This window comes from Budorcas taxicolor, chromosome 4, assembly GCF_023091745.1.
Source record: "Budorcas taxicolor isolate Tak-1 chromosome 4, Takin1.1, whole genome shotgun sequence".
NCBI lineage: Eukaryota > Metazoa > Chordata > Mammalia > Artiodactyla > Bovidae > Budorcas > Budorcas taxicolor.
The window spans coordinates 72546800-72618888 of NC_068913.1; the positions used below are offsets into that span (position 1 = coordinate 72546800).

At 41.8% G+C, this 72089-nt stretch overlaps 2 protein-coding genes across 2 annotated transcripts; both read left to right on the forward strand.

Annotated features, from left to right (window-relative positions):
- Positions 1 to 4922: 4922 nt before the first annotated feature.
- On the forward strand, positions 4923 to 46505 carry C4H7orf31 (chromosome 4 C7orf31 homolog). The gene is made up of 10 exons (XM_052639223.1): positions 4923 to 4964; positions 5745 to 5902; positions 15716 to 15892; positions 22050 to 22121; positions 24220 to 24249; positions 31802 to 31983; positions 36218 to 36306; positions 41560 to 41734; positions 42029 to 42120; positions 45702 to 46505. The coding sequence occupies exons 2-10, from the start codon at positions 5769 to 5771 to the stop codon at positions 46503 to 46505; spliced, it is 1755 nt and encodes a 584-aa protein (XP_052495183.1). The 5' UTR covers positions 4923 to 4964; positions 5745 to 5768.
- A 7596-nt stretch (positions 46506 to 54101) lies between these two features.
- Positions 54102 to 56565, forward strand: LOC128046227 (cytochrome c). Its single transcript, XM_052638358.1, has 3 exons — positions 54102 to 54234; positions 55963 to 56139; positions 56250 to 56565. Exons 2-3 carry the CDS (start codon positions 55971 to 55973, stop codon positions 56396 to 56398), a joined length of 318 nt encoding a protein of 105 aa, XP_052494318.1. The 5' UTR covers positions 54102 to 54234; positions 55963 to 55970; the 3' UTR covers positions 56399 to 56565.
- The last annotated feature ends 15524 nt before the right edge of the window (positions 56566 to 72089 follow it).

Genomic DNA, 72089 nt, shown 5'->3' on the forward strand with positions numbered 1-72089 from the left:
ACAGCTTCATCAGATGTCACTGATTAAACCTATGACACTCAGTTATTACCTCCCAGAAGAATCAAGCCATGAGGAAATTTGGACAAAGGTCAAGCATGGGAAAAGATGACATATGTAAAGTCCTGGGAGGCCAGGCACATAAAACAGGCTGGGCTGACAAGATAATGTCATGGGTATCCTGCACACACAAAGCAGCGAAAAGGCTGAGGTGCACTTCTATGAGAAATTTTTTGGGTAAAAAAATGTTAACGGGGTCAAAAAGAAAGTCGAACTTCACCTAATTCACAACGCTGCCTCCTGAAAAATCTCTGTTTCCTGGTTTAGTGGCTGGTAACTACTGGACTCTGAGAAAGGTGCAGGGATAAAGAAACAGACCAGGATTACAAAATTACCAGCTGGTCTACTCTAACGCAGCTTTCTTTCCTTCACACCAGCTAACACTCACCTGGAAAGCAGAGCACAAAATGAATACCCACTAGTGGGTTGATTAAAAAGTTGGGAAACAGGCAAAGAACAGCTCTGTTACACCTCCCTTCTGAGAGGTGGTTGTTCTTGCCCCTACCTTCCCCTGTGTTCCTGTGGGCTCAGTTCCAGCCTCTCCCCGCAAAAGTAACCAACCTTCCCGCATCAGGGTCCTTCTCAGCGGTTCTTTCCTCAGGCATCACAGAAACTCATGGTCCTGTAGGTGCAGAATTGTGGTTCACATTCGTTTCTTCAGGGAGGCCTGGGGGCGGGAAAGTGGGGGGAGTGTGGTAACAAAGGTAATGGAAGCGGGGCGAGGTCTTTGCTGATCGGGTAGACCACTGCAGGCACACTGCCTGTTTGCCCTGCCCACACCTACCTAGAAGAGGAAGAGCCTCGGCCTGGCATAATGTAGGGGCTGCACGTGCTGACTGACTAGATTTACTAGTTTTCTGTGATTATAGTCAATCTACTCACAGTAGGACCACAGCTTGTCTATCTCAATGAAACTAAGCCATGCCCTGTGGGGCCACCCAAAACGGGCGAGCATGGTGGAGAGTTCTGACACAATGTGGTCCACTGGAGAAGAGAATGGCAAACCACTTCAGGATTCTTGCCTTGAGAACCCCATGAACAGTATGAAAAGGCAAAATGATAGGATACTGAAAGAGGAACTTCCCAGGTGCCCAATATGCTACTGGAGATCAGTGGAGAAATAACTCCAGAAAGAATGAAGGGATGGAGCCAAAGCAAAAACATTACCCAGTTGTGGATGTGATTAGTGATGGAAGCAAGGTCCGATGCTGTAAAGAGCAACATTGCAGAGGAACCTGGAATGTCAGGTCCATGAATCAAGGCAAATTGGAAGTGGTCAAACAGGAGATGGCAAAGTGAACATCAACATTCTAGAAATCAGAGAATTAAAATGGACTGGAATGGGTGAATTTAACTCAGATGACCATTATATCTACTACTGTGGGTAGGAATCCCTTAGAAGAAATGGAGTAGCCATCATGGTCAACAAAAGAGTCCAAAATGCAGTACTTGGATGCAATCTCAAAAACAACAGAATGATCTCTGTTCGTTTCCAAGGCAAACCATTCAATATCATGGTAATTCAAGTCTATGCCCTGACCAGTAACACTGAAGAAGCTGAAGCTGAATGGTTCTGTGAAGACCTACAAGACCTTTTAGAACTAACACCCAAAAAAGATGTCCTTCTCATTATAGGGGACTGGAATGCAAAAGTAGGAAGTCATGAAACACCTGGAGTAACAGGCAAATTTGGCCTTGGAATATGGAATGAAGCAGGGCAAAGACTAATAGAGTTTTGCCAAGAAAATGCACTGGTCTTAGCAAACACCCTCTTCCAACACAAGAGAAGACTCTACACATGGACATCACCAGATGGTCAACACCGAAATCAAATTGATTATATTCTTTGCAGCCAAAGGTGGAGAAGCTCTATACAGTCAACAAAAATAAGACCAGGAGATGACTGTGGCTCAGATCATGAACTCCTTATTGCCAAATTCAGACTGAAATTGAAGAAAGTAGGGAAAACCACTAGCCATTCAGGTATGACCTAAATTAAATCCCTTATGATTATACAGTGGAAGTGAGAAATAGATTTAAGGGACTAGATCTGATAGAGTGCCTGATGACCTATGGATGGAGGTTCGTGACATTGTACAAGAGACAGGGATCAAGACCATCCCCATGGAAAAGAAATGCAAAAAGGCAAAATGGCTGTCTGAGGAGGCCTTACAAATAGCTGTGAAAAGAAGAGAAGTGAAAAGCAAAGGAGAAAAGGAAAGATACAAGCATCTGAATGCAGAGTTCCAAAGAATAGCAAGAAGAGATAAGAAAGCCTTCTTCAGCGATCAATGCAAAGAAATAGAGGAAAAGAACAGAATGGGAAAGACTAGAGATCGCTTCAAGAAAATTAGAGACACCAAGGGAACATTTCATGCAAAGATGGGCTCAATAAAGGACAGAAATGGTATGGACCTAACAGAAGCAGAAGATATTAAGAAGAGGTGACAAGAATACACAGAAGAACTGTACAAAAAAGAGCTTCATGACCAAGATAATCATGATGGTGTGATTACTCACCTAGAGCCAGACATCCTGGAATGTGAAGTCAAGTAGGCCTTAGAAAGCATCACTACAAACAAAGCTAGTGGAGGTGATGGAATTCCAGTTGAGCTATTTCAAATCCTGAAAGATGATGCTGTGAAAGTGCTGCACTCAATATGCCAGCAAATTTGGAAAACTCAGCAGTGGGCACAGGACTGGAAAAGGGCAGTTTTCATTGCAATCCCAAAGAAAGGCAATGCCAAAGAATGCTCAAACTACTGCACAATTGCACTCATCTCACACGCTAGTAAAGTAATGCTCAAAATTCTCCAAGCTAGGCTTCAGCAGTACGTGAACTGTGAACTTCCAGATGTTCAAGCTGGTTTTAGAAAAGGCAGAGGAACCAGAGATCAAATTGCCAACATCTGCTGGATCATGGAAAAAGCAAGAGAGTCCCAGAAAAACCTCTATTTCTGCTTTATTGACTATGCCAAAGCCTTTGACTTTGTGGATCACAATAAACTGTGGAAAATTCTGAAAGAGATGGGAATACCAGAGCATCTGACCTGCCTCTTGAGAAACCTATATGCAGGTCAGGAAGCAAAAGTTAGAACTGGACATGGAACAACAGACTGGTTCCAAATAGGAAAAGGAGTACATCAAGGCTGTATCGGAGAAGGCAATGGCACCCCAATCCAGTACTCTTGCCTGGAAAATCCCATGGACGGAGGAGCCTGGTAGGCTGCAGTCCATGGGGTCGCTAAGAGTCAGACATGACTGAGCGACTTCACTTTCACTTTTCACTTTCATGCATTGGAGAAGGAAATGGCAACCCACTCCAGTGTTCTTGCCTGGAGAATCCCAAGGACGGCAGAGCCTGGTGGGCTGCCGTCTATGGGGTCGCGCAGAGTCGGACACGACTGAAGCAACTTAGCAGCAGCAGCGGCGGCGGCAAGGCTGTATATTGTCACCCTGCTTATTTAACTTATATGCAGAGTACATCATGAGAAACGCTGGGCTGGAAGAAGCACAAGCTGGAATCAAGATTGCCGGGAGAAATATCAATAACCTCAGATATGCAGATGACACCACCCTTATGGCAGAAAGTGAAGAGGAACTAAAAAGCCTCTTGATGAAAGTGAAAGTGGAGAGTGAAAAAGTTGGCTTAAAGCTCAACATTCAGAAAACGAAGATCAAGGCATCTGGTCCCATCACTTCATGGGAAATAGATGGGGAAACAGTGGAAACAGTGGCAGACTTTATTTTGGGGGGCTCCAAAATCACTGCAGACAGTGACTGCAGTCATGAAATTAAAAGACGCTTACTCCTTGGAAGAAAAGTTATGACCAACCTAGATAGTATATTCAAAAGCAGAGACATTACTTTGCCAACAAAGGTCCGTCTAGTCAAGGCTATGGTTTTTCCAGGGGTCATGTATGGATGTGAGAGTTGGACTGTGAAGAAAGCTGAGCGCCGAAGAATTGATGCTTTTGAGCTGTGGTGTTGGAGAAGACTCTTGAGAGTGCCTTGGCCTGCAAGGAGATCCAACCAGTCCATTCTGAAGGAGATCAGCCCTGGGATTTCTCTGGAGGGAATGATGCTGAAGCTGAAACTCCAGTACTTTGGCCACCTCATGTGAAGAGTTGACTCATTGGAAAAGACTCTGATGCTGGGAGCAATTGGGGACAGGAGGAGAAGGGGACGACAGAAGATGAGATCGCTGGATGGCATCACGGATTCGATGGACGTGAGTCTGAGTGAACTCCGGGAGTTAGTGATTGACAGGCAGGCCTGGCGTGCTGCGATTCATGGGGTTACAAAGAGTCGGACACAACTGAGCGACTGAACTGAACTGCACGTGCTGAGTCCTGCGGAAGCCACCCTAGACAAGGCCGCACTGTTCCCCATTGAGTGTAAGAAACATGTATGTGTTGGAGGCTCCCACCTCATCAGAGTCTCCCTGGCACCGCAGTCCTCCACCGCCCAGTGCACAGCAGAGAACGCGCGGGCCCCAGGGCCAGGAGCCGCCTGGACCAAGCAGCCCTCGAAGGAGCATGTGATACCGCCTGCAGAGGGCGCCAGGGGGCCGGGCCAGGGGCGAAGGGAGGGGCGAATAAAGGGGCGGGGCCGAGGGACTGGGGTGCCGGAAGAACTTTCGCGCGTAGACTGGGAGTTCCTCACCTTCCTTCCGGCTTCCAATTCTTACTGGTTCCAAGAGTTCGTGGGCTGGCTTCTTCCGAAACTTCTATGAGCCCACCGCCGCCCCTGCTCTCCTCCCCGAAGCCCGCCGCTCCGCAAGCACGCATTACCTATTGCCACGGTCACGGTCGCCGTCACAGGCACCCTCAACCCCACCCCTGGTCTGCCCGCCGGCCCTCTCTCTCCTTCACCCGCACCTGCACGCAAGCTCCCCCGGGCCGCAGGTGCGGACGACGGCGGAATTCCACGCCCCGCAGAGGCCCTCCAGCTCTAGAGAGGGGAAAGGGAGCTCTGCCGCCTAAGGCCTCCAGGCTGATGTCCCAAGGTGCGTCGGAACCCCGAGGCACCGATCGGCAGGGCGTTGATGGCCCTGGAGGCTAGGCTTAGGCCGGTCCTGGCCAAGGCGCATCTTTTGCTTCCCTCATCAAGTCCTAAGGAGGGGTGGAATTCTCACTTTGGGGTCTCGCTTGTGCTGCACCGCTGATTCTCCACCTCTCTGCAAAGAACCTCTCGACTAGAATCCCTGAAGACTTTAGAAGCACAGGTGTTAATTCTGTTGAATGCTGAGTCGCCCTGCTTAAAAAAAAAAAAAAAAAAAAACCAGGGCAGGGGGAATCAGCTGAGTTTTCTTGAATAATTACGGTTAAAATTGAGGCAAGAATCGAAGGTCAGTCAATGCCCGCGAGGTAGATGCCTTAAATGAGTCGGCAAGTCATCCATTTATCATTCATACTCTACTTTAGAACCTCTTCCACTCTGTGGGTTTGTTTCAGTTGAAATTCGTTTCCATAGAACTTAAGTTGCTATCTGTTACTGAAAGGACACCTGAAGTCCCACAGATAGGGCTCACCCCAAGGATAGGAGCCCATGATTCCTAAGCAGACTTGGGTTGAACTACCCGGCAGTACAAAGCAAGTTTCCTGCTTGCCCTGAGGGAGGGTCAGTGTGACAGAAACTAACTCAGTGACTCTTTAACCAGGTGTGCCCTCCTTTTCTTTTTCCAGGTTGTGCCCTTTTAGCCAAGAAGCATGGAGGTAATTCATGGCCAGCCCTACTACTGTAGGGAGCTTGAAGGAGCTGACATACTGTCAGACACCTTTTACTCTAATGAACTGCACACTCCACTACAAACGGCTACTCGTCCAACTGCCTCAGGGGACAGGTAAAACAAAGACTGGATAATGCAAACAATTATAAAAGGTTTTAATATATTACTGTATTTTTGTTTTGTGAGAAAAAGCATTTAAGATTATGGGCCTCTTCTGTGTATCACAGCACCAGGAAGCCATAATATGATAATGAACTAAACTTTGAAGTGTCCATATCTATTAGTAACTTGGCAAGAAGTAAAAAGTTAGTGTATATCTTTAAAAGGCAAACATCAGATTCATCTACTGCATTCTAGAACTCTAGAATGATCTGTTCCTTCATTTTGAATTAATTTTGTTTCTTTGTTTTTGGCTGTGCTGAGGCTTCATTATGTGTGGGCTTTTCTCTAATTGCAGAGAATGGGGGCTACTCTCTAGTTGCGATGCTGAGGCTTCTCATTGCAGTGGCTTCTTTTGTTGCAGAGCATGGCCTCTAGGGTGGGAGGGCTCAGCAGCTGTGGCTCTTGGACTCTATAAGTACCGGCTCAGTAGTTGTGGCGAACAGGCTTAGTTGCTTCTCAGCATGTGGGATATTCCTGGACCAGAGATTAAACCTGTGTCTCCTGAATTGGCAGGCAGATGCTTTACCACTGAACCACCAGGGAAGCCCTGTGAATTAATATTTGAATTGAACTTTATAAAGAGTAGTATGTGTGTTAGTTGCTTAGTCATGTCCAACTCTTTGCAACCCTATGGACTGTAGCTTGCCAGACTCCTCTGTCTATGGAATTCTCCAGGCAAGAATACTGGAGTGATTGCCATTCCCTTCTCCAGGGCATCCTCCTGACGTAGGGATTGAACCCGGGTCTCCTGCACTGCAGGCAGATTCTGTACCATCTGAGCCACCAGAGAAGCCCAAAGAGTAGCATAGTGGGTCCTTATAATTCTCTAACACTGTCTGCTCAAAAATACTCCCAGAATCTGTTATTCAGACTTTATTTATGCTCTACCAAGTTTTCTGTAATGCAATGCAGATTATGTTTAAAATGTCATCTAACATATATGAAAGAAAGTGAAAGTGAAGTCGCTCAGTCGTCTCTGACTCTTTGCAACCCTGTGGACTGTAGCCTACCAGGCTTCTCTGTCCATGGGATTCTCTAGGCAAGAATACTGGAGTGGGTTACCATTTCCTTCTCCAGGGGATCTTCCCGACCCAGGGATTGAACCCGGGTCTCCCACATTGGAGGCAGAGGCTTTAACCTCTGAGCCACCATGAGGATTTAACATATATGAGTGATTACTATGTGTTGGCACTGTATCAAATGTTTTACTAATGTGGTAATTCTTTAATCCTTACAACAGCCCTATGAGATAAGTACTATTATTATCCCCATTTTATGTATGAAGGAACAGAGTACAAAGAAGTAATTTTCCAAGATACTAGTGCTGGCTTTACTGTATCAGTATTTATTTGAATCATTTTTAGGAAAGAAAAAAAAAAAACCTCAAAATCATGGATGAGAAATAACCTGTGTAATGGTTTTCTTGCTTTTGCTTGTTTGTTTTATAATTTCACGTTGTCAAATCTCTCATTTAAGAAGTCTTTGTCATGTAAGACGGTAGTCAAAAGAGTTAGACATGACAGAAATGACTGAGCACGCACACACGTTATCTTTATAATAGCAACCCCTCAAGAGTTTGAAGATTCTTTTGACTGTCTGAGTTCTTTTTGCCAGATGAACACTCGTTTTCAACAGACTTTACTCTTCTTTCTTCCTGTGTCAAGACTTTCACTGTCTTGATCAGACTTCCACAGATCTATTCCAATTTGTAAACATACTCTTTATATGAAAAAATGAAAAAAAGCTTTTTCTCCCAATTTAAAAGTAACACACAAGAAGAAAGAAAAAAAGATATAAAGAAAAAAATTTTAACTGAAAAATAACTGACATTTCTGTATGAATAACTTGGAAATCATGAAACTCCAAAAATAAAATAAATTTTCCATTTTTCCAATGGAAGAAAAATGAAATTAAAGCACAGGAAGAAAACCTTCTGTACTTCCTTTATCCAGAAACAGTAACCATTGTTAATATTTCAATATGTCTCCTCCATTTTTTTAATTTGAAGATTCCATTCAACATATTTTTTGTAAACTACTGTTTTTTACTTAATGCAAAGAAATATGTTCATGTTTGTGGGAAAGTGTGTTCAGTTCACATCTACAGACTCATTCCTTGGTGCACCTGCTTTGTTATCTGATTCCCAAAAGTGGCTGTGAGCCCCAAATTCCTGCTCAGCTCCAAGGACCATAAGATCAGACAGGGCTTTCCTGGAGCCAGAGGAAACTCTTAGCTGATCGTGTGTGATATGGGAATAGGCAGTGGTCCCTGGATCAAAAGCAGCAGTGTGAGGTTTTATGTTTGGCCAAAAGGGATCTGAGTAGGAATTTAACGCTGCTGTATCTGATGGAACTCACTGTGCCCACCAAAGCACTCACAGAGGCATTTAACTAAAATGTTGATACCCTCTACCTAAATGGTCCTATGGTTTGGTTAGTAATTGGCTCCAAAACCCTTAAACAGACTTGAAATCTAAGAGAAATGTCAGAGAAAATATTGCTTTTCATTGCTGTTTTCAGTCACTCATTTGTGTCTGACTCTGAGACCCCCATGGAGTACAGCACACCAGGCTTCCCTGTCCTTCACAATCTCCTGGAGCTTGCTTAGACTCATATCCATTGAGTCAGTGATGCCAACCAACCATCTCATCCTCTATTGTCCACTTCTCCTCCTGCCTTCAGTCTTTGCCAGCATCAGGGTTTTTTCCTATGAGTAGGCTCGTTGCATCAGGTGACCAAAGTATTGGAGCTTCACCTTCAGCATCAGTCCTTCCAATGAATATTCAGTGTTGATTTCCTTTAGGATTGACTGGTTTGATCTTGCAGTCCATGGGACTCTCAAGAGTCTTCTCTAACACCACAGTTCAAAAGCATCAGTTCTTCAGTGTTCAGCCTTCTGATGGTTCAACGCTTACATCCATATGTGACTACTGGAAAAGCCATAGCTTTGACTATATGGACCTTTGTTGGCAAAGTAATGTCTCTGCTTTTTAATATGCTGTCTATGTTGGTCATAACTTTTCTTCCAAGGAGCAAGCGTCTTAATTTCATGGCTGCAGTCACCATCTGCAGTGATTTGGAACCCAAGAAAATAAAGTCTGTCACTGTTTCCATTGTTTCCCCATCTGTTTGCCATGAAGTGATGGGGCCAGATGCCATGACCTTAATTTTCTGAACATTGAGTTTTAAGCCAGCTTTTTCATTTTCCTCTTTCACTGTTATCAAGAGTCTCTTTAGTTCCTCTTTGCTTTCTGCCACAAGGGTCGTGTCATCTGCATATCTGAGGTTATTGATATTTCTCCCAGCAATCTTGATTCCAGCTTGTGCTTCATCCAGTCCAGCATTTCTCATGATGTACTCTACATATAACAAGGTGAAAATATACAGCCTTAATGTACTGCTTTCCCAGTTTGGAACCAGTCCATTGTTCCATGTCTGATTCTAACTGTTGCTTCTTGACCTGCATACTGGTTTCACAGGAGGCTGCTAAGTTGGTCTTCTTTTGCCATCTTTTTAAGAATTTTCCACAGTTTATTGTGATCCACACGGTCAAAGGCTTTAGCATAGTCAATGAAGCAGAAGTACATCTTTTTCTGGAATCCTCTTGATTTTGCTATGATCCAGTGGATGTTGGCAATTTGATCTCTGGCTCTTCTGACTTTTCTAAATCCAGCTTGAACATCTGGGAGTTCTCAGTTCATGTACTATTGGAGAATTTTGAGCATTACCTTGCTAGCATGTGAAATACGTGCAATAATGTGGTAGTTTGAACATTCTTTCACAATGCCCTTCTTTGGGATTGGAATGAAAACTGACCTTTTCCAGTCCTGTGGCCATGGCTGTTTTCTGAATTTGCTGGCATATTGAGTGCAGCACTTTCACAGCCTCATCTTTTAGGATTTGAAATAGCTCAGCTGGAATTCCATCACCTCCACTAGCTTTGTTCGTAGTGATGCTTCCTAAGGCCCACTTGACTTCACACTCCAGGATGTCTGGCTTTAGGTGAGCGATCACACCATCATGGTTATCTGGGTCATTAATATTTAACTGACTACAAAATTAAACACAGCATATACTCAATTACCTATAAATATAATAAGGTATTATTTGAAGCAGTATCTAGGTACAACCATGTTCCTAGTTCCTAATAAATAAAATTTGCTTTTCACTTTATTCCATGTGACGTTTTTCCTTTCTTAGTCCCCAAATGGGAAAACCAGGATGATCCTATATTCTCAGAACCTTCCCTCTCATTTAACTCCCTTTTAAATAGTACCTGGGCAGCTTGCAGAAATAGAAGTTCTCTTTTCTCTCAGTAGTATTCCTCAACTTCTCTAGAAGGTATCATCAGGGCAACATTGGTAACTCTACCCTATCCACACTGAGGCTTACTTCTTCCAAACCAGGTTCAGGGTATATGGCTCCCAACTCAAACCTCAAGGTATCTCAAAAACAGAACAAAACAATGAAGAACAAAATCTGCTGGCTTTTAGGGATTACTCTTCATAATGGTAAGGATGAATACAAGTCGTAATGTATTAGCTCAGGCAGCTTAATTTTCTAAGTGTGGCTGTACTTAAAGGAGTGGCTTTTTAAATATTATAATGTATTTTGAATTAACTTGGCAATTTAAACAGGGATGAAAAGTTGTTTCCTCTCATCCACCTATTTTTTTTTTTTCTCCAGAATAGGCAGCACAGTCTAACTCATCTGTTACCCACCAGTAGTCTGGTAACTGGGCACATCAAAATAACATGACAAGTGTTCTGAAAATACAGATTCCCAAGCTCTGTCTTTGGGCTTCCCCAGTGGGTCAGCGGTAAAGAATCCACCTGCAATGCAGGAGAGGCAGTAGACAAGGGTTTGATCCCTGAGTCAGGAAGATCCCCTGGAGAAGGAAATGGCAACCCAGCAACCCACTCCAGTAGTCTTGTCCAGAGAATCTCAGGGAGCCCAGAAAGCTGCAGTCCAAAGTGTCGCAAGGAGTCAGACGCCACTAAAGTGTCTTAGCCTGCACTCAAGCTCTATCTGTAGAGACTCTGACTCACTGGGTCTGGGTTGGATCTAGGGGATCTGCATTTTTAGTAGTTTTTCAACTTGTTTTGAGAATCACTGGCCTAGCAGAAAGCACTCAAACACGACATGAAAACCAGGATTGTGGTCTGGCTTACCCAGTGACCAAGGGCAAGTTAATCTTTGTACATCAGTTACTTTCTTCACTGGTATGTTGTGGGACCATTATATTAGTCACTATTATGTATGATTACTTGATCTCCTTAAAAAAATATTAATAAGTAAGTGGCATTCTTTTGTGTTTTTTCCACTGAAAATTTAACACTGGCAGGTACAGATACTCAAAATCACAGATGCCTACCTCCTTTTTCCATTCAGCTGACATCTCTTTCCTAGTCCATTAGGAGGATAAATATCAATTGAGAAAGTGTCTTGAGAATTGCTTAAGATTTAATTACAAAGTTCCATTTTATTTCTGTGTTTGTCTCATTGCTTTCTGATTCCTGAGGTTTGGGGGTTGGTTTGTTGTTTTGTGTTTAACTGTTAGCTTCCTGTCAAAAAATAAGCATATGTTTGTTCTAGCCTTTCCTTTAATCATGCCTTGCAATCATTATTGGCTAAATTCAGTCCCTCAAATCAAAATCCTGTAAGTTGACTCCAAAGAATGATATCGGTTCATCTACAGGGAATATATCTTTCTCTTAAACAAGTAAACATTAATTTTAAGTGGCTACAGATTTCAGCACTAATAATTTGTTGTTATTTGCTTAGGAGACATGTATTATTTAAGCTATAAAATTATTTAATACTGAAACTTTAGTATTTCATTTAATTAGTTCCTTCTATAAATTCTGTTAATATTAAAGCTAAGGGGTAGGGATATGAGACCCTACAATGAAAGAGAAATATGACTTCTTTATGCTCTGCCTTTTATTTTAAATGGTTTCCTACAACTTACTGGTTTTAGATGAATGCCAACCCAAGTGATTGATTAACATATTCTACTGTCTCATCTTCCTAGGCTAGTGTAATATATGAGGGTCAGATGCTGAGAAATTGACTCATCTAATTTAAATGTAACTTTTAAAAACTTAAGATATTAAAGCTTAGGTTGCCATTAATCAAATGTATTTAAATATTTTTCACTTGTCATGCCCCCACCCTGTGTCTATTGATTATAGTCATAGATCATAGCTCAGAGGTCTGAGAACGGAATACCTTCATCCCTTCTCCAGTACCCCAAATCAGCGGACACCAGATTCTCCTTGACTAGCTGGTGCAGGGGGTGGCAGACTTCTTCCTTAAAGGACCAGATAGTAAATACTTAAGGCTCTATAGTCTCTGTCAAGGGCTTCTCTGGTGGCTCAGATGGTAAGGAATCTGCCTACAATGCGGGAGACCCTGGCTGGCCTAGAGAATTCCATGGACAGAGGAGCCTGGCAGGCTACAGTCCATGGGGTTGCAAAGAGTCAGACACGACTGAGCAACTAACACTTTCACTTTTTTCACTTTCAGTCTCTGTCAAACTACTCAGCTCTGCTGTTGTAGCAGAAAAACAGCCATAGACAATAGCCAGTATACAAATGAATGGTCATGGCTGTATTCCAATAAAATTTTACTTACGAAAACAGCAGTAGGTTGGATTTGGCCTGTGGGTCATAGTTTGCCAACCCCTATGTAGTGACTTTGAGATAATACATTCCATGTATGACAGTCCCAAGTGTTAGTTCTTCTTTCAGCAAATTTGTGCAGGAGGTTGACACTAAACCCGTGCATGGGTGCAGATAAGAAAGTGGCTCCACTGTCCACATCTGTATCTCTGAGTTCCCTTCCCGTGTTTCTAACTGGGTCCACGTTGCTCAGAAGGTATCATCCAAAGGGCCCATGAGATCATGCAGGGTGTTACCCTTGTCTTCCTTACTTGCTTCCCCTCTCAAGCAGCTCTTCTCTACTGTGCCTCAAATTTCAATATTCTGTATCAGCTCTTCTCATATAGCCCAAAATTCAGCTGTCTTTTCAGCCCTTAAGATTCAGCTAAATTCCACTCAAATCTTTATCCCATACATTCTGGTAACCCAAAGCCTTCCTCAAAATGTACCAAAATTCCCAGGATGGGGTGGGGATGGCCGTAACTGACTTTGGGTACCTGGCTCCACGTATTCTGCTTCTGTTCAACAACATTTTGACCCAGATGTGAAACAGTCATTTTTTAGTTTCCTCCAGAGACCTCATCCACATAGAGCATTTGTGAGCCTGGTAAATGTCACTGATCAGGTAAGGGTCTGAAGGAAGAATCACATCATACCATATAATATATAACTAAAAGTTCCTTACAAGCCATAGCTTCTATATTTAAAAGTTCTTTATCCCAGCTACCATCAGAGTTCCCCCAATGGCTTTCACTCACCGTGATCCCTGAGCATCCTGCTGGTCTCTTTTCTTCCTCTCCCCCTACTTCCCTTTCCCCTCATCTTCCTCTCTCAAGAGTGAAACACCAAATCCTTTCCGTTGCTGAGCGGCTTAATAAATCTTGGGTTGCTTGAGTCCTTATCAACACCTGTACTTGCGGAGTCTCTGTCTCTTCTCCAAGTGGCCTAACAAAATAGTTGATCAAACAAGCAAGTCTTGCCCAAGAAGGATTCTGGAGCCAACACTGTCAGGAATTTTCAGTTCCATAACCTTTCAACCCTCGAGGCCTTCTTCCATGATATTGCCCCTGCTTAGAGTCCTCCCTCTCTTGCACCCAGAAAAGTCCTACTCATCCTTTAGAACTCATCCTAGACAGTGATTCACCCAAGAATCCTACCTCCAGAAGGGAATCCTGTTGGTCTTGCATATTTATGAATAGGGGGTATGCTATCTATCTCTGACCACTTAAATTCGAGTTCAAGTCATGGGCAAGTGCAAATTTGGGGAGAAAATGAGAGAGCTGGTTTTTCCTGACTCACCTTTAACATGAGAGGGCAGTCTTTTAGGGTCCCAGTTTACGGTAGGGATGGCTTCCTTTAGATTCCTCACCTGGCTGATTTCTGTGCTTCTCCGCCTGCAGTGTCCTTAAAGCAAAAACGAAATCTGCCCGAATTAGCACTGCCTTAAGGGCAAAAGTGGCTTCTGTGCTTGTTTACCATTCCAGATTCCTATTTCCCCTCTTAGGGAACTCTGGTGTCTCTTTCTGTCTTGTTAACAATGAGTTGCTTTTAAGAAGATGCTTTTCTTTTCAACATTTTGTGTTGTTTGCTCAAGGAAAATCGAAGCAGTCTAATAAAAATAGAATTCAACTTCTCCAAGAAAATTTGACTCAAAGTTCAATGGGTCCCCTTCCTAAAATTGTCATGTTATTGTCTGCTCTCAAGGAAAACCAACTAGTCAGTAAGTATTTATTGAGCATATATTTGCAAGGCACAGTGCCATATCCTAGGGATTCCATGGTGAGTGTGCCAGAGTCTTGTCTGCAATGACCTGTCCTCTTTGTTGTGCTGTGGAAACTGTGATGAATCATTGTTCTTTGTTCTCTAGAACATTGTGCTGTTCATTTCTTGGTGACAGATTACTGCTTTATTTTAAGAGGATGTAACTTAAGAACAGCCAGGTAGAAGAGGTACATAGGGCAAGGTATGTGGATTGGGGCACTGAACTTCCATGAAGTCTGAGGGCCCCACTCTCCCCCCACCACCACCTCCACATGGTCACCAACACCAAAGCTCTTTTTCCAGCATTTTAATTTATTTTTAGTGGGATGGTTAGTCTAAATAATTGACTGCCATTAGTGGAAACTGGAAGACCTAAAATCCTTCCTCATTAGGATGCAGGTCTTTAGCCAGATTTAAGAGTTTTGTGAGGGCTTCTCCCTAGCCTAAAGTTTTCATATTGTGTAATAAGTAGCAGTCCAGGAAACAAATCAGTCTCTTTGGCCTTTTTCATTCGCTCAGGCATGCAATTCATTTCACAGACATCCATTGAGTACTTCCTGTGAAGCATTTTTACAACAGTGAATATGTGTCCTGGCCCTTCACTCCCTTGTTGAGAAAGAGCAGAGAAAGTCATCTGAACTACCAGTTTTTAAGATGAGACTAGCCCTACCAGCCAATTTAGGAAATTTCCGTGTCTTCAACCTACTAAATGGTATAGTTGTAAAGGATGGAACAATTGAAGAACTATTTTCTATGGAAGGTAATTTGTTGAATAGGGCAGTACTTCTAAAGTTTAGCATGCAAAGGAATCATCTGGTGGGCTTGTTTAAAACAGATTACAGCTTAAAGAGGTGGGATGGGGAGAGGAAAGGGAGGCTCAGGAGGGAGGGGAGATATATATATATATAATTGTGACTGATTCACACTGTTGTATGGCAGAAACCAATGCAGCATGGTAAAGCAATTTTCCTCCAATTAAAAAATAAATTAAAGAAAAACAGATTATAGGGCTCAACACCTCACTGCACCCACTAATTCTGATTCCTGGATCTGGGATGGAGCCAGAGAATTTGTATTTCTAACAAGGTCCTTCTCACTCTAGCTCACTTCCACATTGTAGAAGTGCTAACGAGCTCTCTGGAATCTCTCTTACAAGAGCATTAGTCCCATTCATGACTGCTCTTCCTGACCTAGTCACTTCCTGAAGATCCCACCTTTTTATATCGTCACATTGGACATTAGGATTTAAATACATAAATTTGGGGGCAGGAAGGACACAAACATTCAGACCATAGCATTCCACTCTGAACCCATTAATATTTCAAAAGTCTCTTTTTATGCAGGTATCAGACATTAAGACAGTCACTCCAACGATGTAGACTTCCATGGGGCGCTGAAAGGGAATATGGAGGGATGATACCCATTTCGCTCCCTGAGGAACACAGGCCGAAATGTGAACCTCCTAGAGTCATGGGCAAAGGACATCAGCATTATGGATTTGGTGGAGAAATCTGGCCAAGGTAAATAAACTCAGTCCCTCACATAGAGGTCATTGTTATTCAATTTTCTGTATTTCTATTGTGAGTCCTTTGTTAACTTAAATCTACTTCTAAACTTATTATTTATGAAAAGATACAGATGGGAACACTAATTATATAATTTCTAATTGTGAAGTCAGTAAAAAATATAAATATCTTTGCTCTCCTTAGAGATGTTTATGTGATCAAAAAATTTGATTAATCTAATTCCCTTACTAATCATATTTTATCTAAAACTAAGTAACATTCCTGAGAGAGATTAATTTTTTTTGGCTTGAGCAAATAGATGGCCTAATTTCTACAAATGTTGTTGACTTTCGAATTCTATTTTTTTTAAAACCATCTATAGTCAGTCATTAGAATCTAATGGGCATTGTTTTCAAGTATTAAAATATTTCAGTCATCATTTATGTCTTAAAGTTACCCTTTGGGCAAATTTATTCAAAGGCCAGTTAAACCTGAAGATAAAGCACACACACACAAAATCTGAGCAGTAAATTAAATGTCACAACATTAACTACTAAGTATGAAATTTATTCAAAACAAAATCCATTGAAGCTTCTCCACACAGAGCCCGCTTACTCCTATTTTATCTAACAATCCTGGCTACCTAGTTTACTGACAATCTAGCTAACTAGTTTTTTATTCTAAAGCAGTTAAATAAATAGGCCACAACTATAGAGGAAAACAATACCAATAGGGACATGTGGTAGCCTTATGAAAGCCTCAGTAAAGTAATAAAAAGCAGACAAATGAAAAGTCCAATTGGAAAGATGCAAATATTGACACAATGAAGATAGGACCTCAAGTTCATCAATTCATTCGACAGATTTGTTTAAGCCCCCACTCTCGTGGAACTTGCTTTATAATATAATATAGATTTTTAATATCTTAGTAAAGTGGAAATTGTTATCCTGGTTTTACAATAGAGACCCAAGAAGCTCAGTACCTTTCCTTGGGTCAGACAATATGAAGTTTCAGAATGGGGATTTGAATCTGGGTTTATTTAACTCCATAGTCCACATTCTTTTCATTTGTTCATTCATTCACTCATTCCAGCCATTCACTTATTCAGTCATTTGAATATAGCAAGCATTGTTGAGATTAAGGTATAGCTCCTCATGGAGTTTATAGTTCTGGTCCCCAGAATTTGTATATTAAAAAATGTACAATATTCTAAAAGACTTAGAAGTATATTCAGAATTATAGTGTGTAAAAAGAAAGCAAAAGACTAGCCTCTTATGAGAAAGAAGTCTTGGTGTCTTACGGAATGCAGCCCTAGGATACTTGGGAAAGGAAATATTTGTTCCAAATAGAATGTCAATCACTCCTGACTCAGAAATGCAGGTTAATATATTCGGTTCTTGTCACACCCTTTTGTGTTAAACGTTATCATTTTTATCATTTAAATGTTATCATTATCATATTTATCTCTTAAAAATATTTCAAGTTCCCTTGCCCTCAGCCCACAGGAATTTATTACCTGGTGTGTGTGTGTGTGTGTGTGTGTGTGTGTGTGTGTGTGTGTGTGTTAGTCGCTCAACCGTGTCTGACTCTTTGTGATCCCATGGACTGTAGCCCACCAGGCTCCTGTGTCCATGGAATTCTCCAGGCCAGAATACTGGAGTGAGTTGCCATTCCATTTCCAGGGGATCTTCCTGACCCAGGGATCAAACCCAGGTCTCCTGTATTACAGACAGATTCTTTCACTGTCTGAGCCACGAGGGAAGTCTTTACCTGGTGGGGCAAACCCAAATTTTGTTTCTGAAAGATTTATAAGCTTCTCTTGGGGCTTCCCTGGTGGCTCAGTGGTAAAGAATCCACCTGCCAGTGCAGGAGACACGAGTTTGATCCCTTATCAGGGAAGGAACTAAGGCAGCCCACCAGGCTCCCCCATCCCTGGGATTCTCCAGGCAAGAACACTGGAGTGCGTTGCCATTTCCTTCTCCAATGCATGAAAGTGGAAAGTGAAAGGGAAGTCGCTTAGTGACAAGCGACTCATGTGACAAGGAGGAACTAAGCCCATGGGCCACAGCAACTGAGCCTGTGCTCTAGAACCTGGGAGCCCCAAGTACTGAAGCCCACACGCCCGAGAGTCTGTGCTGTGAGACAAGAAAAGTGACTGCAATGAGAAGCCCGCCCACACACCACAACCAAAGAGTAGCCCCGCACGACAAAGACCCATCACAGCGAAATAAATAAGTAAATCTTAAAAAACAAAACAAAAAAACTAAGCTGTTAGCGATTCTGCCTTGTGCAGCTACTACTCTATTCTATGAATTTTATGCCCCTGGGAGCTATGTTGCTGCTGCTGCTGCTGCTAAGTCGCTTCAGTCGTGTCTAACTCTGTGCGACCCCAGAGACTTCAGCCCACCAGGCTCCCCCGTCCCTGGGATTCTCCAGGCAAGAACACTGGAGTGGGTTGCCATTTCCTTCTCCAATGCATGAAAATGAAAAGTGAAAGTGATGTCGCTTGGTCTTATACGACTCTTTGTGACCCCATGGGCTGCAGCCTACCAGGCTCCTCCGTCCATGGGATTTTCCAGGCAAGAGAACTGGAGTGCAGTGCCATTGCCTTCTCCAGGGAGCTATGTTAGGAGGTGTCTAAAAGATCCCGGTTCTAGAAATACTCCTTTTCCCCAGCATGGTATAGTGGCAGTCCTGTTGCCCTTCACATTTAGGATCTATAATCCCAGCCTACTTGGAATAATTCTTCCTTGCCTGTTTTCTCCAGAGTCATAAGGAGCCCCAGATTACATCATCAGTTCAGCTTCCAGTTCAGTGGGACCATTGTTCTGTTGTCTGGTGGCAGCATTTCTCCCTTAACCTCTAAATGAGCAAAGCTCAAGGTGGCTGGGGAGGAAGTAAAAATTTTCTCAAGTGTAATACAAACAGTGAGGGGCATCACTCCCACTTCTCCCCGTACTTTTTAGACCATGCATTCTGGTTACAGAGGAAAGTATTTATTGATGACCAGTTCAGAGCATGTGCCACACTCTTCAGGACAACACTGAGCCATAGCTGAGTCATCAATAGGCTATTCCAGCATTCTGTAAATATGACAAGGCCAGTGAATCTTTTCAATTCAACCAATGCCTTATTTCTTTTTGTGGTAAATTGTCAAGAGTATTACTTAGTGAGGGTTATTCTTACCCCACAAGAACGCTCACCAACAGAATCTCACAACTGAGGATGTTCTCAATTAGGTAGATACTCTGTGGGCATCCGTCAGGCTTTCTCCAGTCACCCAGTGGCTTCATAAACTAAATAACCCTTGACTAATAGTACTCTTGCCTGGAAAATCCCATGGAAGGAGGAGCCTGGTAGGCTGCAGCCCATGGGGTCGTGAAGAGTCAGACATGACTGAGCGACTTCCCTTTCACTTTTCACTTTCATGCACTGGAGAAGGAAATGGCAACCCACTCCAGAGTTCTTGCCTGGAGAATCCCAGGGACGGGGGAGCCTGGTAGGCTGCCGTCTATGGGGTCGCACAGAGTTGGACACGACTGAAGTGACTTAGCAGTAGCAGTAGCAATATACCCTTAGTCAAGAGTAATACTGTTTAAGATATCATGTAGTGAATAAGGCCTTCAGTTACATTCCATTGATGATGTAACTGGCAGCAATGTAGTGAGGAGGAAAGGGAAATCCTTAGTTAGAGGTTCCTGTGAGGATAAGTCATCTTTCATGATGCAGGGGTCTAATGTAGTCAACCACCTACCAGGTGGGTGACTAGTACACCCAGGGAGATTTTTCTCTATGAATTACTTAGGATTGGTAACTTCTTCTGGTAAACTCAAATGTAGCCAGGCCAGTTATGATGAAGGGGAGTTTCATGTTGCTGAGTTCATACATGAAAACTTCTGTTCCTGCCCCTGTAATAATTTAGTTTATGAAGCCACTGAGAAAGCACCAGGTGACTGGAGAAAGCCTGACGGATGCCCACAAAGTATCTACCTAATTGAGAACATCCTCAGTTGTGAGATTCTGTTGGTGAGCATTCTTGTGGGGTAAGAAGAACCCTCACACTCTAGGACCAATCTCAAAGACTGAGAAAGCGAGTATTTTGGAGTCTACATTGGGTAGATGAGATGTAGGATGGGTGTTCACAAGAAACTGAGTTCAGCAGTACAGTATATATTAAAATATCACAAGCACCAAGAATGAAGGCTGCAGTAACTATGGACTTCAGGTGATAATGATGTGTCAGTGGAAGTTCATCAATCCTAGCAAATGTACCACTCTTGTGAGAGATGTTGATAATGGGGGAGGCTAAGATCCAACCAGTCCATCCTAAAGGAGATCAGTCCTGGGTGTTCACTGGAAGGACTGATGCTAAAGCTGAAACTCCAGTATTTTGGCCACCCCATGTGAAGCGTTGACTCATTGGAAAAGACCCTGATGCTGGGAGGGATTGGGGGCAGGAGGAGAAGGGGACGACAGAGGATGAGATGGCTGGATGACATCACCGACTCAATGGACGTGAGTTTGAGTGAACTCTAGGAGTTGGTGATGGACAGGGAGGCCTGGCGTGCTGCGATTCATGGGGGCACAAAGAGTCGGACATGACTGAGCAACTGAACTGAACTGAACTGAAGCATGTGTGAGTTAAAGGGTATTTGATAATCTCTCTACCTTCAAATCTGTCAACCTTGCCATGAACCTAAAACTGCAATCTAAAGATTGTAAATATGGATATAATCTGATTCTTTAAATTTCTCATAGTGTTCCACAGTATGGATGTATTAAATTATTTAGCCATTCTTGTATTTTCTTTTTCTTCTTTTGTATTAACTAAATGTATGAATATCTTTATACAGGCTTCCTTGAGCTCAATACACAAAGTTTCTCCAGGGAAAATTCTAAGTAGAAGTTATGGATCATAATATATGAATTATTTTTAATTTTAGCCCCCAAATGCTTTATATTCCCAGAGTAGTATCTAAAAGTATCCATTTTGCCATATTCTTAGCCAACTGTAGTAACATTATCAAACTGTATAATTTTTGCCTATCTAAAGAATAAAAAATTTATCTTGATCATCAGAATGCATTTCTCTGATTAGATTGAGTACTTTTTTCTTACATTTGTTTTCTTATTTTTGACTATATTTCCTTTCTGTTCTTATTCTTTGCTCATTTTTATTGCTTGTCTTTTAGCTATAGATTCTTACAGGTTCTTTATGTTCTGGATATTAACTCTATATGTATTTATTATAAATATTTTTTCTAATCTTTGTTTTATTTGAGCTTTTTTATACTGTCTTGTTTTAAATTTTTTAATAAATTCTCCTTATCTTAAAAAATTTTTTTTCTATTTATTTATTTTGGGCTGTGCTGGCTGTGCTGCACAGGCTTTTTTCTACTTTTGGCAAGTGGGCACTGCTTTCTAGTTGTGGTGCATGGGCTTCTCATTGCGGTGGCTTCTCTTGTTGCAAAGAATCCCATGGACAAAGGAGCCTGGTGTGCTACAGTCCATGGGGTCGCAAAGAGTTGGACACAACTGAGCAACTAACACATACACACTCTTGTTGTGGAGCACAGGCTCCAGGGCACGCAGGCTGCAGTAGTTGCAGTATATGGGCTCAGTAGTTGCGACTCCTAGGCTCTGCAGCACAGGCGCAGTAGTCGGGGTGCATGGGCCTAGTTGCTCCTCAGCATGTGGGATCTTCCAGATCAGGACTCGAACCCATGTCACCTGCATTGACAGACGGATTCTTTACCACTGAGCCACCAGGGAAGCCCTTTTCAAAAATTTTTCATTTGATGTTCTCAAATTTCCTTTTGATTTTTGAGTTTTTAAAAATCTTATTTAAAATGTTTTCCCTACCACCAAGAAAAAAGCATATTCGTATATTTTTTTAATATTTGTATGCTTTTCACCAATTCCTTAGATTTTTAATCCATCTGAAATTATCTCTTTGAATAGTATGAAGTTGAAGTCTTTTTTTTCCAAATGGCTAGTGAATTTTTCCTGTGTTGTTTATTAAAAAATAAGCCTTTTCCCACTGATTTAAAATACCATCTTTTCATGTACTGAATTAACGTATACATGGTTGTATTCATCTGTTATTCTTTTACTATCTCACATTACACTGCTATTAAAAAGACGTTCAATTTAATGTTTTCTTTCTTTTCAGAAAGCTTCCTGTTGAACAATTTTATTATTTGTCACAGAACAAAAAAAGTGACATCTACGGAAATGATTCTTTGTAAGTTTGAGGTTTCTTTTTCTTATGTGAAATCAAATAACATTTTTAAGTGGAAATGAGTCATATGCAAAATTTTAATAGTCCCCAAATTTTCCTCAAGTCTAGGGAACTCCTAGGAAAACAGAAGTCTTCCTTTTTTTACATAGAGATCATTGACTATAGAAACCAAGACCAAAAGAACAAGAATAAAATAAATAGACTAAAACCTACTAATAGTTTTTTGCATTTAAACAAAAAAAAATTGGAAAGATGGAATAGTAATGTTCAAAAAGATTCATATAGGTCCTCTTGACCCATTTCCCTGCCTTTGACTTTGTTATTCAATCTAATAAGAATCTGTTACATTTCTTAAGAGGGTCATAGAAAAAGCCCCAGTGCCCTCAATAAAAATTTTAATCAGAATTTTATGAAAGTGGTTTGTTATGAGAATCTACAAATAACTTTTCATAAAATTACTCTGTAAGTTTCTCTTTTGGATAAAGAATACTTAATTCACTCTTTTCTTAGAGGAATTATTTTCTAGTATATTATTTTTTGCTCATTGAAATAGTTTGTTGTATATATTACAAAGGCCTGCTTTGTAATTTTCAGAGAAAATACTGACAGCACTGATGTAAAATGAAAATACTAATATTAGTTCTGTTTATAGGGCATAAATTAATATAGAGTTCAGCCACAAGAGGGAGCCAAAAAGTTATGAAATGTGTGGTTGCTAGGCCTTTTTCCCTTTGGGATTAATAAACTGAAAAGGAGAGAGTGGCAGTAAAACCATGGATAGGTTCAGGTCAAGGAATTCGCGTCTCTGAGCATTTTTTATTTTCGCTTTATCCTTTCAAACTTTGAATTTTTAAAAAAGCTTTTCTTTAAAAATTTTTATTCTTATTTTTCCATTTTGTTTTTTCAATTGAAGTATAGTTCATTTACCATGTTGTATTAGTTTCAAGTGTATAGCAAAGTGATTTCAGTTATACACATACACACACACAATTTTTTCCATGTTGAATCAAATTAATTTTAGGTAAGTACTTGTCAAAATCAACTAAATGAGAAAACTCTTAAATGCTGATTTAATGTTTCATATATAATAGTCAGTCTGGTAGCGCTCAATCTCATAGATTCTTATATTCATTGCTTTCCATTCCCTACTCAACAGAAATTTAACTGGAAGACATGCTTTTTTTTTTTTTAGTTCCAACAAACTTAGAGTCCAAATAAAGATATAAACCTTTTAAAGTGCATGTGGATTTTGTGTTTACAATACATTATAGACTAATAAAATTATATGGCTTGTGTACCACTTTCTAAATAGAGGAACATATAAAAAAGCAAACAGTATATTCAATTTTACTGCCTTCACTATTGACTGATATCATTCTGTTCATTTTTCATAATTGAAATATTTCAGAAGTATTTGTATAGGCTGAAACTAACTGCTGAAATCCAATGAAAGTTGATGACAGTCCTTCTCTAGTGTGGACTTTGTCCCTGGGCTGTAGTGTCATTTCTTGGCACGTAGAGCTCAGAGCAATTAGTAAACATACAACCTTCTAATAGTGAAGTGATTCAGAAAAGGCATGCCCCTGAGAACTTGTTCAGTTTTGTTCTAGCCTCTCTGCAACTGGGCAACATTTACTGTCATGAGAGGTGAGCAATTCTGGGCAAAGGGGCAAAGCACACACTGTACTTATATGTTTTCTCCAACCAGGCCACACTCAGGTCACTTTAGGTCATGTAATTGCACCACATGCATGGTGTCAGGCTACCTCAGAGCACTTCGGTGCTCTGCCTATGAGCGTGAAGTCAGTAAGAACTAAAGCTCTATTATCATTAGAATAAGTTAGAAATGCAGAACAAGTGGTGAGTGGGGCTGAAGTTAGGATAAGCGTAATGGAAAAAATTGACCAACAGACAACTGAGATATGATAATATCATATCTGTCTGGTTAATACTCAGTGTTCCAGAAAGTCAGTCAGTATCATAGAGACTCTGTAGTTTGCAAATGGGATACTTCTTTATTCTTAAGCAAGTTGCTAATAGAAATGTGAGCTTTTAGAAGTCCTTAATATAAATTAGAATCTGTTTCCTGGTTTTATTCTAGGCTGCCCAAACCACCTAATTCAACAGTAGGGTAAGTAGACAACTATATTTTCCTTCCCTGTTATAATCAAGAAAAAAATATTGGCCATCTATATGTCTTAGTGTAAGGACAAGTTATATTTTTCATAGTTTTTTTTTTTCTTAATCAGGCAAGAGAAGAGGCTGACACAAGTCCAAAATAACAGCATTACTGATTTCCCCCAATTATATTCCTGACTGATTTTTTAAAGTAAACTTTTAAATTTAGTACTATTTTATACTGACAAAATTATTGGGAAAATAGTACAGAGATTTCCTATTTACCTCAGTCCCAGTTTCCCTTATTATAATACCTTATATTAGTATGGTACCTTTGTCCTATTAATGAGCCAATAGTGGTGCATTAGTACTATGTAGATTTCCTCAGTTTTCCCCTAATGTCCTTTTGCTATTCCGGGATCCTATCCAGGACACCACAGTACCTTTAGTAGTCATGTCTCCATAGGCTTCTTTTGGCTTTGACAGTTCCTCAGACTTCCCTTTTTTTTTTTTTAATTACCTCAGGGGACTTTCTTAGTGGTCCAGTGGCTAAGACTTGGTGCCCCCAATGCAAAGGGTTCAATCCCTGGACCAGAAAACTAGATCCCATGTGCTGCAACTAAGACCTGGCACAGGCAAATAAAAATGAATACTTTAAATGACCTCTAGTTTTGATGAGTATCTGTCAGGTATTTTGTAGAATGTCCCCCAGTCAGGATTTGTCTGGTGTCTTCCTCATGATTAGATTGCAGTAGTATGTCTTAGGGAGGAGGACCACAGGGGTAAATTGCCATTTTCATCATGTCCTATCCAGTGTGTAACTTATCACTGTTGATGGTAACCTTGATTACCTAGCTGATGTGGTATTTATGAAGTTCCCCCAGTGTGCAGTTAACCTTTTTTTCTCCTTTTCCCATCCTATAGTCTTTAGAAGAAAATCACTATGTGCAGCCCACACTTAAAAGTCTGGAATTAAACTCCACCTCCTTGACGGCAGGGTATCTGCATAAATTATTTGGTATTGTTTTGTAAGGGAAATGTGTCTATTCCTCCTCATTTATTTAATCACTTATTTAACCAGTATAGACTCATGGATTTATTTTGTACTCAATACTTGAGTAGCAATACTGTACTACTTTATTTTGTCATTCAAATTGGCCACAAGAGCTCTTTCAGTTGGCTTCTATGCCCATACCCCTATCACTGGGGGCATTGTGTATGAAGGTTTTTGGTTTATTTTTCTGTTGGTTTCTTTGTTTTTAAGTAGTTCGTCACTTATCACTGTGGGGCTTTTTCTTTTAGCATTTCCTTACTTTCTGGCAGTACAAGATGCTCCAAGATGCTTCTGGAGTACAAGATGCTCCAGGCTCATCCTATTTATGTCCTGCCCCAGGTCTAGAACCAGCCATTTCTCCAAGGAGCCCCAGCTCCTTCCACTGGAGAATGGTATTAGAATCCACTATCTGAGTGCTTGGTGTCCCTGATGCTGTTAGAGTTCCTATCAACGTTAACTGGAAATACTAAGCTGGCATTTAAAAATTGCATTCCAGTTAAAGCAAAGATCTGCTCAAAAGGCTATTAAAAGTGAAGTCTAGGCTCTTTGGGGTTTTCTTTTTTAAAAAACAACTATATGAAGACCTCTGTTTTGGACTTTTCAAATTCTCTCTGTGACAGCATGAAAAATAAAAAGTAGTCCATTTTTGTTGGTTTTATTTTTTTCCTCATGACCTGCAGTTCAGTTCAGTTGCTCAGTCGTGTCCGACTCTTTGCGACCCCATGAATCGCAGCACGCCAGGCCTCCCTGTCCATCACCAACTCCCGAAGTTCACTCAGACTCTCATCCATCGAGGCAGTGATGCCATCCAGCCATCTCATCCTCTGTCGTCCCCTTCTCCTCCTGCCCCCAATCCTTCTCAGCATCAGAGTCTTTTCCAATGAGTCAACTCTTTGCATGAGGTGGCCAAAGTACTGGAGTTTCAGCTTCAGCATCATTCCCTCCAAAGAAATCCCAGGGCTGATCTCCTTCAGAATGGACTGGTTGGATCTCCTTGCAGGCCAAGGCACTCTCAAGAGTCTTCTCCAACACCACAGCTCAAAAGCATCAATTCTTCGGTGCTCAGCTTTCTTCACAGTCCAACTCTCACATCCATACATGACCACTGGAAAAACCATAGCCTTGACTAGACAGACCTTTGTTGGCAAAGTAATGTCTCTGCTTTTCAATATGCTATCTAGGTTGGTCGTATCTTTTCTTCCAAGGAGTAAGCGTCTTTTAATTTCATGGCTGCAGTCACCATCTGCAGTGATTTTGGAGCCCCCAAAAATAAAGTCTGACACTGTTTCCACTGTTTCCCCATCTATTTCCCATGAAGTGATGGGACCAGATGCCATGATCTTTGTTTTCTGAATGTTGAGCTTTAAGCCAACTTTTTCACTCTCCACTTTCACTTTCATCAAGAGGCTTTTTAGTTCCTCTTCACTTTCTGCCATATGACCTTATAGCCCGATAAGTTCCAAAGTCTCTTCTTCCTTTGACCTCAACTCCTCAAACATCTCCTTGGAAGAGCTGTGTAGTGTTTTGATAAAAATCTTGGTAGACCTGCTCAATAGGGCAGAGTCCAGAGACAGCTCATGCCTCTACCTGAATTAGTCAAAGAGAAACTGAATCCCTTTATTTAAATGTGTATGTAGTTAAGCGAGTGTTTGATATTCTGCCTTTTCCTTATTATTTCTTCTCTATTTATGGACACAAAATGAAAAGTAATATTTATAAATCATTTAATGTAACAGGAGTATAATTATTTTCTACACAGTCTTAGTTTAAAGGAATAAATATACATTCTGGTCATTGGTACTCAAAACTTGAATGGGTTACAACTTGAAAATTTAGTTCAGGGTATAATTTGCAATTTTTTAACTAACAAAAATAACATATATACAAGATATTAAATGAAATTCCATAATATACCTCGACTCAAGAAACACAGAGTCCACAGCTTTCAGGTCTTAAAAGTAACATTTTCTTAAATCATTACCAGATATAACTTAATACTGTTTGCTAGGAAATATATATTACTAGAATCTGAAGGGAAAAAAGTTTTGCCTTAATCCTAAGTGATGATAATTAACGGGGGCCCCTCGCTGCCTTCCTAGTCCTACTTTTACCCCTTCTACACAAAGCCAAAATCCAGGCCACACCCAAAACCAGAAGATCCTAAGAACTACAGATATACATTCTGCAATTTTACCTTCTATTAAGAGGACCAGTCTCAGAAAGAAAAAGCTTATCGAATTCTTGTGATTCTTTTTTGTGATTTACAGTCCATAGGGTTGCAAAGAATCGGACACAACTGAATACACACACAGAGCACAACAGCAAACTCTTGGCCTTTAGAATTTATTTTCTAAATTAACAAATTAATCTCTGCTTTCTGGTGTCTCTGTGACAAAAACAAGATATAATGAAAAGAAATGTAATGACTTTTGTTCAGGAAGTTCTTACCAATATCAAATTAGTAAAACATGGGGTCACCTTGCCCTGGCCTCTGACCTGGAGCTAAATACTTAGCAGCAGATTATTCTCTCAGAAAGAATGTAGATAAAGCAGTTAGCAGAGGGCCTGGCATGTGTTTTATTGTCATTGTAGTTAACATTTAAAGGCAAAGTTCTCTGAGCGTAATTCCTACTCATGTAGCAGTTACAATGTCTGAGGACCTTCCAAAATGGCTTACTGGGATATTTTCTAGGAACAGGGAGCAGATAGGACCATTTATTGAAATATTCATAACCACATTTCCTTAAACCACATCAAGTCCATGGGAAATGGTAACAGAAGTTCCAAATTAATCCCACTAATTCCACATTCCCACTGGTTCTTACACCTTAGCTCAACCTGGCACATCCTAGAAAGAACCCAGGAGAATCAAAATGAATTTTCTACCCAGAAAAGTTGCATACATGAAAAGTTAATTAGCTCTAAGACAATTACTGCATTCAATTTACTCCATTAACCATTCTTACCAGTATGTTTTATGACTCAGGTCTCCTGGCTGTTGGACAATATTAGAAGCCCAGCCTTTCTCATTCATTCCTCACTTTCCCTAGGATCTCTTTGTTTCTCATCCAGGTCCCCTGCTTCCTGAGTGCTCTACCTGAAGGTGAATGAGCCAAGCCCTCAAGGCTTTGCATGTGCCTTGAACAAAATGCTCCCTTAGAACGTAGGTTTTACTAGCCTACAGGAAACTCCAGCCTTACCTGACTCAAGCAGACTGGACACTCTCCATGAGCACAAACATGTTTGTTCCTGCTTTATTTGCTCAAACTTTAAATGCTCACTTATTTTCAAGCTTAATGGTAAGAAATTAATTCCTCTTACAAAGGGGGCACAGTTCACTATAGAACCATTGAAGCAGGCACTGGAAATATTTATCTAGAAGAAAGGACAATCATTGCATAGCATATAAAATGAAGTACAACCAGTATTGCTACAGTGAAAGAGCAGTCACTACTTCTGAGTCTTCATGACTCCCAGGGACATCAGTTAGCTGGGATCCAGGAATGTCCTGATTCTGTGTTCTCATGTCATCATAGAGTTGATGATGTTATACCTTGTTCCAAGCTGTCCAGTAGATGATGTGGCACTTATAAACTGGAAAAAGGTTTAGTGGCTAGCAATAAAATAATGCTATACCAAATTCAAAAGTGTGTTCAAGTGAGAGAGCCTGCCACAAGGGCAAGAAAACCAGATCACTTTACACAAAAACAAAAATAGCTGACTGGCCTCAGAAATGATTTATGCTTGAAGTCCAGGCTTTTTCTCTTACAAATCAATCTTAACTTCTTGTGGTGTCTGTAAGAAACCAGGAACTTGTTAAGAATCTTAAGCTATGAGGTATTTCAGAGAGCCCACCAAGATGCCAGGGCTGCTGAATTCAGTACAGGTTTGCATCAGGGTGATGAGAACAGATGGCCAAACTAACCAAAAATGGCTGCTATTGAAAAATGTCCTATGATGCCAAAGCAATGAGACATTTTAAAATGTTTCTTATAGAAATTATTCTCATTCTTTCACAGTCACACCATCCATAGGAACTTGCAAAAGCTATTATATAAATCCTGCCAATACTTAGATGGAAAATAGTGATAGAGAAATTTCAGTAACAAGACTTTCACATAAACATTTGTGGCATAACCTATACATTTATTTCAGCCTGGTAAATACAGACATCACACAGCCTTCCCATAATTTCTGTGAGTTCTCACTGTGAGCACTAGAAATGCAGTTCAACTTTCAAACCCTTTCCCTAGCCCTTGTCCCATGAAAGCCCAGAGCACCTGTATGCCTGGAGCGTGTTTTCTATTCAGTTTGCATATGCTCTATTGGAGGTCTGAATTATCTGGTTATATTTTCTGGGGAAAAAACAAACAAACAAATTTATGGTCTCACAGTTCTAAAGACTAGAAATTCGAGATGAAGATTTCCGCGTGTTTTAAAACTGTATTTTCTACTTATATATAACACTTCTCTGTTCCTTGGACTTCCTAATTTTGATTCTCTTCTAATTTAGATAACTCTCAACAGTTTTTTTTAAACCTCTGCTAGTTCTTTTTAAGAACTCTGCTTTTTCTTCAAATGAGAAGAAAATTGTATCCCTGTTGTCTTTTTAAATTGTTGGGTTTTTGTTTTTTTTTTTCATTCAGTATACTAGCTATTTTTGGCTTTTTGATCTCTAAACAGTACTGTGTACACTGTGTAGATAAACAGGCAGTATATTTTGTTGATTGATTGCTTAAAGAAACAGATGGCCTGGTTGAGTCCAAGATGGTAAGGGATCATTTTGCCCATTGAAATTGAATGCCTGAAAGGATTCCATAAAATGAAGTATGGAGATTCTTTAAAAATAAGATGCAGAAATGGAAAGCAACTAGAAATTCTTCCTGTAGTGTTCCAAAAACTACAAAATTCATATATCTTCCACTTCATATTTTTATATCAGTAGCAAAATATATGCACTGATAACGAATTCACTACAGTTTATTTATTTTTTATTTTTTAATATAAATTTATTTATTTTAATTGGAGGCTAATTACTTTACAATATTGTAGTGGTTTTGCCATACATTGCCATGAATCTGCCACGGGTGTACATGTGTTCCCCATCCTGAACACCCCTCCCACCTCCCTCCCCATCCCATCCCTCTGGGTCATCCCAGTGCACCAGCCCCGAGCACCCCATCTCATGCATTGAACCTGGACTGGTGATTTGTTTCACATATGATAATATACATGTTTCAATGCCATTCTCCCAAATTATCCTGCCCTCGCCCTCTCCCACAGAGTCCAAAAGACTGTTCTATATATCTGTGTCTCTTTTGCTGTCTTGCATATAGGGTTATCATTACCATCTTTCTAAATTCCATATATATGCGTTAGTATATGTATTGGTGTTTTTCTTTCTGGCTTATTTCCCTCTGTATAATAGGCTCCAGTTTCATCCACCTCATTAGAACTGGTTCAAATGTATTCTTTTTAATGGCTGAGTAACTCCAATACTTTGGCCACCTCATGCAAAGAGTTGACTCATTGGAAAAGACTTTGATACTGGGAAGGATTGGGGGCAGGAGGAGAAGGGAACGACAGAGGATGAGATGGCTGGATGGCATCACCTACTCGATGGACATGATTCTGAATAAACTCCGGGAGTTGGTGATGGACAGGGAGGCCTGGCGTGCTGCGATTGATGGGGTAGCAAAGAGTCGGACATGACTGAGCGACTGAACTGAACTGAATATTCCATTGTGTATATGTACCACAGGTTTCTTACCCATTCGTCTGCTGATGGACCTCTAGGTTGCTTCCATGTCCTGGCTATTATAAACAGTGTTGCGATGAACATTGGGGTACACGTGTCTCTTTCAATTCTGGTTTCCTCAGTGTGTATGCGCAGCAGTGGGATTGCTGGGTCATAAGGTAGTTCTATTTCCAGTTTTTTAAGGAATCTCCACACTGTTCTCCATAGTGGCTGTACTAGTTTGCATTCCCACCAACAGTGTAAGAGGGTTCCGTTTTCTCCACACCCTCTCCAGCATTTATTGCTTGTAGACTTTTGGATCGCAGCCATTCTGACTGGTGTGAAATGGTACCTCATTGTGGTTTTGATTTGCATTTCTCTGATAATGAGTGATGTTGAGCATCTTTTCATGTGTTTGTTAGCCATCTGTATGTCTTCTTTGGAGAAATGTCTGTTTAGTTCTTTGGCCCATTTTTTGATTCAGTTGTTTATTTTTCTGGAATTGAGCTGCAGGAGTTGCTTGTATATTTTTGAAATTAATTCTTAAAATAACGTTGTTTTATTCATTTAGCAAAATTAAGAATATTTCATATGTTTTGTGATATCTATTCCACCAGAATGCTAACTCCATGAGGATAGGAACTTTGGGTCACTGTCATACACCAGGGATTAGAACAGTACTGCCACAAGGAGAGGCCCAATAAATACTGGATGATTAAGTGTTTTCCATTGCACTTCTTTCTATTCTGTTTTGTTTTCTCAACTAAATCTCAGGGAAATCTGCTCCCCGTATCCAATTGAACACCCCTACCATACACACATCTCCCGTGGAGCCATGTTCCCGACTTTTACATCACCCAAGGATCTCTACACTGGCATTAAAGCCCGAACCCAACAGCCGTTCCCTCCCACGGTGCCAACAAAGCCTTATGATACAACAGTTTTGAAGACAAGAGGTAACATGATTTCAAATCAGAACAGTATTCATTCTTTTTATATTTGAAGTTTATTCAATAATAAAATTAAACAAAGGACCCCATTACAGACTAAATTAAATTCTCTGCAGATGCTCTTTACTTTTCTTTACAGAGCTTCCTATGATATAACCAGAAACCAAATGTAGAATTAGTTGCTTGTATTCTACTTGTATTTTCAGTGTTTATTTCCTTCCCATTCTCTCTATGGTTTAGCTTTGATAAATTTCATTCTAGCTCAAGTGATCAGCACAAAGGACAACATTTGGCTCAGAGGTTCAGTCTAGACATGTGTGTAGCTGTTGGGATAAAATTGAAAAGATCATCATTGGAAGAAGACTCAGGAAGTAATAAGATCAATTTAATCAATTCCTTTGAACACTCTGGAGGGTCTTTTCGCAGATGCAAACCTTGGGGTCTTCCCAGATATGTTTCACTAAAGAGGATAGTAAGCTCATACACTAGCCATCAATTCTATCCCATACTAGACGCCTCACAACAGAATAAATCAATGGAGAAAGACAAGATACTAGAGGGCCAGTAACTGAAGATGACAAAAGAGGTACATGGCAGACAGAGGTAAATATTTGTTGAATGAACTTTGGTAAGACCCAAGAACTACACTATAATGCAGTTCCTCTACATGAATATTTGGACCCAGTCTAAGAAGAGAATACTGCCATGATCAGTATCAACCTCGGCATCGTATTAGGAGGCAGTAAATTTTGAAAGATATGGTGGAATGTTTAAGAGCATGGACTAAGGAGTCCAACTGCATGGATAGCATTCTGGCTCTGCCATTTACTCACCACGGGCCATGGGAAAGTTTCTTAACTTCTCTGCCTCCACTTCACACTCCGTAAAATGGAATAGTCATGCTTACTTCATAGATAATAGAGATTGTGTTAGCAGCTACTATTTTTATTACATACTTTGCTATATATAATGATTTTAGTATGTGTATAGCATGCTGAATCAGTCCATAAAAGGTAGTGAAAGCTATATCAAATATATATAGAGATATTTATCTATATACATATATATACACACATGTATCCAACAAGTCCATTCTGAAGGAGATCAGCCCTGGGATTTCTTTGGAGGGAATGATGCTGAAGCTGAAACTCCAGTACTTTGGCCACCTCATGCAAAGAGTTGACTCATTGGAAAAGACTCTGATGCTGAGAGGGATTGGGGGCAGGAGGAGAAGGGGACGACAGAGGATGAGATGGCTGGATGGCATCACTGACTCGATGGACGTGAGTCTGAGTGAACTCCGGAAGTTGGTGATGGACAGGGAGGCCTGGCGTGCTGCGATTCATGGGGTCGCAAAGAGTCGGACACAACTGAGTGACTGAACTGAACTGATGTATATATGTATAGGATATCTAAGCAGTTGAAATTTTTATGATCCCATTAGGTAAATCATCAAAGTAAATTAATTTTTTTCAATCCCTACATTTCATGCAAAGATGGGCTCAATGCAGGACAGCCCAAAGATGGGCTCAATACAGGACCTAACAGAAGCAGAAGATACTAAGAACAGGTGGCAAGAGTACACAGAAGAACTGAAGATCCATTCTGAAGAAAAAAAATCATCATGACCCAGATAATCACAATAGTGTGATCACTCACCTAGAGCCAGACATCCTGGAATGTGAAGTCAAGTGGGCCTTAGGAAGCATCATTACAAACAAAGCTAGTGGAGGTGATGGAATTCCAGTTGAGCCGTTTCAAATCCTAAATGATGATGTTGTGAAAGTGCTTCACTCAATATGCCAGCAAATTTGGAAAACTCAGCAGTGGCCACAGGACTGGAAAAGTCCAATCCCAAAGAAAGGCAATGCCAAAGAATGCTCTAACTACCGCACAATTGCACTCATCTCACACGCTAGTAAAGTAATGCTCAAAATTCTCCAAGCCAGGCTTCAGCAATACGTGAACCGTGAACTTCCAGATGATCAAGCTGGTTTTAGAAAAGGCAGAGGAACCGGAGATCAAATTGCCACCATCTGCTGGATCATTGAAAAAGGAAGAGAGTTCCAGAAAAGCATCTATTTCTGCTTTATTGACTATGCCAAAGCCTTCGACTGTGTGGATCACAATAAACTATGGGAAATTCTGGAAGAGATGGGAATAACAGACCACTAGACCTGCCTCTTGAGAAATCTGTATGGAGGTCAGGAAGCAACAGTTAGAACTGGACTTGGAACAACTGGTTCCAAGTAGGAAAGGGAGTACGTCAAGGCTGTATTTTGTCACCTTGCTTATTTAACTTCTCTGCAGAGTACATCATGAGAAACGCTCGGCTGGATGAAGCACAAGCTGGAATCAAGATTACAGGGAGAAATATCAATAACCTCAGATATGCAAATGACACCACCTTTATGGCAGAAAGTTAAGAAGAACTAAAGAGCCTCTTGATGAAAGTGAAAGAGGAGAGTGAAAAGTTGGCTTAAAGCTCAACATTCAGAAAACTAAGATCATGACATCTGGTCCTATCACTTCATGTCAAATAGATGGAGCAACAGTGGAAACAGTAGCTGACTTTATTTTGGGGGGCTCCAAAATCACTGCAGATGGTGATTGCAGCCATGAAATTAAAAGACTCTTACTCCTTGGAAGAAAGGTTATGACCAACCTAGACAGCATATTAAAAAGCAGAGACATTACTTTGTCAACAAAGGTCCATCTGGTCAAGGCTATGGTTTTTCCAGTAGTCATGTATGAATGTGAGAGTTGGACTATAAAGAAAGCTGAGCGCCGAACAATTGATGATTTTGAACCATGGTGTTGGAGAAGACTCTTGAGAGTCCCCTGGACTGCAAGGAGACCCAGCCAGTCCATCCTAAAGGAGATCAGTCCTGGGTGTACATTGGAAGGACTGATGTTGAAGTGGCCACTTGATGTGAAGAGTTGACTCATTTGAAAAGGCCCTGATGCTGGGAAAGATTGAGGGCAGGAGGAGAAGGGAACAACAGAGGATGAGATGGTTGGATAGAATCACCGACTCAACGGACATGAGTTTGGGTAAACTCAGGGAGTTGGTGATAGACAGGGAGACCTGGCATGCTGCAGTTCATGGGGTCACAAAGAGTCAGACACGACTGAGCAACTGAACTGAACTGAAATTAGTTAATTCTGAAATTACATGAAGTGCATACAATTAGGAAGAAATCACACAAACGTGTTGAATTTATAAAAACTTTTCAGTGCAGTTGTAGACCAGGGATTGAAGAAATAAGTTACCACCTTAATCTTCTGTTTCAAGCATCTACCTGTCCTTGACCAGTTAGTCATCTTTGGGGGATTTTAAAAAGATGAATATAATCTAATAACCCTAATAAAATAAACCTTCCCAGGAACTAGTACTACCTTGGGTTTTCTACTCTTCCACTTATTTTAACTCTTCTTTTTTAGAAATAAGTAGAATCTTGGTTAAGAGAAGCTCTAGAACCAGATTGCCTAAATTTGAATTATTGCACTTATTCATTGTGTGACCTTGAGAAAATTGCTTATTTTCCTTGTGCCTCAATTTCCTCATTTGTTAAAGTAGAAATAATAGTACCTTCCTCATAGCACTCAGTACAATACTAGCAGTATAATACTAACATTATAATAAATGTTCAATAAATGCCAGCCTTTGTCCTTATTACATATGGCGATGGGTGTTCAGAGCATGCTTTAATGTGGAGTTTATCATGGGACCAGAGGAAGCCAGGCTGTATTTGGTAAAGCTTCTCCAGCTACCACCAATACCTAAAAAGCTGTATTCCTTAAATGTTCTATTTAAATACTTCTTTTGGTAAGCACATACTAACTCCATTTCTTGATATTTAAACAGAGAAAACCTAAAACAGGTGGTATAGAAATGTATTTGCTGAGCCTTCAGAGACCAAAAAGAGTATCTAGGAAGAGATTTATGATTTACCTAAGAATCCCTTTACCTATGATTTACTTAAATCACCTTTTTAAAAAAACAAAGAAAGGAGCAATACTGCTGCCCCCTCAATCTGCTGAAGGCATCAGGCTTAGAGACTCATTCTTGCTCTGTGTGGCCCACATGCTGTTTACTAAGGGCAAGAGTTCAAACAGAGCTATAACTATAAAGCTCAAATGTGCACCCGAATTCCTCTCTACCTCCTATTATCTTGTTTGTATTTATTGCACCCATAAATTCTATTAATTAAAAGGCTGCTTTTCTGGAAAATTTCAGGTAACCCTTACAGATATGAACTGCTTGATTTTCCAATGGATTCCAAGAAGAAAGCATTGGTTTGGCCAGGTCAGCGTGTGTATTTTGATGTAAGTATCTTTTTAAATGTGTGTTTAAAACAAAGTAAAAGATGCTTTTGCATTCTATGTTTATAAAAATCCAAAAGATAGATTACTTTTATCTTCTATACGGATGGAAACATTGAGATTTTGACCATGATTCACATTTTTTGTTTGTTTTCTTAAGTGATTTTATGTAATATTTCCATATTTACAAAAAGTTCCCCACAAAATGAAGTAAACGAGGACTGTAGATCATGCACTGTCTCTACAACTCTGTTCTTATTATTCATAATATATCAAGTAACTTCGAATATACATAGAGTAAATGGGAGGTTTACAGAAAGATTTGCAATTTAATGTGCCAATTACAGTAGTATCTTTGTGCAGAATCAAAAATAAAACAGTAGCCACCATTTATTAAGAAATTGCTACACCTTAACTTCTTTATATATAGAGTGTCATTTGGCCCTTACAATACACTCAAAAGGTTAGTATGATCATTCCCATTTTATAAATGAGGAAACTGAGGCTCAGGGAGTTGGTAACTATCTCACAATCATAAAACTCAGGCTCATGAGACTCTAGTCTCTGTTCTTAACCTCTCTACCAGGACTCCACATAATACAAAGAGAACACTTTTAAATCATGAAGGAAAATATCTATTTAAAAATAATAATAGCTGACATTCACTGGCCAGTTAGTTTGTGAGAGGCAATACCAAGTGTTTTCCATATATTATGTCCTTGCATCTAATAGTCTGTGAAGGAGGTAAGAAATAATGATGGAAACCTAGAAACATTTGAATTTCTCTGGGAAAGACTACTGTGGCAGGCCAGAGTGTGGTCACTGCAATGTCATACAGTCATCTATGAAGCATCTGTTTGTTTTTTGTAAAGTTATATGTCAAGAAAAATCCTCAAATAATCATCTGTCTGACTAGATGACTTTTATTCTCTCAAGCAAAATCTATATCAAAGTAACCTAGAAATATGAGAAGTTCTTTTTCTTCCAGTTCCTCTCATTTCTACCTGCTGGTTAAAATACTGCTGTAACTCGTGTCACCCCCCCCCACCCCCCCAACCCCCGCCGCCCCGGCGATCTTGATTAGCACCCCTTTACCCCAGTGTGAATTCCGGTGCTTTGACTGAGCTACACTGACCCTTTGCTTCTGGCCTCCCTCCTCTCTTCCTTCTCACAGCCTGGCTCTGTTCACTGGTCCCTGAGCAGGTTCATGGCCACTTCCTCTTCCTGAAATGCTCTCCTCTCTGTCATCTCAGACTTGCTCTTTCTTCAAGGCTCAGCTCAACCCTCATTGTTTCTGTTGCATAGCAGAGAGTGGACCAAATTAGGAAAACTGTGTTCTAGTTCCTGCTGTATCTGCCATGTGTCCTCTAATGGGCATGCTCTCTGTTCACCCTCTTGCCGCCTTTGCTTTTCCTCCATTCTGTCCCAGGCACCCTTCCTCCTACCATGCATCCTCTTATGCCTTCAACTTTCTCTGTTCCAAAGTCCTAACTAGATACCAAAGAAATGTATCTCTGCCACTCTCTTATTTGCTCTCCCTCCTCTATTCATTTCATATGCAAATGACAAAGTTCCTAATCATGGCTTCTTAATGTAAAAACAGTGCTGACACAGTGACATGAAATATGATCCAATAAAGATCCGATGTGTCCCCAGTGTTAATGTCTCTCCAAAGAGCAAAGTGGTCTCCATAATAGACCTCTTCTCTCCATTAAACCTTAGTAAGCCCCACCACTCAAGACTAAAACAACACATTATATTTAGTGCTTTGTTTTAACATGTTATGACTGTATTAATTCCTGTTATTTTATGGCAATTTATGGAGTTTTTGGTGCCTAGCCCAGGGCACTTAAAAGCTGGCACGTGGTTTTGCTTGTGTCAGGTATTCAGTAAATGTTTATTAAGTAATTTACAAGTTTCATAGATTTTTATCAGCTCTGCTGGGAATGTAACAACCATTTATATAGCACTCCTCCTCTGAGAATGTATTCCAAATTCTAAACAACTAACAAGGCTATGGTTTTTCCAGTAGTCATATGGATGTGAGAGTTGGACTATAAAGAAAGATGAGTGCTGAAGAATTGATGCTTTTGAACTGTGATGTTGGAGAAGACTCTTGAGAATCCCTTGGACTGCAAGGAGATCCAACCAGTCCATCCTAAAGGAGACCAGTCCTGGGTGTTCATTGAAAGGACTGATGTTGAAGCTGAAACTCCAAAACTTTGGCCACCTGATGCGAAGAGCTGACTCATTTGAAAAGACCCTGATGCTGGGAAAGATCGAGGGCAGGAGGAGAAGGGAACAACAGAGGATGAGATGGTTGGATGGCATCACCGACTCAATGGACATGGGTTTGGATAGACTCTGGCAGTTGGTGATGGACAGGGAGGCCTGGCATGCTGCAGTTCATGGGGTCACATGACTGAGCTCAGACATGACTGAGCGACTGAACCGAACTGAACTGAAACAACTAACATACTCCATTGTAGACTTAAAGTGTCTGCTGAGAGGTTAACATCTCAGAAGTTGGAATTCCTTTCTACTCTGTACTTACCTTCCATATTAGAGCCTAACTTTCACCTGTTAATAGTATATTCAACCTAAAGTGAAAGTGATAGTCACTCAGTAGCATCCAACTCTGCGACAGCCCGCCAGGCTCCTTTGTCCATGGAATTCTCCAGGCAAGAATACTGGAGTGGGTAGCCATTCCCTTCTCCATGGGATCTTCTTGACCCAGGGATCGAACCTGGGTCTGCAGGTTGATCTGCCTGCATTGCCACCATGTAAGCCACCGGGAAGCCCCCATATTCAACCAATGAATACCTATTGAGTGAATGATCCCCAGCAATCCCTCTCTCACTGTCCTGGCAGTATTACATTACCTAACACGCTAAAAACTGGCTAACTCTCCACTCTCAAAAGTTTCCTGACCCTTTAAATTCTTCCCAAGATTACTCAGGCTACAATGAAATTTTACATTCCCTATTTTCTTCCTCTGTGCCTGTGATTGCATTTCAGTAGATCCCTGCTGTTAGACAGACCAAACTGTTGTTCTTCTGTCACTAAGTCATGTCCAACTCTTTGCGACCCCATAAACTGCAGCACCCCATGAACTGGAGACTTCCTTGTCCTTCACTCTCTCTTGGAGTATGCTCAAACTCATGTCCATTGAGTCAGTGATGCCATCCAACTATCTCATCCTCTGTTGTCCCCTTCTCCTCCTGCCATCAATCTTTCCTAGCATCAGAGTCTTTTCCAAAGAGTTGGCTCTTTGCATCAGGTGACCAAAGTATTAAAGCTTCAGCTTCAGCATCAGTTCTTCCAGTTAGTATTTGGGGTTGATATCCTTTAGGATTGATTGGTTTGATCTCCTTGCAGCTGATCTCAAGTGTCTTCTCCAGCACCACAATTCAAAAGCATCAACTCTTTGGGCCAGATTAAAACACAGAATTAATCTTGCCCCTCAGAACAATATTTGAAACAAACTGGCTTTGCAAGTCATGATAAAGAAATAAAGAGGGCTTTATTTAGACCTGGATAAGCAGGCCACATAATCATGAAACGTTTATAGAGCTGGTTATTTAATACTTCTGGAGACAGATTTTTACCAAGTGACTTTTATCATAACTACTTTAAGTATGTAAATGGGGCTCCCTCCAATCTCACAGGATTGCGGTGAGCGGCAGCCCTTAGGCCCAGGAACTTTAGAATGCCCATGCTTTATAAGGCCCAGCTCTGGCTAACTGTGCCTCTCCTTGTGGGGCAGAAAGTTTATGGGGACAAGAGGATGTGTCCATCTAAACCCATGCTCCCCAGTCTCTTGCCCCAGATTGATGCTGGACTGCACATTCCCTGACAAGTGGCTTTGAACCCAGTTTCAGGCCCTTTATGGGGTCTCTTCCCCAGGTCCATCCTCCCAGGGGTTGACAGTGCTGCCAAGCTAGTATATCCCTCTAGGCCAGATGGGTGGCCAAGAGGTGGCTCTGTGCTGGAAGGGGCGGTAATAGGTATATGGAACTTGAACTTAAGGGATAGGTACCCTCGTATAAAAGGCACCTCATAGTTTGGGATGGAAGTGGGGGTAAGAAAGTGAGGTAAGAAAGCAGTCGGGCCGGGGGCTAGCAGTTGGCTCTTTCTGAGCCACCATGTCCCAGTGCAATACTTGGGACAGCCTAAGATTTGAAATAGTCTAAGAAGTCTAAATTTGAACTGGTCTTCCAGGTAGTTATGAAAGTATCTTATCAAGGTAGGAGAATGAAACATACTTACCCGACAGTTTATTTGCTTGATTTACAAATTGAACTGTTTAGACTAATGGAATGTGGGCTCTCATTGTACTAAAATCCCAGGACCTGCAAGTGTTAAGGGTGGGCCTGGCTGTAAGGACAAGTTTACAAGGTCCAAGAAGTATTTATTCCATACTTCTCACCACCACCCCATCTCTGCTCTTGCTGTTCCTTTAGCCTCTCCATCTCTTCGTGCCACTCAAGCCCTACTTTCTGCGGTGTCACCTAACATGGTCTCGTCTCCTCCCACCCTGTGCTTCCCGCACCACTTCCCTATTCAGCTGGAATCAGTTTCTCCCTCCTCTGAACTTCCAAATCATTTTGTCTTAACTTCTCCTGTAGCAAAGAGTTACTGTCCATCTTATAGTCATTTATGTTCACGCCTTATCTCCCCTTCTAGCCAATATACTCCTCGATGACAAGATTTGTTTCTGATCCATCCATGTGTCTACCACTACATTACACATGTAGGTACTCTGTAAATATGTATTGAGAATCATCAATCTGAGAAAAAGTGAATTTCTAAGTAAATAAAAGACTACAGTGAAACCCATTCATTCACTTTTATTTGCATACCTCCTTTTGAAAATATAAAACTCTATTTATAAAGCAGTTATGTCTACAGAATGAAATTTTTATTTGAATTTCAGTGAGTTAGCCTTCATCAGAAATTCATAAATGATATCATATGGTGTCATTTTAGGCAGGGAACGAGAAGTAGGAGGCACACAGTTTTGGATGTACCTCAGAGTCCTTTATTTCTCTAATAAAATTTCATTGCATTTCTCCACAGTATACTTTCAGACACCCTGCTAAAGTAAAGGAATTTTCAAAAAGACCTCCTTTGATAAAAATACTGTGTTTAACTCCAAATACAGATTAGGTTACAGTTGCAGAATTTTAGTAATTAATGAAGGAAAAGTATTATGATCTTTTCTAACAGCAATGACCTTTTATACTCATATTCTAGCTTCCTAAATGTGTAGAGAAAAACAAGCCAGTGTTCTACCCAAAACCACCTAAAACCTTCGCTCCTAACACTTCTTTAAATTCATGGGACCCTATTACTTCTCTAAAAGAAGGCAACATACAAAGAAATCTCGAGAAGTCCCACTGGATCACTTCATATAATCATGATTTTACAGGTATGAGTTCACTTTAATGAGTAAAAAAAAACAAACTTAGAATATTTAACAAGTGATATTACAGCTTTATCTTCTAATATTTCCCCCTGTTTTCTTAATCTAAGTAGCAATAGGAATAAGGTGGGTGGTAAGTTCCTCTTAGAGGGTAATTGGAAAGTTGTTTGTTTTCATTTTTTATCATTTCTAATTATATTACAAAGGGGAACAGGTAAGTGTTTCTATAAAAAGGTCTAAATTTACGTAGCATTCTTCATTTACTTTAACAAAATAATAAGATGTGATGTTTCCATTAAGGTCTGGGGCCCATGAATCCCCTTGAACTGGATGATTACCATGAAAAGAAGGTAGCAGAGTTAACTGGACAGATAGGATTTGACCCAGAGCCTGTAAGTAATTGCAGTCAACCCTCAGTTATTTAGGGGGAAAGTGTCTAGATTTGGGGGCTTCTCAGGTGGCTCAGTGGGTAAACAATCCACCTGCAATGCAGGAGACACGGGTGCAATCTCTGTATTAGGAAGATCCCCTGGAGGAGGGCGTGGCAACGCACTCCAGTATTCTTGCCTGGAGGATCCCATTAAAAGAGGAGCCTGACTGGCTATAGTCCATAGGGTCCCAAAGAGGCAGACGCGACTGAAGTGACTGAGCACGCATGCACACACGCATCTAGGTTCTCGGCTCCTTCTTGCTTTACTCACTTTTTATTTGCTTCCTGAACATTAGTGACCAAGCCAGCAAAGTGAAAATTTAACTCAGTTCAGAAGTTAATTCTGAATTGATTCGAACTTGTCCACTATTTTGAAGAAGAAGCAAGTTTTCTTATCTTCATCACATGGGTGCATGCTACATCACTTCAGTTGTGTCCGACTTTTTGTGGCCCTATGGACTGCAGCCTGCCAGTTTCTTCTGTCTATGGGATTCTCCAGGCAGGAATACTGGAATGGGTTGCCGTGCCCTCCTTCGGGGGACTTCCAGACCCAGGGATCAAACCCATGTCTCATTATGTCTCTTGCACTGACAGGCAGGTTCCTTACCACTAGCGCTAGCTGGCAAGTTCCTTCTTCATCACAGTACTGGGTTATTTTTGTTTTATTTTGTTTTACAGATTTTCTACTATGCTACTGTTGCTAAAATTTACAAAGGAATTGGTTTATGAACATTTACCTACTAATAAATGTGATTCTTAATAAATTCTGTGAATCTTTGCATATTTTATATCTTGTACATTTTTGCTGCTTTTGAAGAGAGAAAGGCTTCCTCCTAATATCCACAATCACTGAGAGTTGGCTGAATTACAAACAAAAGCCGATAAATTCTCTGCAAATAACAAGAGATTTCTTAATTGATTATGTGAAGTGTCCTAAAAGAGATGATCAAGCCCTTTAGTGATAGAAGTTATAATCTCTTAGCTTAATTATGCAAGTGAAATAAAATGACCTAATAGGATACATTTATGTTGTTTTATTTGGGCCTAAATTTTATCCTCTAAAACTCAGTTTTTTAAACAAGATTAATATTTCCAAAAATGTAGGTTGTAGAAAGACACCTAAAAAACAATGTTAAGGTATTTCAACATGAACTCTTTTTAGACTGAATGAACAAATTTATTTTATATACCTTCAATATTTCTCAGAGTGATATAATAAATCATAACACTAGAAGTAGTTCCACGGACTGTGCTTTATCATTCACTAAAAGGTTTTTAATTTTCTCTATTTTTTACCTGTAACAAACATTCTCTAAGGCTAGAGAAGACTATACATATACTCTGACATTGTCAGGTGTGTTCAACAGCCGTCCAGATTTCCACAGATTTAAGCCTGTAGAGTCCAGTCCCTCTGGAAGCAGCTTTATCATTTTTACCTGGAAATACAAGTACAGTTATACAAAGGATGTTTGTCAAGTATATTATATGCAAAATTATCATATAAGTAAATAACACCTAAATTTTTTATTAATAACAAGATAAAATATGCCTTAAATAGTTGGAAGTTTAAAAGAAAGTTTCAGTGAATCTTGCTGGTTTCTAATTAAAACATAAATAATGGAGTCTGAGAAGGCTTGTTTTACTGGTGATAAATATATGTATGAAATATTTTGTTGTAGAATAAAGGTATAAAGGCTGTTTCTCACATATAAGGATACCATCAAAGTAAGATATATACTTTTTTGTTCATGATAAATTTAACAGTGTATTTCAAAGAATTTTTTTTCTTGTTTTCATAGTATCTACTCAAACAGATGAGGTTTCAAAAAGCTGTTCCCAAGTCCTTTTTTTTTTCCTAATTCCAAACTAGAGTTATATTTTCACCATTCTTATTTTGATCTTTGCTATCAATTCCATCATTGTCACACATTCATTTTTAGTTTTCTTTCTTAAACAGATTATAAAAATGTTCAAGTGTTCAATGTTAACATAAAGAAAAGTCTAAGTAATTTTACAGTTAAGACCTGTATACCCATGGTTTAGATTTTACCGTAGCATTTTACTGTACTTATTTTATTACACATCTATCTTGCCATCACTCCAAACATTGATAAATTCACTTTATTTTTTCTACATTTCAGTGTAAATCACAGATTTACACTTAATCCTAAACATTCAGCATGTGTGTGTGTGTATGTGTGCATATGTGCTCAGTGGACTTTTTGGGACCCCATGGACTGTAGCCTGCCAGACTCCTCTGTCCATGGGATTTTTCCAGGCAAGAGCACTGGAGTGGGTTACCATGCCCTTCTCCAGGGGATCTTCTTGACCCAGGGATCAAACCCGAGTCTCCTCCTGCACTGTAGGCTGATTCTTTACCGCTGAGCCAACAGGGAAACTCAAAAATGCATACTACTAATTGGACTTAAATTAGTTTTTTCTTTTAAGGTGATAGCTCAGTTGGTAAAGAATCCTCCTGCAATGCAGGATACCCCAGTTCAACTCCTGGGTTGGGAAGATCCAATGGAGAAGGAATAGGCTACCCACTCCAGTATTCTGGCCTGGAGAATTCCATGGACTGTATAGTCCATGGGGTCGCAAAGAGTCAGACACAACCCAGTGACTTTCACTTCACTTCACATACATTCATTACAATTACACAAACCTTAAGTGTACATTCCATAAGTTTTGACAAATGCATACACCTTTGTAACCCAAACCTCTATCAATATATTCAACATTACCATCCTCCCAGAAAGTCCCCTCATACCTCTTCCAAGTCAACTCCTCTCTCTTCCTCTTACCCCTCCCCCCAGTCATATATCTATTAATAACCCCTTAAACACACTCATTGCTTTTGCAGTTACCAGACATGATTAAGTTCACAATATCTGTCAAATATCTCAAAAAAGAAGCACAGCTATGACAAACCCCTGTCAGACCAGTGTTTCTCCAAGCATAGCATATCACTGGCCTTAGCATCACTCGAGATGCTTATTAAGAGAGCAGATTCCTAAGCCCTACTGCAGACCCTCTGAATCATAATCTCAGAGGACCAAGCTTGGGAATCTTATTTCCTGCTAACTCCAAAGCTGATTCTGAGTCAACCAACCAAGGTTTAAAAACCCTTGCCTGAGTCTAATAAAGAAGGCTTTGGCTGAGATTTAAATAATTGCACGTAACTTTTAATTAACATCATCTGTGTTGGTGACAGACATCATCATAAAATATGACCTGTTTTATTCCAATAAGTTCTTTTATATCTTGGAAAATCTGAAAGCAAAGAGTTCCTACATGGAAAAATTTCTCTATAGCCAAGTAAAAATGTGCCCTTTCCTTATAAAAACATGTGTTTATTAGGACCCAAATTTCAATGTCTTTAAATAAATATCAGTAAATATTGCAGTGTTTACGCCAACCCATCCTGTGTTTGCTCAGATAGTGAAAATGGGTATGGATTTTGACCTGCCATTTGTGGCAATATCCTGACAATGCTAGATCTATTAACTAGTTGATTTTCTCTTTTTTATCCTACCACCACAGCAAGAAAAATTCCATCCTACCTTAAAGCCCACCAGACCCTTGGAAGGACGAATTGCCCGACTGATTCAGAACCAACGTCCTCTGGAGGCTATTCTTGATCAAAGACCATCTTCCTGTCCAGACTGCACCCCTAGAGTTCTGTGTACTTTTCATACCTTTGTGCCCAGTTCTACAGAAATGATGGCTCTGAGTGATAACATACCCGCAGATGTGACACTTAAAAACCAGGAGATCGAAGAAAAGATTAAGGAAGAACAAAGCTTGCTATCTACCTATGCACTCCCATCCTGTTACCCAACAAAAGATCTGGCTAATACGTGCGACATAAAACCATTTCCAAAAATCACAGATACTAAAAAGACAGAAGATTTGTACTGGAGACAGCTGTCTCTGAAACCCCAACTTACGCCTTACTGTAGCCCGGATCATTACATTCCTTATGAACATTTAAATCAGTATAATGTGTACCAAAATCCTGTTAGCCTTAGTAAGCCTGGTATTTTACAAAGTAAACCAGACTTGAAAACTTTTGATTTTGAACACTTTTTAAGTAAGCCAGAACAGTTGACCTTGAATATGGAGGATGATGAAGAAACAAAACCTATCCTGGGTTGGATTCCTAGAGCTGGAGTGGCCAAACCTCAAACGGACCTGCTGGAGCTTAAGAACACTTTTTCAAAAACTGGTGCACAAAAACATTTCCATAAATCAGTTCTAGAAGACTATAAAGACCTCAGGGATAAAGAGCACTCGGGGAAGAAACACCAATTCTATGGCTATAATTCCTATTATTTCTATAATTGAGCTATTCATCCTTCCCTTCAAAACCCATCTTCTTGCAAGAAAAGAAAAAATATAACAGAATTTCTTCCTCATTGCTGGATTCTGTTTTCTGGAGAAGCCATAATGAGCTTGTTGATGAGGTTTATGTTTTCAGGTATTTAAGTTAGGGTCTGGTCAGAAGAACCCAGAAAAGGTGATGTTCTGACTTCCTCGAAAGTTGAACAATTTGGCAATAAAATAGAACCAGAAAAATTTATAGTCTTTAATCTCATTTTCAAATTATATGCCAAGGGATATTTCCAAAATCATGATAAACAATGTGTGTGACAAAATTTTACAAAAAATATTTGAAAAAAACTCAAATTCCCGATAATCGACAAATGTCTATACAAACTGTAGTAGTACCTTAATAAAATAAATATATGGACACTGTCCCTATAGGCAAATGTTTGTATAAAATAACACTAGGTACAAAGACAAAATTCAAAAGCCCAGTTAACTGAGGGACTGACAGCTCTGCAAACTACATTACCTTAATAAATATGTGGGCCCCGTTCCTTTATGTAGACACGTAGACAGAATAAGTTAGTAGAAAAGACAAAACTCAAAATGCCCTGCATGCGCACACATTCTAAGTTGGATGTTTCTTTTCCTTTCACCTTCTGATAGAGAAACAACCATTTCTTTTATGAAGAAAAAAATGATTTTATTGCAAAGATCTAGAAATGGTTTTAATTAGTAACTGATGAACTCTATGGCAAGAAAGGATGGTGCCTTAGTCTGTTTGGGCTGCTATGACAAAATACCGCAAACTAGGTGGCTTATGTAAACAACAAACACCATTCTCACAGTTCTGGAGGTGGGAAAGTCCGGGTCATGGCACTGGCAGGTTGGTGTCTGGTGAGGCTCTGCTTCCTCACTGACTGCCATCTTCTCACCACAACCTCATTTGATAAAAGCAGCAAGGAATCTCTCTGGGCTTCTTTTAAGGGCACTAATCCCATTCATGAAGGTTCTGCCTTCATGAACTAAAGTGAAAGTAACTGAGTCGTATCCGACTCTTTGTGACCCCGTGGACTATACAGTCTGTGGAATTCTCCAGGCCAGAACTGGAATGGGTAGCCTTTCCCTTCTCCAGGGGATCTTCCCAACCCAGGGATTGAACCCAGGTTTCCTGCATTGCAGGCAGATTCTTTACCAGCTGAGCCACTAGGGAAGACCAAAAATACTGGAGTGGGTAGCCTATCCCTTCTCAATTGGATCTTTCCAACCCAGGAGTCGAACTGGGGTCTCCTGTATTGCAGGCAGAAGCTAATCACATCCCAAAGACTCCCACCTCCTAATAATCTTGGGGGTTAGAATTTCAATATATAAATTTTCAGGGAGGGGGATATAAACATTCAGACCATAGCAGATGGCTTGCTATCTATTATTCTAAAGCCAAATATCATGACTTGTAGAAGGTGTCCACCAGGAGTTTATATGATTGCTAAATGGAATCAACTCATTTATTGATAATATGCCAAGAGGTATGTTTTAGACAGTTTACCATGGAAAGTTCATGAGGAATTTCTGAGTGTTTTTTTGAGATTTAATGTTTGTTTTTGTTTCATGACCAATATGTCATTTGGTTACACCCTCTTTAAAAACTATTCTGGGCTAAAATTATGGAATTTTTTCCAAATTTTATTCTGTAGCACTAGTTATATTTGTTAAATTAGGTATTGTGGGAAGCAAAAAGTCACATGGTAAAATAACGTTGGGGAAAACTGGGGGCAAGAAAGTCAATCACATGTCTTAACCACAAGATTCTCCATATCTTCTGACATGTAAACATATTGGGGTATGCCTAAGGTGAGGAGGATGGGCTTCCCTGGTGGCTCAGTGATAAAGACTCCATTTGCCAATGCAGGTTTGATCCCTAATCCAGGAAGATCCCCTGGAGAAGGAAAGGGTACCCCACTCCAGTATTCTTGCCTGGTAAATCTCATGGACTGAGGAGCCTGGTGGGCTCTACAGTCCATGGGATCACAAAGAGTCAGACATGACTTAGTAACTGAACAACAAGGCAAAGAAGTCGAGGTGGTGGGGGTGGGAGTGGGGGGGCGATTGGACAGTGACTCTAAAAGAGTTTACTCTTCAGTTACTCTACTGACTTCTGGTTTCCATTGTTGCTACTGAGAGATGTGATATATATCTATTTGTAATTTTCTTAAGTAGATAATCTCTCTTTTACATCTATTTTAAATACTTTTTGTCTAGAGAGTTCTGATGTTCCATCACCAGGTCTTAATGCTGATTTTGTTTATCCTGTTTGCATTCATGTGCTTCCTGAATCTGAGACTCATGTCTTACATCAGTTTTGGAAAATTCTCAGATTTATATTTTTAAACACAGGCCTCTCCCTAATTTTCTGTATTTTAGTCTTCTGAAACTCTAAACAGACCTCCTTATACCATCTTTCTTATGTCTTAACTTCTGTAATTTCTCTTTTATGTATTTTACCATTTGTTCTCTAAATTACATTTAGTAGTTTCTTTGTATCTACCTTCCATTTCATTAATTCTTTCATTTGTACCTTTTTTTTTAAACATGCTTTTAAAATGCACTCTGTGGGATTTTTCCAGCACCAATACTGGAATGGGATGCCATGCCCTCCTCCAGGGGATCTTCCAGACCCAAGGATCAAACCCAAGTCTCCTGCATCTCCTGCATTGAAGATGGATTCTTTACCACTGAGGTACCGGGGAAGCCCATATACTTATTTTATATATTTTTTTAAAATCAATTAATCTATAATACAGTCACTAAAATATCAAGAACTCACATGCTATGTTCCTCCTCATTCCATTTCCCAGCCTGTCCTCTCAGAATCACAGTAGGTATTATCCTTTCCTTTAGTTCTAGCTATGGCTTAGTCTTTCTTGTCCTTGAATTCTGTATAAAGCTTACCCTATATATGAAGTTTATTTCAGTGACTTTTTCTTTGGCAGAATTTATTTTTGTCTCGTTTTAAAATCTGCCACATTATTTCTGATAGTCCCTTATTTGTTTCACGTTTTTGTTTCCTTCTTTATCTAAATGTTTTCAAATATAATTTCACATTTTATATTTTAAAGGTAAATAAAATTTCTCTGTTTATAAGGGAAAAAGTCGAGAAGGAAATGGCAACCCACTTCTGTATTCTTGCCTGAAGAATTCCATGGACTGTGCCTGGCAGGCTACAATCCAGGATGCCAAGAATCAGACACGACTGAAGTGACTAACACATGATGGAAAAAAAGACCTTTCCCCTCTCTCCCACCTTCTAAGAGGAAGGAGGAAAATCTAAACCGCCTAAACCCTCACACTAACCATTTGGAATGTAAATAGGTCTCTCAAAAAATGTAAACACCTAGGTAGATAGAGCTTCACCTTGGGAGCTTAATGCAGGTGTAACCATTTACTTCTCAGGAAAATAAGTTTTATTTTTCTTTTGGATGAGGACAACTCATTAAACAAATGGCTACCATAAATTCCCAAGTGAACTTAGGGTGAAATAATGTGAAAAAATAAAAACTTAACTAGGAAGGATCTGGCCACAAACGGTGATGTCAAGTCCTCCTGTGGAAAACAGGTTACCGTTAATCCAAATAATAAGTGACCACTGTGCTGCCAAATGGAAAATAGGGCACTGACTTCCCTGGTGGCTCAGACGGTTAAGCGTCTGTCTACAATGAGGGAGACCCGGGTTTGATCCCTGGGTCGGGAAGATCCCCTGGAGAAGGAAATGGCAATCCACTCCAGTACTGTTGCTTGGAAAATCCCATGGACAGGGGAGCCTGGTAGGCTACAGTCCATGGGGCTGCAAAGAGTTAGACACGACTGAGCGACTTCACTTTCTTTCACTGATCCTAAAGCCTCATCTTATATGCTAGCTAAAAGCAGCATGAGATAAAAGGATTATTAGTTTAGCTGTATAAATTGTGTGAGGTCTTATTTTGATTTGGTAGTTTCTTCTATATTACCTATATATAGCTATTTTATATTGTGCTTATTCAGTAATAAATGTGTTTGCTTTCTTTCCATAGTGATGTGAGGTCTCTCTTTTTCAGTAAGGTTTTTACTTCTCCAACAGTATCTAATAATTCCAACACCTGTGGCCCTTTGTGACTGTAATTTTGCTCTTTGTTGGTTTTCATTATTATCTTCATGCACAGCATTTCTTAAACATGGAACCTGGGTTGATTGAGATATTTCTCTGGAGATCTGAGTTTGTTTTTGCCAGACACCAGAACACATCACCTATCTACAAATACTTTGTTCATTTTTCTGCTAGGGGTTCCTTAGACTGTGCAGGTAATAAAATAAAGCAAACCTTAAACCTCCATGTGGGCAGACCTGTGGTTATGAATTATCAGAGGATACTTTTTCCTCCCATCCAGTACCCAAGACCAAGCCAGACAAGACTAATTTGGTTCTTCCCTTTGCTAATGAGCAGACTATTTTATCCTTTAGATTGAAGTGCTTCAGCATTATGCAGGGGTCTCAGCCAACTGAGACCCCCTCCCGACTCCACTACTCGTCTTTTGTATGAGCTTTACTTCCATTCTGCAGTTGTTTAGTGGGTACGTCGTGTCCAAATCTTTTACAACCCGGACTGTAGCCTGCCAGGGTCCTCTGTCCATGGGATTTCCCAGGCAACAATACTGGAGTGGGTTGCCACTTCCTTCTCCAGAGGATCTTCCCAACCCAGGGATCGAACCCACAACTTCTCCATTGAAGGAGCCACCAGATGCTGAGCCACCAGAGATGTTCCTAAAGCCTAAGGCTCTTTCACTTCAGCAGTCTTCCACAAGGTGTCTCTAGAGTCAACTTATGCTTATCACAGTTTTCAGTTCTTGCTGCCTGCCTCACCCCTGCCTCCAACTAGACTTCTTTTCCCTCATTTTCTTGCAACCTCATTAGATGTTTTGGTTTGACAGGGTGGTATTTTACTAGATTTTTTCTTATCATGAACATTTAAAAAAATATATCACCCATTGTGCTGTGGAAGGAGAATTCTAAGGCATTTGTTTTATAATAGTTATACCCCTTACCAGCCACTACAATAGGAAAAGATGGAGATAGATATACAAATATGGAACTGGGCAACTTGTAGAATAGTACTGTTCTCAACTAATTCTCTCTGGTATCTTGAATATATGGTAAGCACTATGAATCTCTTTAGAACCTGAATACATGGATATTAAGCACAAATGCTATAGTATCTACTACAGGAATGTGCCAAGTGTTCATTTTTGCTCTTGTTTGCTGTCTCATTTTCCTACTACTTTCAATAACAAGAGTCTTTATCCCCAATTTCCTTAGGGAAAGGTGTTAAGGATTTCTGATTTTCTATTCTCCCCCTCATAGAAATAAATTTGAAATGTCAATCAATTCACTAGGCCACTTGATGTATTGCTAATTCTGCATGGCCTGCAGTACCAGCACATTGTCGCTACTCCCCATCAGTCAGCTGAACAAAGACTAGTAACTTCTGATACCAGAAACACAGAAGATTTGAATTAGGGCAAATACCTATTTAAGGCCCAAGTATTCCTTGAAGAGATATGGGTTGCAACGTTAGGACTTGGCTTCAAACGTATGGACTGAATTTGCAAGGTGTTAACTGAGCTCGGTTTTTTCAAAAACTTGGATAGCTAGTCAAATGAGCCTACTTCAGTATTACAGTTAAAACACTATCTTGGTCCACTCCAAAAGCCACAAAAGGTCTTGAACATTCAAGTGCTGTGACTTCTCTGTTTTACGCACACTTCTGTGGCAGCACTGTGTGAGATTAGAGACAGGAAAATGGGAAATCAGGACACAAAAAACAATCTATTCGTATAAGGAGATAGATGATCTGGAGAAATTATAGGACCAGTGGTTTAAGAGGGGTCTGAGGTAATAATCTAGGTTAACCTGAAGTGAAGTGAAGTGAAGCCACTCAGTCGTGTCCGACTCTTTGCGACCCCATGGACTGTGGCCTATCAGGCTCCTCCGTCCATGGGATTTTCCAGGCAAGAGTGCTGGAGTGGATTGCCATTTCCTTCTCCAGGGGATCTTCCCAACCCAGGGATCGAACCCGGGTCTCCCGCATTGCAGGCAGACGCTTTACCGTCTGAGCAACTTCAGGCTCAGTAGGTTAACCTATTACTATCTATTCCTTGGGGCTTCCCAGATAGCTCAGTGGTAGAGAATCTTCAAGATACCCTGGAGGAGGAAATGGCAACCCACTCCAGTATTCTTTCCTGAGAAATCCCAAGGACAGAGATGCCTGGCAGGCTACAGTCCATGTGGTCCCAAAAGAGTCCCACGCACCTGAGCAACTAAACAACAATCTATTGCTTAATTGGAGGGAGGAGAAAGGATGCTAGAACATTAGCTCTGCCAGAGAAAAAGTCCTCACTGATTTACTCCACCGTCCTAGACAGTGCCTGGCAAATTGTATGTATTCAATAAATACTTGACTGAATGAATACAGCACAGTCTGACAGAATATGGGTAAGGAGGAAAAATTCAAACTTGGGGGCTGAATTTGAAGGACAGGAGTCGAGAAATTTCCCAGTGACAAAACTGAGCATGTCTTGAATGAGAGCTTGTGGTGGAGGAAAAGTATGATTACTGGAAGCTGTAGTGATCAAACTTGGGTTTTTTTTGTTTGGTTGGTTTTGGCTTTGCTGCGCAGGCATGTAGGATTTTAGTCCTCCCCACAGGGATCCAACCGCATTCCCGGCGTTGGAAGCGCGGAGTCTTAACTTCTGGACCGCCAGAAGTCCCTTGCATTTCTAACGACTCCAACCACATCAGCTTCACCTAGGTTAGATGGAATGGAAATCCTCTATAGAGTTAAAGATTCGCTAGCCATGTAAAAATGTTTCTGGATGCTGGTCGCACACACCCCTTTCTCTTTTTGCACACAAACGCGAGAAGCACGTGTAGAAAAGCACGTGGTAAAAAAGAAGCCAGCAGGTGAGGGGCCAGAACTATAATCCAGTCTCTGCCTCAACTGCAGCAGCTGCTCCATCAAGGGACGATTTGGAAGAAGATAACTTAAAATTACAGCGGGTAGGCGAAACAAGAACAAGGTCAGGAGCTCGTGTCCAACTCTTCCTGGTTGCGGGCTATTTCTGTTGGGTGCAGCTGGCGCCAGCGGCGGAAATACGACCGAGTCTGGGTAAAGGTCTCCAGCTGAAAGGATGACAGCCAAGAGACCTCTGCTCTGTCCAAGTCGATCGTTTCCCTCCGAGCAGACAAAGAGCATTACGTCAACCAGCACGAGACTGGTTACCTTACAAGAAGATAACGCTATCGATCCACCGCTCGACTCCGCTCCACCCTCCCCGGCACACGCAAGCACACCAAGGCCAGGACTTCTGACAGCCCCTTCCGGCACAATCTCGGTGTCGTACCTCTTAACGGCCTGTCGTAATTGCCAGGACGGAAAGGCCGGGAGAGGAAGGGCACTCAACGCGGTACCCCCCAAGCACGCTAGTCGGCATGCGCGCGCCCAGAGTCTGGACTCAGCCCTGGAGACCCGAGCCAATGAGGCGCGGCTTCGTCACTGCGTATCCGGTCGCCGGGACGCACGTCAGGGGACCGGAGGGCGGAGCCAGTTTGGTTGCACCAACACCGGTACTTAGGCACGTACCGGCGTGTCCTTGGGCATAGAAAGCGGGACGTTCGGCTTGTGAGCGGAAACTTCTCGGTCGCGCACAGAAAAAGAACGGTGAGCGCGGGGCGCGGAGGCCGCAGCAGGCGGGACACTGAGCCACGAATGCGTTCGCCTGCATGGGGGCCGCGTGGGTGGACTGAGGCCCGCGCGCGGGGACCAGGGAGCTGGCAGGGAGTGGCGACCAGCTAGACTGCGCCGGGCCAGAACCGGGTGGGCTACGGCTTGAGACCCCAGCTAGGTAGTAGGGTCTGTCAAGGTTCTGAAAACTCGGAGGCGGCTTGGTCGCGATTCTTAGCAAGACGCCCGTTCTCAGTTATAGGGACTGCTGAGCTGGGGCAATGGTAGACAAGACTTCCTCCGAGGTAGGGCGGGAGTGCGGGGATGGAGCGCAGCGCTTCACGTCCTCCTTCCAAAGGAGCAGAAACGATTGCTTCTCCAATAAGTCATTTCTTGGCCACCTGTCGCTTCCCTCCTTAACCTGCTGAGGAACGTCCGAGGGGGTAGGTTTCATCACGGTCTCCTTGAAACAAGCCTGGATGGATGACCTCGTGGTCACTTCCGGGGATCCCAGAGCTGGATGATGGGGGTCCCTGGGTGACCGCAAAGCCGGCTGCTGACCTCCTACCCACAGCAAAGCAATTTAGAGTGACCTGAACGGACTGAATCAAGAAAGATTTCTCTTTTTGTAAAAGTGTATTTTGTCTTCTCTTCAGAGAGCAGTGGCTTTAAATTGTATGAACGAATAATGAGGCCTTAAAAGTTGGAATTTTGGTCGCTTGGATTTAATATCGCAGTTCAACTTAATTGGATTTGTGACTTTGAGTGACCTTGGTCTCATCTTTTGAAATGGCTTTGAACTAGATTCCCACTTTGCTTTCCTGACCTCTAACCTTTCATCACTTATGTCAACTGGAAAAAAAAAATGCACAACATGAGAGTTGTGAGTTAAGTTTTCTTTGGGGCAAAACGATGAGTATGTCCTAGAAGATGAGAAACTGCTCTGAAGAGGTAGGGGGGGATGTCAGTATTGCATATGATTCTCATGAATGGGAGTGCTATGCAGTCAAACCCACTTTTACCAGAGGTTTGCTGCTAGTCAGCAGGAACAGGTACCATCGTTAAGGATTTTAGTGCTTTTCTAGAAATAAGGAGATGGAAGAATTGGGCTCATAAAATCTTAACCTGAAAAGATCTACCTGAAGGCCAGTTTTGCCAGTTTACTCAGAGCCCAGAGTGCCTCATTCCTGCTCCACCCTGAAATCCTTTCAGAATGTGTTGAGGGTCAGTGACTGCAGCTGCTTGTGCCTTAATCCTTGTATAGGCTGATGGCAAGTGCCAAGTTTTAGTTGGCATTTATACACGCAGAGGGGCTTCCCAGGTGGTTCAGTGGTAAAGAATCCGCCTGCCAGTGCAGGAGACACCGGAGACGTGGGTTCAATCCCTGAGTCAGAAAGCTCCCCTGGAGGAGGAAAAAGCCCACTCTAGTATTCTTGCCTGGAAAAACCCCATGGCTAGAGGAGCCTGGTGGGCTGCAGTCAATGGGGTCATGAAGAATCAGACACACTTAGTGACTGAGCATGCAGAGATATTCACAGAGGTGTTTTTTTAAGGAAGTTCTTACAGATAGTGTTTTTGATATTAAAGAATCTGTTGCAAGTGAACTAAGTAAGACAAAATTCAACCTGTTATTTAAGTTTGGTGTCAGAGACTGGGGTTGATGATTGGAATCTACTGTACTTTTACTTGGAGAAAATATTACTAATCTGAATCTTTCATTTTTAGATTTTAAAATGGGTGATGTTGAAAAGGGCAAGAAGATTTTTGTTCAGAAGTGTGCCCAGTGCCATACTGTGGAAAAGGGAGGGAAGCACAAGACTGGGCCAAACCTCCATGGTCTGTTTGGACGAAAGACAGGTCAGGCTGCTGGATTCTCTTACACAGATGCCAACAAAAACAAAGGTAAGGGGGGAATTGTTAACTAACCCAAGCACAAACTGTATGAATGTAACCTATGGTAAACACTGTTTCAGGAGTATGACATGCTCAACAATATATCCTTCCTTGTTTAGGTATCACCTGGGGAGAGGAGACGCTGATGGAGTACTTGGAGAATCCCAAGAAGTACATCCCTGGAACCAAGATGATCTTTGCTGGCATTAAGAAGAAGGGAGAGAGGGAGGACTTGATAGCTTACCTCAAAAAAGCTACCAATGAGTAATAGTTGGCCACTGCCTTATTTATTATGAAACAGAAGTGTCTCATGACTTTTTATGTGTACCATATTTAAATTGATCTCATACACTAGAATTCAGATCGTGAATGGCTGATGGAATAATTCTGTTGGACAGTCCTGATTTAAATAAGATTGGTCTGTGGCTAAACAAATATGGTCAGCTTTTTTAATTTTGATAGTAATTCTGGTTCAACAAGTACTGTCACTTTTCCCATTCTAAAGAGATGATTGAACTTGAATAAGGAATATGAAACTTTTTAGGGAGATGGTGCATTCCTTCTCAAAATCTGTAAGAGATTGGTTTTATATTTAGATTTCTATAACTGGTTATATTAATATATTTAAATACTGAAAAGGTCCCTTCACTGTCTCATAAAACAGAGGAGGATTCACACGTGTTTCAAGTTGTGTTCATTAGCCTGTTAAGGCAAGGATTGAAAATACACTGACAAAGTCCACTTTATCTGTTTGGTTTTATAAACTATGCCAATTTAATTAAAATTCTCTATCTAAAATTTAGCCTTTTACTTAATGAAAGGCATTTTAGTGTGGTTTATGTATAGCATCAAATAAAGAGTATTTAGCGCCTCACATTTTGTAGATGATCTTTAAGATCAGATGCTTTTTAAATTCCCTGTGACAAGATATGTTAACAAACTTTGCTTGTTAATTCTTCACAAAGTCAGACTAAGTTATAATTCAGGGTTGTCCTAAACAGGAATTCAGAAACACAACTGTAGAACTACTTGTATAAGGTGATTGGTAATCGTGCTTTTGCCAACTCAGCGGGATTAGAGGGGCTATATCATTAGCTCAAATTTGTAAACTGTCTGATATAAGACTTAAGAATTAAAAAACAAAGTCACAGATCATGATTTTTTTTAACTTGATTTAATGGCATACCAAAATGGTTGAAAAATACAGTGGCCCAAACAGGCAGCACTGTTACTAGTCATAGTAGTAGATTGTGTTTACTTGGTCTTCTAGGACAGCCTGCCCTAGCACACCACCTCAGTCATCCACTCAGTTTCTCTGGCCAGAATGAGCACTGCAACATTTATGCCAAATGCAGAAAGAAGACTTTCTGATCATAGTGTTAGGGTATGTACAGTGTATGGTTATAGTTTATTTGCTAAATTATTCATACAGTTTGTGCCATACATGTTTAGTGTAGTAACTAGAAATTTTATGGAATGGTGAACTTGAACTAAGCCATAATGAATACTGAGAGAAATTCTCAGTGGGGGAAGTAAGTCTGTACCAGTGGTGAGAGCCATTTCTGTGACAGTAAGGGAACTGGGAGAAGGCCTTGTCAAAAGTGATGGGGATGTTTATTTAGGTCTGTAAGGCCTGATAGAGCACTGTGTAACTTGTGAATCTTATTTTCAGTCTTTGGAGAAATGTGAAAAAGCAAAGAAGATAGTCTGAAAACATGGGCAAAAACAATTTGGGAAGCAGAAGCCTGCTATAATTCAGGTGGTATCCAGGTCAGTGTAGCAGTTAGCTTCTAAGAGAGTTCTGCACCAGTGTGGGAACACATGGAGACCAGGAAATTGACTGATTTCTATGCTTCCTAAGTCAACTAAGGCCAGTGTTGGCAGAGAATTGTTGTGTTCTAGGCCAGTTATATTCAATAAGGGCCTCTAGTTATAAGTTCCTATAGTTAATTCAGGGCTTCCCTGGTGGCTCAAACGGTAAAGCATCTGCCTGCAACGCAGGAGACCCGGATTCAATCCCTGGGTCGGGAAGATCCCCTGGAGAAGGAAATGGTAGCCCATTGCCGTATTTTTGCCTGAAGAATTCCATGAACAGAGGAGCCTGGCAGTCCATGGGGTCTCAAGGAGTCAGACATGACTGAGCAACTAACACTTTTCAGTGCAGAAATACACACTGATCTTCTTTGGCTGCGTTTCTTTTTGTTCCCCAGACCATTGTCATGGTGTTCACATACTCAGAAGTATAATACAAAATGTTAGATTTCCACTAGGTTATCTTATTTGGAGATTGAGTTATTTGGAAACTCTGGTCATAACCCCAGGCTTTCTTGGTTCATTCAGAAAGCTAAACAGGTACATTCTATTTCTCAAAAGGTAAACATGTCCAGGATTTTAGAAACTTGACTAGTAGTCTTGTTATAACATACATAATGATGAGGCCAATGTGTGGTAAGTGATACATCACTGACAGTTTTTCAAAACAGCAAGAGATTGACTTGCTCAAGCTTTGGTTAAGTTGGCTATTACAGGCAGATTCTCTACTGTCTGAGCCACCAGAGAAGCAGAAGGTCACCCTCGACCCTTCCCAAACCACACCTGCACCTCACTCTCTATTTCTTATCCCCACACCTACATTCCTCTAGTCCCCAGTTCTCCCCACAGTTACCCCCACCTGCTCCCATCCCTTGCTTTCCCCCCTCGTTCAGTATTGGAACTGGAAGAGATCTCAGAGATTCTTTGATTCCAACTGAACAGATGAGAGGTGAGATTAACTAGGCTCAGGGAACTATGGAAACTACTCACTTGGTTGAGCTGGGCCCCTTGCAGGACCTAGTAGTCCAACCTTGCAGGTCACTGAGAGGAAGGGAACTGAGGCATATGGCAGATACCTGTGTTTGGAGAGGGATAGGCTTGGCCCAGTTTTTTAACACCCCTACACTGAGCTGTGAAGGTTTTTGAGGTATGCTGTGGGCAGGGGCAAGTATCTGGACTGAGACACAGCCAATACCGTTTCCAGAGTGTTGCTTTCTTTCCACATGTTGAAAGGAGTTGTCCTGCCTGGGAGCTTTGAGGAGTGCTGGGCCCAGAGTGGCCAAAATCACATGCTCTTGCCCCACTGACCTGATTAGAGTCCTCCTAATTAGAGGAGGGGAGAATGCCCTGCCTTCTTTTGTAGCCCCTCTGGATTTGTTACCATTTTTCTTGTACTCAACATCTGCCAGTAAATATTGTCTATACTGGAAAAAAAAAAATCTAGATGAGTGACAGCTGAAACCACAACCAAGCTAATCTGACCATAGTTTGGCCTTAGTCTAACTCCATTTTACCAGAAATATTAATGAGCTGCTTCCAGTTTTCTTTTTCTTTACTCATTAGAGTTGCGCCTGTGTTCCACATTGATGCCATTAAATATGTGTGTGTAGCTTGAACAGCATCCTCTGAAGAACAACCACTGGACTAGTTAATTTTATTAGTGTTGTAATGAAGAATGGTGGGTTTTGGGAATGGAAAAATTGTGTTCAGAGTGGGGGTTAGTAAGCAGTCCCAAAGCTTTTTGTAAATAAAACTATTGGCACATGGCCACTATATTCACTTGTCTTATCTAGGGCTGCTTTTGTGCTGCAGCATCAGAGTTGAGTAGTTGCAAGAGAGACCGAATGGCCCACCAAGCCCAAAATACTGACTGGTGCTTCACAGGAAAGTTCTTGGCCTCTGGTTTAGAGCTTTGCATAACTGCATTCTTTTGCCATCTGGAGAATAGGAATAATCTCTACTTCATAAGCATTGCTATAATCATTCACTGAGTGGCATCTGTGAAAACTCTTCAACTGGTAAGCATTGAAAAACTATATCTTCATCAAATTCCCTCAAAGTCACCTATTGGAAAATTACTGCTTCCAAGGTTAGTAATTACCTAATTGTCGTTCCTAGCTTTCTGTTCTCAGGTGGTCCTGACAACTCTAGGAATTTGATAACCCTTGACTGCTCTTACTTTTTTTACCTCCCTCATTCAAATTTCACATATTCATGGAACAAAATATTTAGGCATCCTAAAATCTTTATGCTCATAAAGCTGTAACCATCTGTTAGTAACCCACGTCAGCGTGACATTGCCTAAATGCTCATCCAACTATCACCAAATTGCTTTATAGTTAGGGTGTATTCATCCTCACTAACTCATCGGGAGAATTGTCCCTATGTTATAGCTAAGTAAACAGGTTGTTACTTCCAAAGGTCAGAGACCCGGGTACATTACCTTGGTAGTATCACATGTACTGACACTGCCTTCTCATGATGCCTTCGAAAATGCCGTATAGTCATCTCTATCAGCCTCTTTATGGAACTCCCACACTTCCTTTTGTTATTAAAGACAGCTTTCTCTGGCTCCGTGCTTCTGCAGTCCTCAACAAGTGGAGTCTGCTTGTTCTTCCACACTGTCCCAAGTTTACACATGCATCTGAGTACTGGTTGAGAAAATCACACAGTTCTGTGGATCAGTACACCTGTAAACTTATATCTGATTCAACTAAACCATCAGAAACCCTATATCTGTTCTCTGCATCTTCCTTGTTAATTTAGAAGGTCCTCAGTCTTCTTATCTCACCCAGCTCCCTGCTCTCACAGCAGATGACCTTGCCTCCTATTTCAGATAGGAATTTACTTGAATACAAGGAAGGTTTTGGTCACCCCCCATCCCTGTCTTCAACAATGTTGTTCTTAATTCAGCTATGATTTGGAATATTCAATTACATCAAAACATAATTCCAGATACTACAGATGCTCCAGCATGGTCGATCTAACCCATTCCCAGCCCCTTTGTCCTCTCCCATAGAAAGTGAAAGAAACACTGATTTTCATTGAGGTGCAGGAACTTTGCATTGGGAACCACACTCCAACAGAAAAAAGATTGCCCAAGTTCTAGAAATTATGGCTTTTCTTACTCAGTTTATAAGTTTAATGAAATTGTGGCTATCCCTACCTGAATTGGACAGGGGTCATAAATCTGGACCAAGAGATAACAAGTCTTTCCAGTTGGGGGATGACAGGGAAAATTAATTTTCTTTAAAGTCACCTGCCTATGGTATAAATTGGGGCATACCATTTTGTCAGTAAGATAAGAATTTCTTACTTTTATTGATGAATGGTGGAAGAAGACAGCCCAAGAGTTCTGATTTCTCTGATAATGCTTCCTAACAATCTTAGACACATTAACTCTTCTGTGCCTTTAATTTCCTCAACTGTGAACTGACATTAATTATATTAATCCTTAGGGTTGTTTTGAGGAATAAACAAGAGAACATTGGTGTGTTGCGATGCATTCAGTAAACCCTTAAAGTTAACTAATTTTGAATTGGCTGGATAGGGCAATTTGTCAAATTCGCAGTTGGGCAGATTGCATGGAAGGGATAGGACACATTGGGATGACCTTTTTTACTGAAGTGATTTAGTGGAAGAGAAGTACTGGGAATTAGTGATTTATATCTGTGATTCAGGTCCAAAATTCCAATAACTCACTCATTAGGTGATGTCTCATTCTCTATTAGTGGCCAGGGCCAAGAATCAGTGAAGTACAACCCCCAAAGTAAATGGAGAGCTATTTACCTTGGCAGCTATTTTGAGGGGGGTCTGAGACATTTGGTCAGAAGGTTAAATGGGCACCTAATTTTCATACATTCATTGTCTAAGTATGTCTAACTTTTACAGTAACCTAACAAAAATATAGTTTTTAATACAAGGATTATGCCAGCCCTCGCCAACTTCTCCTGAACCTTTGAGGGTAATCTCAACAAAAAAGGAGACAAATCAGTATGGACATAGCATGCATTAGAGGCAGTTAGAGTAGGAAGTGTGTAGGAGGCTGGCCCCAGCCCACCACTGTTCCCTGTTCCAGAAAGATTTATCTGGAGACTTAATCCAGGTGACAGCAGGGTCCATCTGCAAGGTTCTTGCCTCACAATGGTTGCTAACTTGTCTTAAGCAATATTCAGTATTTACATGGCTAGAGAATGTAGGTTCTGGAAACTAGCACCTCATATAATTCTTGGATGTGGCATGTGTGATATAAGAAAATATGGACTTCCCTGGTGATCCGGTAGTTGAGAGTCCACCTGCCAATGCAGAGGACACAGGTTCGATCCCTGGTCCATGAGGATCCCACATGCCATGGGCAGCTGTGCCCACGCATCACAACTGCTGAGCCTGTGCTCTGCAAACAGTGAGCCCACATAACATAACCAGCTCTGCAACAAGAGAAACCACTGCACTAAGCCAGCAACTTGAGAGTAGCCCCCACCAGCACAACTAAAGAAAAGCCCATGTGCAGCAAAAAAGACCCAATGTAGCCAAAAATAAATGAAATAAAGTACATAAATAATTTTTTAAAATATCACCATGCTAGTCAAACACTGTGTGCTATGTACACAGGTTAGAGACTGAGAAGGGATCTATCAGATAGATTTTTAACTTTCTAAATCAGACTAGGTTAAGAGACTAAATTTTTCGATATGCACATAATAATATTAAGGGAGGAAAAATAGTTAAAGAACCAATGCTTACAAATAACCTAAATTTACACCAAAAGGAACTAGAGAAAGGAAAATAAACAAGACCCAAAATTGGGCTTCTCTCATGGCTCATCAGGTAAAAAATCCTGCAATGCAGGAGACACAGGAGACAAAGTTTCGATCCCTGGGTCAGGAAGATCCCCTGGAGAAGGAATGGGAACCCACTGCAATATTCTTGCCTGAAAAACCCCATGGACAGAAGAGCCTCGCGGGCTACAGTACAAAGAGTTGCAAAGAGACATAACTTAAGCACACACAAAGTTAGTAGAAGGAAAGAATACTAAGATCAGAGCAGAAATAATGAAATAGAGACTAAAAAAAAGAAAAGAGGACCTCCTTGGTGGTACAGTGGATAAGAATCCACATGCCAATGCAGGGGACACAGGTTTGATTACCTGGTCCAAGAAGATTCCACATGCCACGGAGCAACTAAGCCTGTGTGCCACAATGAGAGAAGTCCCTGCAATAAGAAGCCCAAGCAGCACAACAAAAAGTAGCCTGGCTGGCTGCAACTAGAGAAAGCTCACATGCAACAACCAGGACCCAGTGCAGTCAAAAAAAATTTTTAAAAGAAAGAAATGAAACTAAGAGTTGGTCCTTTGAAAAGATAAGCAAACTCGATAAACCTGTAGCCAGACTCATCAAGTAAAAGAGAGGGCCCAAATAACATCAAGAATGAAAGATGAAGCCTCTTTCAACTGACAGCGCAGAAATACAAAGGATCATTAAGAGATTACTGTGAACTATACACCAACAAAATGGACAATGGAGAAGAAATGGATAAACTGCTAGAAACACACAAATTTCCAAGACTGAGTCAAGAGGAAATATGGATAGAAAATATGAGCAGACCAATTACCAGTAATGAAACTGAGTCAGGCCACAGCCACAGGCTCCCTACTTTTGGTTCCTCTCCTATTACACTGACCATTCTTTCTTAACTTCATTTGTAGGTTTCTTTTTGTCCACTCTGGAAGAAACTAGGTTTGCCTACTTGATACACATTTTCCTCTTCACTGTTAGTAACAGAACCTTATTTTTTAAAGTGGTAATGGACCTATAAAAGGCTACACTGTCCCACTTGCCTAGGTGTGGTCAGTGGATCAAGTAAAAGTGAGTTGAGTGGGACTTCTGGGAAGAGCTGACTCAGCTAGAACTTCCCCTTTTGTCCCTTCTTCCTGCCTGGAACCTGGATGGGATTGCAAAACTGCTGGCAGCCATCTCAGGCTTGCATCATTGAGGATGGAGCCATGCTCCTGAGGATGGCAGAGCAGAAAGACAGGTGGAAGGACTAGAGTACTGGTGAAGCTGTCACACTAATTCAGACTTCTTGAACAATTTAATAAACTTCTTATTTAAGCCACTGTTGTTTCAGTTTTTGTTACATGCAGCTGATTCTAATCCTAGCTGATACGTCCATCCCTTATATTACCATACCAGGTTCATTTGCCTGACTCACAGCAAGCCAAACCCTGAGACGCCAAGGTATGCAGCAGAGAAAGGATTTATACACAAGGCAGCCAAGCACAGAGACAAGAGAACAAGTCTTAAATCCACTTTCATGAAGGTGAGGGCCTCAAGATACTTGTGGGATAAGGAAGCAGGGTGGTCTGAGGTGTGGGGAAAGATGACTGAAGAAAAAGGTAAAGTAATTGGGGTTCTACACAGATGTATCTGAGTTACATGCTGCTTCATGGGATGTATGTTCAGAAAATGGTGTCATTAACATGATCTGCAGAGAAGGCAATGGCACCCCGCTCCAGTACTTTTGCCTGGAAAATCCCATGGACGGAGGAGCCTGGTAGGCTACAGTCTTAGGGGTCGCTAGGAGTCGGACACAGCTAAGCGACTTCACTTTCACTTTTCACTTTCATGCATTGGAGAAGGAAATGGCAACCCACTCCAGTATTCTTGCCTGGAGAATCCCAGGGACGGAGGAGCCTAGTGGCTGCCGTCTACGGGGTCGCACAGAGTCGGACACGACTGAAGCAACTTAGCAGCAGCAGCCGCAGCAGCAGCAGCAACATGATCTGAGGGTGATGTTTTTGGCCCTCTGATGTCAAAAGGTCATCTATTGAACAGTCACTCAATCCATGGTCTTGACTGGTTTAATTTGGGTAAGACCAGCTCCATGTTCCTGAAAAACAATTACAGCAACCATTACTATAAGTGAAGTGGCTCAGTCGTGTCCGACTCTTTGCGACCCCATGGACTGCAGGAGCCTGGTAGGCTCTTTCAGTCCATGGGATTTTCCAGGCAATAGTACTGGAGTGGATTGCCATTTCCTTCTCCAGGGGATCTTCCCGACCCAGGGATGGAACCCAGGTCTCCCGCATTGTAGACAGACGCTTTACCGTCTGAGCCACCAGGGAAATCCTTTAACCATTACTATAGGGACACATATATCAGACATATCTATAGGAGGTGACTCAATTTAGCACAATTATGCCAGTGACTTCACAACTGTAACTATAGTCCAAATACCTCTTGAGCTCAAAAGTCACACACTCAACTGCTTTTTAGACATCTTTATCTGGGTTCTGTCCCCCTGCCCGCACACGTCGTGAATCAGGGCCTCCTCCAAATGTGTCTGTCAGGCGAGCGTGTGCGCCTCGGTTTTTGTCTCGTCACAACAAAGGTTTGGAGTGACGGACATTAAAGCCCCCTCGGCGTGTCACAGCTCTCGGGTATCAGACAGACAGTGTTATAGCTCTTAGACAAATCAGTGTTACAGCTCTATTTTACTTAGAGGATAGCAGGAAAATCCATCTTCGAGATGTGAGGGCACGCAAGGACACAAAGAGAAGAGCGCCCCAGTGTGGGGCAGCGGGGGGAGGGGAGGGGGGGCCCTTTGGCTCCTCTTTTTATGTTTTTTCTTCCCCCTGGGCCTGCCCTATGCAAATTGGGCTTAGTCAGGAGTGCTGTTCTACCTGAAGTCCTCACTGCGGTCCTCAGACCTTCCTTTGACCTTCCTCTGTTCTATTTTCGTGGGCTTTTCCCTTCCTTTTCTTTTAGCCACTGCCATCTTGGACTCCTTTTCCCTATTCTAACTACCTAACATTCCCCCCTCAAGAGACGGGAGGCCCGATTCTTCGGGAATAGGGGCGCGAGGTCTTTCTGGCTACTTTCTGCTGAACTGGGACAGCGAGCGGTATTGGGCCTCCCCCTCTTGCTAGTCTCAAGCCTCAGAGTCCTTATAGCGGTGTCCATCTAAGGGTGAGTGATATCTTCTGTGGTCGGCTGTAATATCTTTGTTGAACTGGCGCTGCATGTTATAATTGTTGACCTGGTCAGAGACAAAACAGGTTAGACAATTGATAATACATGGAGCAATCATAAGCAGCCCAAAATGGCATAACAAGGACTAGTAGGCGCTTTAGCCAATTCCAAATTCACATCGCCAGGATGAGTCAAGTCCCTCCTTGTTCAGGGATCAGAGTATCTATCTCTTGCCTGTTCTGGAGTACAATCTCTGCCAAGCTGTTGGCTCTTTAGAGCTATCCAGAGAAATCTTATCCCCAGAAACCAGATTTTGGGAGTGTTCATTAGAATGGCACTCATTGGTAGTCCTGAATATGTAGTTGAGATCTCCCAGGGACTCACAGGTGTATTGAGTGTCCTGTTTTCTTCCACAGCTTGACTCATGAGCAGTGAATCCAGGAGTCATGTCCTGGTACCTTGACTGCTGGGGTGTAGAAAGTATTACAGGGTAGGGGCCCTTCCATGTGGGCTGGAGTTGAGCTTTTGGGGACCCATCTTTCCAGACTTTAATTAGGACTTGAGTCCCTGGAGCATATAGTGGTGACTCCTTAGAATCTTTTGGGTCCTGGTTGACACCCCACAAGCATATATCCTGTTGGAATTGCCCAATGGCCATGGCATAAGACTGGAGGGTCTGAGCCTCTGGATCTAGGAAGAGGTCATTGACATAAACAGAAAGTCTCCCATATAGCATCTCATAAGGACCAAGACCAACCTGTTCCTTAGGGGCAACGCGGGTGTGGAGGAGAGCTGTCGGTAAAGCCTCCTTCCATCCCAGGGAGGTCTCCTGGGTTATCTTTTTTATCACTGATTTTAAAAATTGATTGGCTCTTTCTACTTTTCTCAAAGACTGAGGCCTCCAGGCACAATGGAGATAATAAGTAATGCCCAGTGCTTTAGAGACCCCTTCAGTTCAGTTCAGTTCAGTTGCTCAGTCGTGACCTTAAAAGTAAATGATGTCCCATTGTCACTTTGTAATGACCTGGGCAGACCAGATCTTGGAATGATTTCATGGAGCAGTTTTTTACCACCTCCTCAGCCTTCTCAGTCCTGGTGGGAAAGCCTTCAATCCATCCTGTGAATGTATCTATCATGACTAATAGGTATTTATACCCTTGAGAAACTGGCATCTGGGTGAAGTCCATCTGCCAGTCCTCTCCTGGGTAGGTCCCACGTCATTGGACAGGCTGGGCCAGCTGGGGTCTCCGAGCTCCCTGGGGGTTGTTTAACTGGCAAGTGGGACAAGAGGAGACCACTTGCCTTACAGTTGTTTGGAGGCCTGTTCCTCCAAAGGACCTTTCTAGTAATCTTTGGAGGGCCTTTTCCTCTAAATGAGTGGTGGCATGTAAGGAGTTAACCAACTTCCATTGGAGGTTCCCAGGCAGAAAAAGGAGTCCCTCCTTTTGGAACCACCCCATATGATCTTCTTGAAAGCCCTCACTCTTAGCTTTAAGAGTCTCACCTTCAGTATATGAAGGAGTTTCTAGCAAATTAGTTTGTGGAACTAAGGTGGCAACCCCTATTAGGTCATGCATGGTTCTGTAATGCACTCTCCTAGCTGCCTGATCAGCTGCTTGGTTCCCTCGTGCCACTTCTGTGCTCCCTTTTTGGTGTCCTTTACAGTGGGAGACTGAAACCTCAGTGGGCAGATGGACTGCCTCCAAGAGTCGAAGAATTTGATCACCATATTTGATTGGGGACCCTCGGGTGGTCAAGTGGGCCCTTTCTTTCCAAACAGCAGCATGTGCATGTAGCACCAGAAAGGCATGCTTGGAGTCAGTGTAAATGGCTATTCTTCTTCCTTTTCCCAGCTCTAAAGCTCGAGTCAGGGCTATGAGCTCAGCTAATTGGGCTGAAGTACCTGGTGGCAGAGGCTTAGCCTCTATGGTCTCAAAATTGGAGACTACTGCATACCCAGTTCTTTTTCTTCCATCTAAGACAAAGCTGCTTCCATCAGTGTACCAGATTTCCTCAGGATTGGTCAGAGGATCTTCTGACAATGCTTCTCGGGGGTTTTGTCCAGTGGTCCAAGGTTTCTAGACAACAGTGAAAGTGGACAGTGTCCTCGGGGGTAGGCAGGAAGGTTGGCTGGGTTAAGAACCTCAAAGGGGGATATAGTGAGGCCTGGATTTTCCATCAGCATTACTTGATATCTGAGGATTCTTTGATCGACATCCATAAATGGCCTCTCTCATTTAGGAGTTGTTTTTCTTGGCAGCTGGTAAAAATAGTTAGTTTGCCTCCAAAGGAGAGTTTTAAAGCATCTTCTATCTGCAATAGCTGCAAGATTTCGAAGGTTGGGGTTGGGGGGGGGGGGCGGGCGGTGGCCAGCCTTGAGTGGTTGGATCTTACTCTTGGATAAGTAAGCTACAGGCTGGGGCTCAGATCCCAACCTTTGAGTTAACACTTCCAAGGCTATTCCCTCTCTTTCATGGACATAAAGTTGGAATGCTTTTTCTGGGTCTGGCAACCCAAGGCAGGTGCCTGAGTTAAGGCCTGTTTTAGTGTAGCCTCTGCCTTCTTTTGAGGAGTTCCCCACATCAGTGGGATTGAATCATCTTGTCCCTTTAAGCTTTCATATAAGGGCTGGGCAATTAGACCATAGCTGGGTATCCAGATTCTACAATACCCAGTTAGCCCCAGGAAAGCTCTCAATTGTTTTCGAGTCATGGGGGAGGGCAACTGGAGGATTCCTTGTACCGATCAGAGGACAGTCTCCTAGACTCGTGTGTAATCTGAACTCCCAGATTAAGTGACTTTTGTCTCAACCATCTGTGCCTTAGCATGGGAGAATTTATATCCCCTTTATGCCAAAAATTTTAGAACCTGAATTGCATGTTATTGGGCATTTTCCTCATCTGGAGAGCAGATTAGTAGGTCATCTACATATTGTAATATTTTCCCATTAGGTCTCAGGTCCAGATCTAGGAGATCCTGGCTAAGGGCCTGTCCAAACAGGTGGGGGCTGAACCCCTGAGGTAATACTATCCAAGTCATCTGTTGGTGTTTTTCTCCTGGGGCCTCCCACTCAAAGGCCAAAAGATATTGGGATTCTTTAGCCACTGGTATGCAAAAAAAAATGCATCTTTGAGACCCAAGACTATAAACCACATGGCACTGGGTGAGATTTCTCCCAAGATTACTTAGGGATTGGGTACTGTGCGATGGAGGGGGACCACCACTTCCTTTATGATCTGGAGATCTTGAACCATTGCCAGGTTCCGTCCTTTTTCTTTACTGAGAGGATTGGGGTGTTACATGGTGAATTGGTGGGGACCAATAGCCAACAAACAAGGAATTTATTTATTAAAGGCTGTAGTCCCTCCTGAGCCTCTCTTTTGAGGGGATATTGTTTCCGGTTAGGAAACCGAGTGGGATCTCAGAGGACAATGATGACCAGTTCAGCTTGGTGGGCTTGTCCAGGAATTCCCAGGTCCCAGGGGTTAATTTTGTCTTCCCATAGTTTTTGGTCCCTCTCTATTGGAGAAGGTATAATGGGTTCTTCAGTAGTAACCAGGAGCTATAGAGCTCTAGAGGCTGAAAAACTTCCCATCACAAGGGTGGTCCCCAATTTAGTGAGTATATCTCTTCCCGATAAGGGAGTCGGACACTCAGGGACCACCAGAAACTGGTGGGAAAATATTTGTCCATCCCAGCAACAAAGAAGTGCTCGGGTGAATCTTTTAGTAGTTGCTTTTCCTGTAGCACCCAAAATAGTACAGGTTTGGGAAGAGAAGGCTCCGGAGTAGGAGATCAAGACAGAGTAGGTAGTCCATGTGTCAACCAAGAAATTCTCAGACCTACCTGCCACATCCAGTTGCACCCTTGGCTCCAGCCCCCTGATGGTTATCTGTGACAGGCAGACTGGCTGGAGTGGGCCTCTTGAACCATCTTCACTCCTCTTGAACCATCATCAGGGAAGGCTTAGCACTTGACCTTGAGACTCTTGGGTCCCAAGGGCAGAGGGCCGCCCAGTGTCCCAGTTGATGGCATTTGCGGCAAGAGACTAGGAGACTTGTCACAGTTTGGACACTCTTCAGCCCAATGCCCCGCCTTGTCTACAGATTAGGCATTTGCCTCGTGCCTTGTCCTTCAAGGACTTGGGGGTTTGCCATAGGGCTTCTCTGGAGGGCGGCCAGCATCTAGGCATGGCTTGTCTCTTTTCTTCTCTCCCTCTCCTGGGCCTTGGCCTCCTTCTCCTGTTCTGTTATAAAAGGAATTGGTGGCTGTCTGGATCATCTCATCTAAAGAGGAGCAGAGTCCTGCTGCTGTAGCTGTTGTAACTTAATTCTGATATCTGATGCACATTGGGACAGGAATTTGTCCTTTAAAATCACCTGTCCCTCGTAAGAGTCTAAGTCCAGATTGGTTAACTTTTGGAGGGTCTCTTTCAGCCTTTCCAGAAAGGCAATGGGGTTCTCATTGGGCTCCTGAGTTATTGTTGAGACTGGGCACAGTCCCACAAGAAATAGGCTTCCTTCTGTTTCCATGGGTGGCCTTCCTTAGGGGTGAGTCTTTCTGAAGCTTATCCTACCCAGAACTGTTGCAACCTGAGAGCCAGGCGTACCCGGGTCAGGGTGCAGATCCCCAGGCAGGTTGAGGCATGACGGGCCTCCCGAGAATTGGGTCCCTGGGCAGGTCGAGGTGTGACAACCTCCTGGGACCCCTGGGACTGGAGGATCCCTGAGCAGGTTGAGGTGTGACAACCTTTCGAGGACCAGATCCCTAGGCAGGTTGACCTCCTGGGACCCCCGGATTGGAGTTTGGGCATCCCCAAGATCTCCAGTGTGACCAGTGCTGGATAGGATTAGGGGGTTGGATATTATATAGTATTTTCCTCCCAAGGCCAGCTATTTTCTGGTTGTGTCTCCAAAAGATTGTAGAGGCAACATTGTGGGCCCGGATGGGGCTGAGGAAAGGAGTATGAAACAGGAGGGAATGGAGCAGAGCACAACCTTTGAAAGAATGACATAGCACAAGGGCATAAAGTAAACCAATTAAAATTAATTGGGTCCAAGATGACAAGTCAAATTCAAGTAAACCTTAATCCCAAATCTCTAAGCCAACAGACACACCCAGAGGTACCAGCAGCTCTAGGGCACTGTCAAAAGAGGGAGGAGTGGGTGGTTCCCTGATGGCTGGGATGATCCTCCCACTCATTAGCATATGAATTAACCCCACTTGCAAAACCTAGCCTAATTCTATGGCCCCAGCCCTTGCCCTCGGCAATGGCCCACACCCTGAAGCATGGCTTCTCTCTGAATCTTAACAAATCCACCTCTTACTTTTTGGCCAGGCTGGAGGCCCGGGATAGAGCTGAAGGACAGGAGGAAAAAGCAGTGGGAAAAACGTGCCAAGGAACCCCCTTCATAGCCTGCTGGAAAACCTGCTAAATTTCTAACCTGTGCTAAGGACAGAAGAAGCGTAAGGACAGAAGAACCCCCACCAGCTTGGATAACAGCTACTGGGGCCCGGCAGATAGTGCCTTTGCTGCTGCTGCTAAGTCACTTCAGTCGTGTCCGATTCTGTGTGACCCCATAGATGGCAGCCCAGCAGGCTCCCCCGTCCCTGGGATTCTCCAGGCAAGAACACTGGAGTGGGTTGCCGTTTCCTTCTCCAATGCATGAAAGTGAAATCACTCAGTCATGTCCGACTCTAAGCGACCCCATGGACTGCAGCCTACCAGGTTCCTCTGTCCATGGGATTTTCCAGGCAAGAGTGCTGGAGTGGGGTGCCATTGCCTTCTCCAGATAGTTCCTTTGGGACATACCAAAGAGTAGCCTCTCCAGAGTCCCTCAACTGCATCCACTGCCGCCCGCCTGTTCACGGAGGGTGGGGGGTGGGGTTCAAGGAAACAAGAAATGAGAGATTGTAAAGGAATTAAGATTTTGTTAGGCATATCCCTCCAGCCATAGGAGCGAGGACCTCCTACCTTAACCGGAGGTCTGGAATCTGAGACTGAGTCGCGTGAGCTTTCTGCTCAGTTCACTTCTCACTGTCCCAGTTTCCAGCATGAGGGGCCTTCCCCTGCGTTGGGTTTTCTTCGCGTTCCGCTTCTACTGCGGGAGCTTCGCTGAGTCAGGCTCCTGCTGTGCTTGGCCTCTTCCGCGCGGAGGTTATTTCAGCCAGGTTAAA

Coding starts and splice junctions, on each gene's coding strand:
- C4H7orf31 (XM_052639223.1), top strand. CDS start 5,769: ATGGAGGTAATTCATGGCCAGCCCTACTACTGTAGGGAGCTTGAAGGA. Junction 5,903..15,715: donor CCAACTGCCTCAGGGGACAG/GTAAAACAAAGA, acceptor CTTTTTATGCAG/GTATCAGACATTAAGACAGT. Junction 36,307..41,559: donor GTCAGCGTGTGTATTTTGAT/GTAAGTATCTTT, acceptor CTCATATTCTAG/CTTCCTAAATGTGTAGAGAA.
- LOC128046227 (XM_052638358.1), top strand. CDS start 55,971: ATGGGTGATGTTGAAAAGGGCAAGAAGATTTTTGTTCAGAAGTGTGCC. Junction 56,140..56,249: donor AGATGCCAACAAAAACAAAG/GTAAGGGGGGAA, acceptor TTCCTTGTTTAG/GTATCACCTGGGGAGAGGAG.